Source organism: Pinus tabuliformis, chromosome 4_2, assembly GCF_031772625.1.
Source record: "Pinus tabuliformis cultivar Carrire ecotype Pingquan chromosome 4_2, CPIR1, whole genome shotgun sequence".
Taxonomy (NCBI): domain Eukaryota; kingdom Viridiplantae; phylum Streptophyta; class Pinopsida; order Pinales; family Pinaceae; genus Pinus; species Pinus tabuliformis.
Window position 1 is genome coordinate 17,141,737 of NC_142304.1, and position 71,943 is coordinate 17,213,679.

General features: G+C 37.5%; 2 protein-coding genes across 2 annotated transcripts; both read right to left on the minus strand.

Annotated features, from left to right (window-relative positions):
* Positions 1-33,565: 33,565 nt before the first annotated feature.
* On the minus strand, positions 33,566-51,014 carry LOC149168146 (uncharacterized). The gene is made up of 7 exons (XM_089424828.1): positions 48,538-51,014; positions 48,172-48,307; positions 47,459-48,035; positions 36,004-36,156; positions 35,657-35,804; positions 33,952-34,042; positions 33,566-33,802 (listed from the first exon to the last, which is right to left on the minus strand). Exons 1-7 carry the CDS (start codon positions 51,012-51,014, stop codon positions 33,566-33,568), a joined length of 3,819 nt encoding a protein of 1,272 aa, XP_089280954.1.
* Positions 51,015-52,262: 1,248 nt separating this feature from the next.
* LOC149168147 (uncharacterized) lies at positions 52,263-52,838 on the minus strand. The gene has a single exon (XM_089424829.1). The coding sequence runs from the start codon at positions 52,836-52,838 to the stop codon at positions 52,263-52,265; it is 576 nt and encodes a 191-aa protein (XP_089280955.1).
* Positions 52,839-71,943: the final 19,105 nt, after the last annotated feature.

Below are 71,943 nucleotides of genomic sequence, written 5' to 3' on the forward strand. Positions count from 1 at the left end.
TGGAGGAAAACTTGAATAGCTTTATTAATATCAAGAATAGCAAAGAGGATTACAACCAATTGTTCTGACCTAGCGTCATCCTCTCAGCAAGAAAGCCCTTCTTCACCTCATGAAAAGCTTAGATCACCCAACACTATGATGTTACACCAAGAAACCAGTAGCATTTCCTTACAAGATACAAAATTCGAGCCTCTGGATCTCTGGGATGAGGGATCCATATATAGATGATCGCAGGGAGGTGAGTCAGCTTCTGAGATTTGATTAGTGTCCTCCCTCTGATAGTTCTTGATTCCACTTGGAGATTGATGATCTCTTACTCATCCCTGGGTGAATGCAGAGAGGCAAGTGTCACAGGAGAAGTTTCTGGAAGATTCCATGATCCTCCACCTCGCAAATTGACTCTGCCATTTGTCCACTCTCACCCATCGCACCCCATAGAAGGGATTTTCAGTATGCATCGCACCTCCCGTGTGCATTTAGGTGGGATGCAGCGCACTTTGACCATGGAGCAGGTGAGATGGTCCAACTTTGACCAGTTCTGACTAGTTTTTCATGGAGAACTTCTGGGAGATGATGTAATCAGTTGACCTTGTTCTTTTAGGGGTTGGAACAACACTTTTAGGGTCTTAGGAGCCCTTGATTTATGGACATATATGATTGGTTTGTAGTGCCCAAAAATGTCTATAACACCATTGGTCTCTTGGATGGGAAAGGCACCTTCTACTCTCTCCCCATTTCCTCTACCATTTCTATTTTTAGCCATGGTCTCAGGAGGAATGGTTTCTTGCTCTTCTTCTGTTATAGGATCTTTGTATATCTCTGGAGGTTCACCTATAGGTTCTTCTGGATCATTGCCACCAAAGAAGAGAGAAGGGTGACTTAGTGATGTGGTGGGGGTGTTGGGTAGGAATTTTCCTGAATTGTCTCTGTTCCTACGAGGCATGAAAGGAAATCTCTTTTTTTTTGGGTGATTTTTGTTTCTTTTTTCTGCTTGTACCTGCAAAACTAAAATTGATTGAACAAAAAATTGCAACTAACTGAAATCTATCTTGCTGAAATGAAAATGCAGAATTTGAAATGAAAGCAGGAAAGGACTAATCTATTTTGTTGAAATGAAATTGCGGAATTGAAATGAAAGCAGGAAAGGACTAATCTATCTTGCTGAAATGAAATTGCGGAATTGAAATGAAAGCAGGAAATGTCTAATCTACTTTTGCATAATTGAAATTGCAGAATTGAAAGGAAAGCAGGAAATATCTAATCTACGCTCACTGAAGTGAATTTTCAGAATGGAAATGAAAGCAAGAAATATATAATCTACACTTGCTGAAGTGAATTTGCAGAATGGAAATGAAACAACTATCCTACTCTTGTTGAAATAAACTACTTAGCAGAAGGTTGCAGTAGAAAATAGAAGAAAAGAAGTAATCACAAAATACTCTGACGCTTCCCCGGCAACGGTGCCAAAAAGATGGTGAGCTCCAGTATTGCAACAATGATGCTACAACTCCTGGGACTCCCTACTTTACTTTTATCAACCCGGTAGTTCGTAACAAACTTGGAAGCGACGATGCTATATGCACAAGTACTAGCTCTTACTGCAGGCTGTCACTTGATCAGCTGGCACAAGTTTGCTAGGAGATTAAGCCAACTTCTATGAGTTCTTAGAAGAAGATTTTAACTATGATGGATGAAAGTTAACTCAACAGAAGCTAGTCTACTTGTAGAAAGAAGATGAAAGCTGAAAGGAAACGCAAACCCTAGCAAACCCTAGTTTTACCGACTAACCCTACTTGTGCAAGAAAAGAGATGTAAGCTACTGAAATGGATGCCATTGACTATTGAAAAGGTAAAATGCATGTGTTTAAGCTGCTTCTGAAGGAAAATATGGAAAAATCATCTTTTTGTATTTTTGAGCAATTTTATGCAGAATTATTATGCATGTGCTTTAACTATTTTTGGCTATGCAGAGGTTTATTAGCGAAAGGAAATGGAGTGGGCATTTGTAGGAGGTTGGGAAGGTGTGGAGAGGACCTAAGGGGTCCCTAGCACCCTTTTGGAGATTTCTAGCGCGCTCAGATCTCGAAAAATCGCTCACGTGAACTTCTACAGGAGGTTGTAGGGGATCTACAGGAAATTCTACAAGAAGTTCTACAGGGACAGGCCGAAAGTGGTTTTTAGAGGGTTGATGATGGAAAAATTGTGGGAAAGTGGAAATGAAGGATGGATAGGAATGTTAAGGGATATAGGACCTGGTAAATGAAGCTCAGGAGTGATGAAGATGGTTGGATTTGTTCAAAGATGAAGGAAGCAATGTTGCACAAAAATGTAGAAATTAGGACAAGTTGGGAAAGTGTGGCGAACGAGGGAAAGAAATCTTGAGCGAGGGACTGGAGCAGGTTGTATGATGGAGGAAGGATAGTTTGGAGTGTCTTACAGGTGTTTTGCACACTACTTTCCAAAACTGATCTAAGCAAAGACTAAGAAAACAAAGATTTATCTATTTTGACCTAATTCTAACATAGAAACCAGAAACGTGATGAACAAAGATTTATAGACAGGAAATCATGCAAGAAAGCTATGGAAACTGAGCAAGCACAGATCTAAGCATGAAAACACAACTGATATCAACTTTTCAAACTCAAAATTTGACACTAGCAATTACATTGCAAGGCAAAAACAGTGTTTTTGTGGCAGCAAGTGTGCCTTGGTCTCAATTCATGGTCCCAAGGATGGAGAAAGGAGATCAAGGAATTCTTGGTAGCCTTTTTGTGGATATTTTATGTTATCAAACTATCAAATCAACTTCAAGCATGAACAACTATCTTAATCATTAAAAACAACCTAAGTAACAAAGCAAGATTTAACCTATATAACAGAAATTATTCTATGAATGCAGTAAAAACACATAAAAGTACACAAAGGAGGTACTGGGCACTTGGGTTGGGCCCAACCCCAAGAGCTACAACCTCCTAAGAAAGATCAAAGCTGGTTCAAAGCTGGATTCATCTTCATTGATCAAAAAATAATAGTTACATCACAAAAACTGTCTCCAAGAAGAAGCTCGAAAATGAGCTGATTACAGGGCTGCACTAAAGTGCAAAAATAGACTATCAAATGGCTAAACTACTAAGGCTTGAAGCCTTCCTATTTATGCAAATGAGGACTCCCAACATTCCTCCTTAACTTTAGGAGCTTGGCTGCCCAAAATTGCAGTTAACAGCCACTTCACTAGACCTGCTCGGATGCCCCTTGAAATCATCTTTGGTGGGCTGTTGAACTCTGAGCTGATGGTGGAGAAATCGAGGAAGGGGTCATTTAGTGTAGGAGACACCCCTCCTATAAATCCTCAACCTTGTTTCTTCGAATTTGGTTGCCAATCTGCTCATATATGCCTGATCTTGATCAAAAAATGTCCAAAAATCTGCAATAAGCACATATTAGACTTTGTGGTAAAGTGACTATTCCTATTCACTCAATTAACATAAATATATTCAAAAACATGCATAAAACTATGGAGAATGGTGGATTAAATGAGAATAATAGGCAAAATAAGCCCATATAGTTACCCATTTCCGGGGCTCATCAATAAGTAACATATTTTAAGGATTTTCTCTTCTTACAACATTCCTTAATAAGGAAAAATGATAGATGGAAAAGAAAAATAATTCACTATAACTTTAAGCTTATCATTACAAACATATTCAGTAACCTAGGTTAGCATCAATCATAAAACAATTATTATTACACACACACACACATTTAATTCACATAAGCTTTCTAGAAACTAAAGAAGGGAGAGCCACCCTTGACCCAATAATAGGCTGAACTAGATTGCAGTTTTCTTGCAAGTGGTCACCCCCAAGCCATATTCAATGCCTTAGGAGGAAGTTTCACTCATATTTTACAATTCAACTGAAGGTAGAGAACACAAAGGCCGCTATCCTTCATACACATGAATTATCAAGCTATCTTATAACCTTTGAGCTAGGGCCTATTAACACTCACAATGTGGCCACCATGGGACTATAAAGCATAAAGGAAGTCCTTCAATAATCTAGTAGTCCCTCGATTCTTCCCTTTCCTTAGTGCCTTATATGATTAGTTAAGAATATTTATTCAAGAGTTTCTTCTAGCCCTTTACTTAGGTAGAAGGATTTCACACTATTTTCCATATCTAATTTAAGTAAGATCTCAAGTTCCACACAAGTTTGCTATGACTTAGAAGTTTTTCAATCACCTCCTGCTAAAATTCACACTCTCATCCCGACATGTGGTTCAATTTTTTTCTCATGTGATTCTCTATATTACTTATGTTTGCTTCCCCAATTTTCGTACATACAAAACAACAGGCTTCCTTGCATAAATTTCTTACCTACACACACTATATTCACTACTATCCTCAGTTTATTCCTCCAACCATACACATACTACCCAACATGAGAATTCTGGGTCCCTCCTTGGGTTACGTGGTCAATTTAGAAATCTCTAGAGTAGGTACGTAGCACATACCTCTAGAGAAATTTGGTACCACTCCCATTCCTTCCCATAATTGTTGGATGCTGGGTGGTTCAAGTACCAAATCATAGAGTTAAACATTCAATTCATGTAAGGCAGGAAAATTCGCAACCCCTTACAATTTCCCTTCGGGTATCACGATGTGTGTTGGTGCTTTCTTCTTCAACTTTAGCAATATAATAAATAAAAATGCATACTTACATCGAATGAAGTCTATCAAAATATCCATGCTAGCCATTCCAACATCATTAGTCTTAATTACATATTACAAAACTTGATGATTAGAAAGGAACATTAGATTTAAAAAAATAAAAAATAAACAATGTTTTCAAGGGTAAACTTCCCTTGAATAAAGTAAAATTATAACTTTCATTAAAATTTCTATCAAATTTGGAAAGAGTTTGTCCAGTTAATCACTTACTCTTTTATTAATTTACAAACTTACTAGCACTTATTTTATCACGTGGTAATTTCTTTTCATATATATGATACCAATATATGATAACTATCAATTTTATTTTTTTTGAAAATTATCCAAAATTTGAATTTTATTCACTATAAAAATGAAATAATTATTCGCAAAGGATTTTGGATAGTTACTACTAGCATAGATTCTATAAAAAACTCCTAATATCAAGCAAATTTTGCAAAATATTAGGCATCACTATTGAATAAAGGCATAATTATTATAAAATTTATCTTGGTTCTCTGTGATGGCTTGAAAGTTTTGATCCACCTTTAACATTTCCACATCCTCTTGTTGTTGTTGCATAATCCATTATTCCTTTACCTCCTCCACTACATAACCAATTAACAACTTAGCATTTGAATTAACTGAAGTAGAATTTCTAGCCAAACTTACAAATGGTTGTCAAAGAGCAACACAAAGACCTTGAAGATACTCATTTTGTCTCTTTTGACTACGTAGGGTCTCTAGGAAAAAGGAATATTCAAAGCTTATGGCTTTTCCCTAGGTATACATCCTACTATTGGTAAAGAAATTTGTAACACCCTCCTCCCACATTTACCCAAGCTAATCGGTCCATTGGGGTAAACATGTGACGAAGAGTTACTATGATGTGATTCAATTCCCCATGTATAGTTAAGGAAGTGGAACCATCAAGAAAAACCCAATCTGACCTTTCTGACGAGCTACAGAACCTTCAGGAAACAACCAACCCTTCCAGGTGCCCAACCCCTAAGATAACTTGTCATTTTGTTGAGCTATACCCCCAATTGCTCCCATGACAAGCCATGCATGTGACTGAGACCCTCCAGTCGCTCCCACAACAAGGCATGCATGAAAATGTGGCTTTTTTCATGCAATTTTGAACCAACAACCCCACATTTTGTGCCAATTTTTTAGGGCCAGGTCTCAGGCCTCTTCCCAGAACTTCATGAAACTTCTAGGAATGATAAATAACAATGAATTAAAGCTAATAATGCAAACATTGGTACAAGGAATTAAACTGGCCTCTACTATCCATGACATGGATTTTGTTAAACATATCACCAACATGTAATCTACAGGTTATAACCATAGATCTGAGCATAGGGGCCTCATAATTATCTAAGAATTGTTAAGAAGAATTGATGTCTTATCACAATGGACACATTATCATCTATTAGGTCATATATTCATTCACATTTCTTGTACTAATTAAATCATGATGAGAACCATAATCAAAGTCTGTCATGAACCAAGCTTATAACCAACATATAACCAATAGAATAACAAGAGTCGAACAACCATAAAAACTACATATTAACAAGTACATTTACACATGAAATACCAAAGGAAAAGGAGTTATTATTAATGTATGCATAAGCCAACCAAGTCAGGGACTTCCATGAACCATCCAGCCATAGATTGGGTTGAACCAAATATTTCTTTCAGCCAATCACCCTTGTGCCATATTCCAAGCACGAATGTGGGACTCACAATAGAGCCAATTAAGGCTTCCTCGGGCTTTACCATGTATCCACCAAGGGATTCCTAGGACTGAAACCCTCATCAATACAACTAGGCTTTATCGTAATCCCATCAGATCAATAGGCCCTAAACAAGCATGGATGCCTCCAGATCTCTCCACCTAAACTATGAGGAATTTGTCTGTCTCCACCTCTCAGATTTACTGCGTATCCCACTAATACCATTCAAGGGATTCCTAGGCCTATGAGGTCTCCACCCTCTAATATTTACTGTGTATCCTTCCATTACCGGTCAAAGGGATTCCTAGGCCCAATCAAGGGCACTCACAACTAGAATTTACCGTATATCCCACCAAGGGATTCCTAGTCCTTGTTATTAATCCTAATATCACCCCACTCAGCATCGAATCCATCCGACAATCTAGCTCAACCAAAACCAGAGAACCCTGTCATGCCATGGCTATCTGGAAATGGAAAGGCAAGGCTAAAATCCACTGTCACACCTTGCAAGACCCATGTCAGTGACAACAAGAGAGCCAAATACACACATGCATGTACCATGCATGCCAAAACTAGTAAGGAAATCATACATGCAACTCGATACCTACAAGTAATCCCATTGTAGCTACTTGATCCCACTCTTTCTTGCTTGATCATTGCTTCCCTTTGCTTTCTTGTCCTTCCTTTGCCTTTCTTCCTCCAATTCTAGAGTGCTACAAGAATACTCTAAGTGTCCAAGAGTATAAGAGAGAGCTCCAAAAGTAAACTGACAAAAGGTTGTGAACTGATCCTCAAAAGCCTTTTTATTAATAAGGTTTCTATTTTCTTCATTTCCCATTATTTTCCTTCATTTTCCTACTCATATGTAACCTGCGACCTTTCACCTTCCTTTTCTCCTAATTTCCATTATTTTCATAAATAAAATGCCAATTAATGCCACTTTGCCTTTCCAAAGCCTTTGTCATTGCCTTTGCCAATTTCCTTAGCATAATAAACCAAATGAACACCCACACTAGGATATTTTGCCCAACATTTAGCTTGGAATACATGTCCCATGACCTTGGTTATTATGTTTCATTTATTAACTTTATTACATGGAATTTTGACCAGGGTCGTTAAATAACCCTCCCCCTTGGGGCAACATCGTCCTCAATGTTCAATGATGCCTACAACTACCAAGACCATTGAAAACAAAAACATACTGCCCATGGAGCTTTATAACTTAGCTCAATGTAATATTTACGCTGATCAACCTGTTGAAAGCAACCAACATGACTACATAACAACATGAGACCCTTACTGCTTATTGGAGATTTATAACACAACTCATAGCTGTATTTACATCCATATACATATATACATATACCAAAACATCACACCAAGACATATGCCAAAAACATTCGCTCAACTAGCGAATAGAGAAGGATACATATCCTGCATCTGATCCACCATCTCCCATGTAGCTTCATCAGGCCCAAAGTGCTTCCACTTCACTTTAACCTGCTCGATTGCTCAGTTCCAGAGCATGAACATATTTTTCTACAAAATACATTAGATTTCGGATGGAATTCTCCTTTTTATTCCACCTGCAATACAAACCAGTCAATCCCATGCTCGATAACTTTAACATACTTCTTAAGCAATGACACGTGGAAAACATCATGGAATTTCATTGTCGGAGGTAGTGCAAGTTGATAGGATACTAGTCCAATACTTTCAAGAATATTTAAAGGCGCACAAAACCAAGGTGCTAACTTGGCACACGATCCACAAGGATCTCTTCTTGGCCTTGATGCGTAAGTACGCCTATTCCCCGACATGAAAATACTTAAACATCTTGTTCTGATTTGCATAAATTTTCTATTTGTTCTGTGCTACCTTCAGATTCTTCTTAATTACCTGTATTTCCCGTTCCATCTCTGCCAACATGTCTGGTCCTATCAACACCCTGTTCACTGGATCACTCAAACTGATGGGAGTGTTACAACTCTACCCATATAGTGCCTCAAACATACTCATCCTCAATGAATCTTGATACCCATTTTTGTAAGAAAACTCAACCAATGAAAGGTACTGCTCCCATCTCCTCTGTTGGTGCATCACATACATCCTCAAAATGTCCTCCAATATCCTATTGACCCTCCCTTTCTGTCCATATGTATGTGGATGATAAGTTGTGCTGGAGGCCAACTCTGTGTCAAAACCTGCAAACAACTCCTTCCAGAATCTAGAAGTGAACTTAACATCCCTGTCTGACACAATCTTCCTTGGAACACCATGCAACCTCACTACATATTAGATAAAGACCTATGCTACCTCATTAGTTGAATAGGTAGACTTCATTAGAATGAAGTGCACTACCTTTGTCAACCTATCCACCACAACCATGATGGAATCATGTTGCCTAAATGTCCTCAGCAAACCTGTGATGAAATCCATGGAAATGACCTCCCATTTCCACTCCAGAATTGGAATCGACTGTAGTAATCCACCTAGGTACTTACATTCCGATTTTACCTATTGACAATCTAAGCATCTAGCCACAAACTTTTCCACTTCCTTCTTCAGATTCGGGAAATAATAACACTTCTTCATCATTTTAAATGTCTTATGGTATCCTACATGCCCTGAATATGGTTTTTCATGTAATTCTCATAAGATAGTCTCCTTGAGTTCATTGTCATTCGACACATAGATCTTGTCCCTAAATCTGACCAAACCATCCGCTGTGAGACGATAGTCCACATCCTAATCACCTGTACCCTGTTGTAACCTGTGCCTAAGCTCCATGTACCTTCCATCCTGTTGTCTTGCCTCTAAAATCTGATCCTGTAAGCTTGTCCCATAAGAACCCACAACTGCTATATGATTCACCTGCACTCTCCTGCTAAGAGCATCTGCAGCCATCTTTTCCTTTCCCTTAATGTACCGGATCTCAAAGTCAAACTCGCTAATCATGGCCAACCATGTAGCTTTCCTGACATTTAGATTCGGTTGGTTAGAGATATACCTCAATCCACTGTGATCACTCATAAATACAAAACTCTTGCTTAGAAGATAATGCCTCCACATATTCAAAGCATGGATGATCACTGCCAACTCAAGATCATGTGTCAGATAATTTTTCTCATGCTCATTCAACTTCTGTGACTCATAAGATACTGCATGTCCTTCCTGCATTAAGATTCCACCAAGTCTTCTCTTGCATGCATCTATACACACCACAAACTCTTTTTATGGATATGTAATCTTTAGGACTAGAGCATTTGCCAACAACTACTTCAATTGCTCAAGAACTTCCCACTCCATGATAGCTCTTATCGTCTCCGGGTCCACTGCTATGCCTTCCTTGGAAACAACATGTCCCAAGTAATGTACCTGTATTTGAAAGAAACTACATTTGCTAAGCTTGGCATACAACTGGTGCTCTCTTAGCAATCTCAACATTGTTGCTAAGTGTTCGACATTCTCTTCCTCATTCTTAGAATATACTAGCATATCATCAATGAATACAATTACAAACTTGTCCAGATAAGGACACAACACACTATTCATCAAGCACATGAAAGTAGCTAGAGAATTAGTCAAACCAAATGGAACAACAACAAACTCATAATGCCAATACCTGGCTCAGAAAGTAGTCTTGTAAATATCCTCTTCTTTAATGCGTACTTGATGATATCTGGATCTCAAGTTGATCTTCGAGAACACTGCAACTCCCTTCAATTGGTTGAACAAGTCATCAATCCTCGACAATAGATACCTGTTTTTGATGGTCACCTTGTTCAACTGTTTGTAATCAATGCATAACCTAAGAGTAACATATTTCTTCTTCAAAAACAACATTGGTACACCCCAAGGCGATACATTTGGCCTAATGTATCCCTTATCAAGCATTTCTTTCAACTGCAACTTCAACTCTACTAATTTTGGTGTTCTCATCCTGTATGGTGCCTTTGATGCTAGTTTTTCCCCTGGTACCAACTCAATAGAGAAGTCCACTTCTCTGTGAGGCGACAACTCTGAAATCTTTACTGGAAACACATCCTGAAACTGCTGCAAGATCAAGTACCTCTTCATAACTTCTGCATCCTCAACATCCTTACCTTTATCACTAGAAATATGCACTACAAATAACACACACCCTTTTTTGCGACTACACTTTGCCTGCATAGTTGTCACCATTCTAACTGATGTAGATTTCTTCTTACCCTGCAATATTCTCTATTCCCCATTGTCATCCAAGCATTCAATAGCTTTGTCATAGTAGTCCACCTTAGTCCTGTGAAGATACAACCAGTCCATACCCAAAAGCATATTATATGATCCCAACAACAATACATTCAAATGTGCTGAGGTAGGCATACCATTCAACTCAAATGCACAAACACTTACCCAATGATGAACTCTCTTCTTTGTACGTATAGCCAACTACACTAACCAAGATTCTGCATGCACTTCTTTATTCAAACCACATTTGTCCACTAGATGAGGACTTACATAACTATAATTAGATCCGGGGTCAATCGAAATAGAAACAATTTTATCACAAAGCTTACTGTCCATCTCAATAATAGATGCTTGGTGATCCACTTGTCTGTTATTCAACACTGCATCAATCTAGGGAATGTTCTGCCCAACATCCCCAATTGTCTGTGTGTCATGTGCACTGTAAATCTTAGGCCTACCACTATGATTCTGCAGACAATTCTAGTTGAGATGCTCCTTGCCACATATCCAAAACTGCAACTCTCCCTTACCATCCCCTTTATTTTTCTATCCTCCAGGCCGTGGCCCATTAAAATTCTTGTAAGGTGCAACATTTTCTTTCTCTCTTGCATTCTTAGGTCTTGTTCGCTTCAAATGCCATTTACCTTTAGCTTTTTCTTTCCCTTTCCAACCTTGTTGAGATTTCATCTTATGCTTTGATTTCTCATAACAGTGCTTCAATTTCCCAATGACTTCTTCAAGTGACCAAGGCTCATCATACTCAATCTGATCTCTAAATTCTAATGGCAATCCACTGACAAATATCTAAACTTTGGCTTTTTCATCCTTAAGATATGGTACATACCTTAAGAATTCCAGGAACTTGGTTATATACTCCTCATCCATCATCGACCCCATCTTTAGCTCATAAAATTCCTTGGATTTGCTATCGTAGTACCTCTTTGACAAATATTTATTTCTAAAAAGTCTCTTGAATTCATGCCAAATCAACTCCTCAGTCCTAATGTCTCTAACTCGCTTCAAATCTTCCCACCAGATGTATGCTTTCCCTTTGAGGATGAAGATATCTATTCCGACCTTCATGTTCTTTGTGTAATCATGCAGCTCAAAGAACTTCTTCATCCTGAGTAGCCATGCCTCTGCATCCTTCGACTTCTTCAAATCCCCATCAAAGGTAGGTGTCTTGGCTTTCTTGAACTGATTTGGAAAATATCTCCTGTCACTCCTCCTGTAAGGATATAATGATGATGACCTGGTACCTGTCAAAACCAGAATTAGAATAGAACCTGTGTCCATCACCTCTCCTATCTGGTGTATCCAACAAGTTGTCATATATGATCATTTCATCCCTATCCGACCTGTTCCCACCATGAGATCTATTTCCATATGCCCCAGTATTCCTATCTTCCTGCCCATGGACGATCCTAAGTGGTCCCTATCTTTGTAAGTCTGACAAACTCTTAAGGATTATTGCATTAACTTCTGCTTGTTTCTCCTGTGCCTGAATGATTTTGTCATTATCTGCTTTGCAACTTCTTATTTATGCCTTCAAACTTCTCAATGTGTCTGCTAAGTCAGAAGAGTGCCCACCACCATGTTTCTCATCTGATCCATAGGGAGAGTCTCGTGAACTGCAGTCTACCATCTTGGAAGCCATGTTTGATATTCTTCCTGCAAGTATACCATGTTAGCTTAAACTAAAACATAACAAATAACATACATAAATATAGTTTAGGGGAGGATATATTGTCTACAAGATCAACCAGATTAGCAAGATACATGTATAAACATAATCACATTAGTACATAAACATCATTTCAACCATTATCTAGTTATCATGCATGACCATACCAACCACATACCATGACCTCATGCATGACAACTATAACCATGTCAATGTATGCATAATGACATATAGACACTGACATGCATAACAAGTGCATAATCGACACACACTCACAAAAAGTACATCCAACAACAACACCATCAACTTTCACATTGCGACACAACTGTAACCATTCCTACACAACAAGAGTATAGACCACAAGCATAAAGAACACATATGCAACCGAAATGTATGGATGACAAACACATTTTCCCCATCCAGTCCAAATGGTGAACCATGCTCTGATACCACTCTGTAACACCCTAGTCCCACATTTACCCAAGATAACTGCTCCACTGTGGTAAACATGTGATAAAGAGTTACTATGATGTGATTCAACTCCCCATGTACAGTTAAGGAAGTGGAACAAAAAAAAAAGACCAATCTGACCTTTCTCAGGAGCTACAAAACCTTTAGGAGACAACCAACCCTTCCGAGTGCCCAACCCTAGAGAAAACTTGTCATTTTACTGAGCCATACCCCTAATCGCTCCCATGACATGCCATTCATGTGAATGATACCCTTGGGTCACTCCCACAATAAGGCATGCATTCAACTGTGGCCTTTTCAGGAAATTCTAAGCCAGTGACCCCAGATTTTGTACCACTTTTTCAGGGCTAGGTCTTAGGCCTCTGCCCATAACTTTATGAAACTTACAAAAACGATAAATAACAATGAATTAAAGCTACTAATGCAAACATTGGTACAAGGACTTGACCTGAAACCTACTAGCCATGACATGAATTTCGTCAAACATATCACCAACATGTAATCTATAGGTCATAACCATAGATATGAGCATAGGGGTCTCATACTTATATGAGAATCATTAAGAAGAATTGATGCCTTAAACAATAGTTGAATTATCATCTATTAGGTCATATATTCATTCACATTTCTTGTACAAATCAAATCATGATGAGAGTCTTAACCAAAGTTTATCACGAACCAAGCTTATAATTAGCATATAACCAACAGAATAACAATAGTAGAACAACCATAAAAACCACATATTAACAAGTACATTTACATGTGAAATACCAAAGGAAAAGGAGTTATAGTTAATGTATGCATAAGCCAACCAAGTCAGGGACTTCCATGAGCCACCTGACCATAGATTGGGATGAACCAAATATTTCTTTCAGCTAATTACCTCCATGCCATATTCCAAGCATGAATGTGGGACTCACAACATATCCAATCAAGGCTTCCTGGGGATTTATGGTATATCCACTAAGGGATTCCTAGGCCCGAAACTCTCATCAATACAACCAGGCTTTATCGCAAATCCCACCGAATCACTAGGCCCTAAACAAGCATGGATGCCTCTGTAAATCTCCACCTAAATCATGAGGATTTTTCAAGTCTCCACCTCTTGGCTTTACCGTGTATCCTTCCAATATTAGTAAAGGGATTCCTAGGACTACGAGGTCTCCTTCGTTTGAGATTTACCATGTATCCCACCAATATCAGTCAAGGGATTCCTAGGCCCAATCAAGGGTACTCACAACCAGACTTTACTGTATATCCCACCAAGGGATTCATACGTGTTGTGATTAATCTTGAGACCATCCCACTGAGCTTCGAATCCATCTGAAAATCCATCTCAACCAAAACTAGAGAAACCCATCACACCATGGCTATCCGGAAATGGAAAGGCAAGGTGGAAATCCACTGTCACACCTAGCAAGACCCATGCCAATGACAACAAGCGAACCAAATACATGCATGCAAAAAATAAAAAGGAAACCATACATGCAACTTGATACCTGCAAGTAATCCCATTGTAGCGCTTGATCATGGTCTTCCTTGCTTGATCTTTGCTTCCCCTTGTCTTTTTTCCTCCAATGCTAGAGTGCTCCAAGAATACTTTAAGTTTCCAAGAGTACAAGAGAGAGAGAGAGGAGAGAGAGAGGAGAGAGAGAGGAGAGAGAGATATAAAACTGAACTGACAAAATGTTGTGAGTTGATCCTCAGAAGCCTTTTTATTAATGAGGCATCTATTTTCTTTATTTTCCATCATTTTCCTTCATTTCCTCCTCACATGCAACGTGTGACCTTTCACCTTCCTTTTCTCCTAATTTCCATTATTTTCATAAGTAAAATGCCAATTATGCCACTTTGCCTTTTCAAAGCCTTTTCCATTTTTCTTAGCCATAATAAACCAAATGAACATCCACACTAGGATGTTTTGCCCAACATTTAGCTTGGAATACGTGTCCCATGAGCTTGGTTATTATTTTACCATTATTAACTTTATTAGATGGAATTTTGACCAAGGTTGTTATAAAAATCAAGTTCTTATTATCATTATTATAGGTTTCACATAATGGACATCTCCCTAGATGCCCATGGTTCATACTGATGACACTGCATAACACCTATAAAAACCCCTCACCACTTCCCACTACTAACATTCTAGCATAATTAGAAGTTTTTCCACTTTCCAACATCCCCTTAGGAAATTTACAACAAACCAAAGGGAAGGAGGGAAGGACTTAGAATACCTCAAGTGGAGTAGATGAGTTTTGAGGCAAAACTACAAAACAATACTCACTAGAACCAAAGGACTAAATGAGGCTTAAAGGACTAGACCCATGAAACTTCCTAGTAGAGCCTTGCAAACCAGAGCTATGTTGCCATGAAGTTAATCCAAAAACATAGAAAGGGGAATCATAATTGAATTTTGAGCCCCAATTTGGACTAATATGGAATAGAGAAAGGAACCACAAGACTAGAAACCATAGAAAATTTCCAAATATCAAACCTAAAACAAAATCCATTATCCCACTTGTAATAAAATTCAAATATGAAAACAATTAATGAGGGTATCATGAGTATGTTGTTCTTTGGTCATTGTGTTACATGGTTAACCCACCTTTGTGGATTAATATGTCATGCGTCTCTCATGCAAGTCCAATTGACGATTTTGGATTAAAACATAAGTTATGGGGAAGAATGGAACCTTACCTTTTGTTCTTAAATGTTGTAGCCTATTTGAATGACCTAGTTGGCCAAATAGTTTACTTTTAGTTTGAACTCTAGTAGGATATGAAAGTATTCAACACTTTTAAACCTATCAGGTTCCCCTTTTTATTTCTGTAATAGAGGCCCTAGGCATCAAATTGATAATTAATGTTGAATACCCAATTACAATAAGTCTATTGATGTAACTTTTATTGATGAACAATATCCCCCGGAATAGAACCAATGCCTCCACTTAGTTGTTTCATGCTCTACCCATATTCAATTCAAAGCAATTTTCTTGGTTTCCTCTATGATCGAGAATGATTCCTTTACCTACTACCTCTTATAATTTGGTAGTTCTTTGCATCGAGAGGCACATTCTTGATGTGTAAGTATGTCCGTGCTGAACGTAGCATTGACACTGACACGTGTAATTAAATAAATTAAATCTTTAGCTAATAAAAAAATATGTCTGTTAACAATGTATTCTATCACATAAATTTAAATTGTTATTTTAAATTTTAACTCATGATACAATAAAAGTGTGAGATAAAAGGGAGCCGGAAAGAAATTAAGTAAGTCAGTGTTACTAAACTACCGAATCATGTCCCATCGAATTCCAAATTAACCTAATATTTTGTAAGCTTAGCAGTTCAGAAAAGATTAAGCTATACATAATCTAGGTGCCCATTGGGATTTTCAAGACAATGATTCCAATTATACATTTTAATTTAAATAATGACAATTACAACTTAAATATAGTGAAAGTTTCAATTTCTATACCAACTTAAATATATGAATATACTCTACAAAGATTGAATGAAAGAGGTAGTTAAATAACTAAGTTACTTTTGAATGAAAGAGGTAGTTAAATAATTAAGTTAATTGCACACTAATAATTTCAGTTTCAAGTATTGTACAATTCTAGTAAATATCATGTTTGACATAAATTTGAAAATTTTATAGTTTTATACATGACCTAATTGATTCCAATTATACGTTTTAGTTTAAATAAAAACAATTACAACAAAAACCTAGTGAACATTTAAATTTCGGTCCCATAATTTCAGTTTCAAGTATTGTACAATTCTAGTAAATATCATGTTTGACATAAATTTGAAAATTTTATAGTCTTATACATGACCTCAATTATGCGTTTTAGTTTAAATAAAGACAATTACAAGAAAAACATAGTGAACATTTAAATTTCGTCCCATAATTTTAGTTTCAAGTATTGTACAATTTTAGTAAATATCATGTTTGACATAAATTTGAAAATTTTTATAGTTTTATACATGACCTAATTGATTCCAATTATGTGTTTTAGTTTAAATAAAGACGATTACAACAAAAACATAGTGAACATTTAAATTTCTGTCCCAACATAAATATAGTGAATATACTCTACAAAGATTGAATGAAAAAGGTACTTAAATAATTAAGGTAATTGCACATTCATAATTTTGATTTCGAATATTGTACAATTTTAGTAAATATCATGTTTGACATAAATTTGAAAATTTTATAGTTTTATACATGACCTAATTGATTCCAATTATGCGTTTGAGTTTAAATAAAGATAATTACAACAAAAATATAGTGAACATTTAAATTTATGTCCCAACGTAAATATAATGAATATACTCTATAAAAATTGAATGAAAGAGGTAGTTAGATAATTAAGGTAATTTCACACTCATGATTTTGATTTCGAATATTGTACAATTTTAGTAAATATCAGGCTGATTTTATACATGACATACCTAACAATCCAAGAAATAAATTAATCTTTTACAAATATAATATAGTAAAATTCACAAGATGAAATTCTATAAGAATGAATGAATCTTGATTAGAAAATTATTTTTATTAGATATATAAATTAAAATTAAAATGTCTCGAACTACATCAATTTAGTCTATAGTTTCATTTTAATCAAAATTTTAACATGATTTATCATTTATCACTTTCTCTTAAGCTTGACCCAAACATTGAAACACATTGTATACAACAATATATTTAAAATATTTACCAACATAGATCCATTAAAAGCACGAATCTAACATGAGGTGAGAGGGATCAAATTTCTTTAGGTGCAAAATTATTTTAGAGAGCAAAAAACAATGTGTAAATTATATTATACTTTTGAATAATATACAAATTACAATCACGTGTCATTTATCAACACATTAAATTCATTTTTTTGTTATTAAATTGGTTTCATAACTCATAAAGGATATTTTATTCTATAAAACATTAAAATACTTTCTTTTAACATTTTTTCCTTATATATATATATATATATATATATATATATATATATATCTCTGAAGTTTTTGATGTTTAAACATCTTACTCACATATTTTTTTTTACTTTTAATTACTTTACATGAAATTATATTAGGTCACATTGACAAGTAATTAAACATATATAACATGTTTTGTTTTGTTTTGTTTTTTTAAGAGGGACACATGTCAACTCCAAGTTGAGCACTGACATACTTCACACTAGGCTGGAGAATAAGCCTCTGAACTCAATTAGTCGAAAATATAGATTTATATACATTTAAAACAAATAGTGTCTCAAAATATTTCATCAAAATGATTATATATATATATATATATATATATATATATATATATATATATATATATATAGGTAATGGAGATGCGATGAAATAAAAATATACACTAATTTATTTTACAAAAACAACTCCATAAGAAATCCTAACATGAAAATAATTTGCATAGTAAATCCCTGCACTAATGACTATAACAATGTTATTAATATCCCGGATGCGGGTGTACGTCAGAATTGATACGCTGGCGGGGGAATGGGACGACAAGTGGCCTGACCACATGGCCCTCTGTAATCTCGCACACAAAACCATAAAACGAATTAACAGCAGCAGTAAATGGCATTTAAGCCGACACTCTAATCAACTTGGCTGCGTCTACCCGCCTCAACTCTGCTTAATTACGCCCTCTGGTAACTTCAACTCCACCTCCTTTGCCTCTGCAATGTCATTTTCCACTGGCTGCAGTGGAACCAAGCTCACGCACTGCCACGGGCAGGCGTTGCAGCATTCTATGCTGCATTGAATTTGGCCCGGGTAATCATTATTCGCAGAGCTTTATCTGCAACCTCATTCTCCATTCTGCGTCTGTTGCTATTCCTTCCTCTAAGCCGACCTCTGAACCTGCTGCGCCTTCTCAATTCTCTGAGCCACCTCCTAGTAGATATTCTCTTCGCTCCCGCGTCAAAATGCCTAGGCTCCGCCATAGAATGCAAGCAGAAGAGGGAGTAGCAGAGGCAGACTGCCTCACTCTCCACCTTCTCCTGCCTCCAACTCCTCCTCCCCCTCGGCTCAATTGGTCTTTGGTCACTATTCAAACACACACAGAGGCCGTTCATGAGCTCTCCGCTTCCAACCGATGCAATCCGTCTCTCCAACCATTGACATTCCTTCAAGCCCACAACAACCCCTTTGCTCAGCCCAGTTCACTTATCGCTGCTCCCTGAATCAACCAGTCATAACAACCACCATCTCAATTACCTTCCACAAGGAGCTAGCCAACGAAGATGGAAGCCTAATTTGTGAGGAGCCAGCCAAGGACGATGGAAGACCACACTGCGCAAGGGAGAAGAAGGACAATCCTCAAGACAAGAACACTGCGGAGGAGAAGAACCGTGACCCTCAGGCGAAAGACGACACGGGTGCGATGCAACAGGAAGAGGACGACATTGATCCATATAGGTGTTTCATCATTGAGGAACACCCGTCGCCGCCGCATAACACCTGACTTGCTAGCACAACATGCCACACGACTTGCCATGCGTCATCGAGTCTCAGGTTTCTGGAATTACATCAATAGGGTTTTTTTTGTGCATTTTTGAAAATCATGCTAGCTACTATGATTGATTGCTGGTTTCCCCTGTGTGGGTAGCAAGTTCATTTTTGCAATTTCATTTTTGAACTGGATTGGTTTCCCGTTTTGGGCAGTCACAATCCTGTTTTGCTGTTATATGCCTTAAACCATGGCACAGACATGCAAAGGCCAAAGCCTCAGTGTATCACTATGTTTCAGTAATAGAATTTAGAATTATTTAGAAAAAAAAAGAAAAGAAACAATGTCATTAATAAACATGTGTGGTTTTATTTTTCAAAACTTGTCTATAATAGTTCCTAATCATATAAATCTATTATAATTATTTGGAGAAACATATAATTTAGAGAATTTGTAAACTTGGTCATTCATTAAAAAAAATTCAAATACATTATTTCTTGACTTTGCAAAATAGGTTATAGATTTTAAAAAATCGTCAAAGTATTCTCGAAGAAAAACAATTATTTCAAACATTTACAAAGAAGCAAATTATTTCAGGAGTAATCTTGTGGCAATAAATTATAAAAGATGCTCTTCAAGATATATTTAGTAATACCTTGGAGGGACACTATTAATAATTAATTAGTTGTCAAAAGTTGTGATACCTAGTATTAAATGAAATAGATGTGCAAAATCAATCCTCCTAAAAATTGCAAATTAATTATTGACTCCCTTTTAATTAATTACTAATAAACAATTACATAAATTCAAAATTACTAAGAAAGAATTGCAATATATTCAAAATATTTATTAGAGGAAAAGATATATTTATAAACATTCAAAACAATTATATATATTCAAAACTACTAACTGCATACAACAATATATTCAAAATATTTATTAGATGAATAGATATATTAATAAACGTTAAAAATAAATCACTTCTTACAAAATTCATCAAACTACTATTTAATCATCATCTTTAAGATATATAAAAAATGGTTTGCCACTCATTAATGTTTTTCAAAAATACATAATTTCTTGACTTTGCAAAACATACTATATATAAAAAAAAATAATCATCAAAATATTCTGGAAGGAAACCAATTATTTCAAACATTTGCAAAGAAACAAATTATTTCAAGAGTAATATTAAGGTTGTAAATTATTAAAAATAGTTTTAAGATATATTTAATAATATCTAGAGTGGCATTATTAATAATTAATTAATTGTAAAAAGTTATTAAATGAAATATATGTGCAAAATCAATCCTCCTCCAAAGTGCAAATTAATTTTTGACAAGATTGTCTCCCTTCTTCCTCACCAACTAATTACTAACAAGAAATTACATATATTCAAAATTACTAACGACATCTGCAAACAACAATACATTTAAAATATTTATTGGATGAAAATATATATTTATAAACATTCAAAACAATTACATATATTTAAAACTACAAATAGAAAATTGCATACAATAATGTTCAATATATATATGTACTCTCTTTTTTTTTAATATAAAATGTAGGTTTAATAATTTGTATTTTTAAATTTAAAAAAAAAAATTGTTTAGAAGAAATTACAAATTTTGTTTTTTAATAAAAAAAGGAATGTTTAAAAAAAAAATAAATTATTTTTTTAAAATAAAATATGTATGTTTAATAAAAAATAATTACATTTTTTTAGTAAAAAATACGCATTATTTTGTTTTGTTTGTTTTTTTTTTTAATTTATTTTTGTTTTTTTTAATATTAATTTTACTAGTTTTTTTAATTTTTTTGTTAATTTATTTATTTATTCTTTTTTATTTTTATTTTTAATTTTAATTATATATATATATATATAGATATAATTAATTAATTAAATTTATTTATTTATTTTTTATTTTTTTGCTAATGTTTTTTTTGTTTTTGTTTTTGTTTCGTTTTGTTTGTTTGTTTTTTTAATTTCTCTATTTTTACTTACTTTTATATATATATATATATATTTTTTTTTTTTCCAAATTCTTTTATGGTTTGTGAGATAATTTTTTTTAACATTTTTTATTTTTGTCTCTTATATATATTTTTATATTTGTTTTTTAAGTAATCAACATTTTAATCTTAATTTTAGTAGTTTTTAATTTTTTTTTGGGTTAATTTTCTATTTTTTTTAGATCTAGTTTGTTTTTAATTTTAATTTTTAATTTTTTTCTTAATTTTTCTATTTTTACCTACTTTTTTTTGTTTATTTTAAATGTTTTTTTTTTCTTTTATCTATATATATATATATATATACCAATTTTTTTTTTTTTTTATGGTTTACAAGATAACTTCTTCTTCTTCTTCTTTTTTTTACTATTTATTTGTTTATAAATTTTTTTCTTAGTTTTTTAATTCTTATCATTAATTTTGTTTTTTTTTTTTTTTTTACATTTTTATGATTGATTTTTTTTGTAAGAATATATTTTAATTTATGTTTTGTTATTTTTTTTGGAGTTGTCTATAATGGGACTTTTTGGAGATTCCGGTGACGGAATCCGGCGGAAGAAATTGAGGTTAAATCTTGATTTGTTGCAGTTAAAATGGTTTTTTAACTGCATATTTGGATTCAGCACCCTGGAAAACCCCTGGGACGCTTTGATTGTGCAGAAACTAGCTATCAAACTTGCGATTCCAATAAATTGCTGCCGGATTTTGACTTGAAAAACCCACCGAAAAAGCTTCCAAAAAGTCGCATTATAGACAACTGCATTTTTTTAACCTTTTTTTTGTTTTGTGTTTTTTCATTTTTTTTTTTAATGTTTTTCAGGGTCATGATAAAATATTTTACGCCATTATTTCGGAATGTTGAAATTTTACTTTTGAAAAAAAAAAGTGTTCTCTCAGCATTAACACTTTTCGTTTTGAGGGTGTTTTTTGGATAATTTTTGCGCAAAAAATTGGTTTTCACCGCCATTTTTAAAGCATGTTGAAAATTTACCCAAGAAAAAAAAAGGCGTTATTCGAGCATCAACACTTTTCAGTTTTAGTATTGTTTGTGATATTTTTTCGGGGTTTTTTTAGCTAGAGTTCTTGTTTTGAGTTTATAGTTCCCGTTTCAAAGTTTACATTGTTATATATATTATAAACATTGAAAACAATTTTTTTATTATCAAAATGTTATTCAAGATTCATTTTTAAGATATATAGAAAAATGAGATGTGATAATTGTTTGGAGAAGCAAATAATTTAAAGAATTTGTAAACCTTACTACTCTTTTTTTTTTGCTAAGTAAGTCTAATCTATTATTCACAGTAAAAGAGTAAAATTACAGCAAGCTGAGCATGGTGAACCAACTAGCCTGAGAGTAAGGCCGTTTGAGCCAGACATTGTCCAAAACTGAGAAATTGGACGAAATTTCCCACGCAGGGGATCCAGAATAACACAAACAACATACATAACAGAAACAACATACAAACACAACTGAAACTGGAAATTGATCTCGACACAGCAACAGAGACAAAATTTGACACATTGAGCCAAAAAACCTTTATAACTAGGCCGCAAAAACCGGTTGAGCAGCTATAACGCTGGATTACTCGTCAGGTGACTCCTCCACGATCCTGCACCAACCCCCGGCATTCAGGTCCTGAGCTTGGGCCGCTGCATTATCATGCATTTCTGGAGGAGCAGGAGCCATAGGATTAACATTGACAGCGCTGGCCGGCGGAACCATCCCGAGCTGCATATCAACAGTTGGCTTTGGAGTATTGGGGTCACCCACATCCTGTTCATCCTCTATGAGTGGCATTCGGGCACTGGTATCGCCCTCATCTTGGGCTTCCTCTAGAAAGAGGACAGAGACATGAGCCGTGATCTGAGGGTGATTAAGGGAGCAATTGAAAGTAAAAATAGCAGAGCCAAAGGAGGGCGAATTCGAAGAGCCTGGAGAGCTTGGGTCGAGGAATTGACTGGGCCTCAAAATGCCCTCATTTCCACATCGAGGTTGAGGATCCTGACTCATGGCGACAGACCCCGAGGATGGGCAAGAAGGGTTGCCCCGTCCTGAGCCTCTACGGCTGAGCATTCTTTGGCGAGGCCTCAGCATTGCAGAGGGAATACCACGAACACCGGAGGGAATGCCACGAACAGCAGAGGGAATGCCACGAACAGCAGAGGGAATACCACTAACAGCAGAGGGAGTGCCACGAACAGCAGAGGGAAAACCACTAACAGATGAGGGAATTCCACGAACAACAAAGGGAATACCACGCTCAGATAGTGCACTGGTTTGCGTTTATGAGCCCACCACCTCAGGTGCGGGCCGCTGAAAAGAACCAGAGCTTGACCCCCACGAAACCCAAGCACCTGCAGAACCCGTAACCATCCAAAACAACATGAAACACAACAACATATAGCCATGGCTGAGGCCAGCTAATAAACAGTTCCCACCTCCTCGATACTCTCCCGCCATAACTATGGCATTCATGGGAGCCGAAGACTGATATCCAACTTCGCATGCGAATCGGGACGGCATATTAATGCTTGTTTCAGACATTCCTTTGCCCTTAATGACACCCACCTGCAGGCGCTTCTCCTCCCACATGGCCTTTTGTCCGATGATCCTGGCTCGCAGGTGGCTTCGCTGCTTCGCCCACCCCAGTCCCATCACACTAATTGCAGTTCGAATCACCCGCATCCGGGGGTGCAGCCTCTGTTTGGACCAGCTGATTGCATTCCTGTATTTGATCATGATTCGGTATTATGTCTAGAGTTCCTGTGAGTAAGGTGTGATTACTTTCTACCCCCACATTGGCTAGGAGGTCGGCGACCTTGTTTCCCTCCCTCTTAACGTGATTGAAGATTATTGCTCTGTTGTTGAGAAGCTCGTATTCTATGGCTTCCAATCTGGCCTCCAGTCTCCAACTCATAGCTATTTTCCTAGCATGGGATCCATTGAGGAGTTGCTTAGCCATATTGATAAGGAGCATAGAGTCGCCCTCGACCTCCAGGGGATGGTATTTGTGTTTCCATGCTATGAGGAGACCTTGCCATAAACCTTCCAGTTCCGCCGAGTTATTGGTGTCCCAACCAATGTTTCCAAAGTAAATCAGAAGAGGCATTCCTGCATGATTTCTGAAAATTCCACCATAACCTGCTCTTCCAGGGTTGCCCTTTGAGGCTCCGTCAAAGTTGAGCTTGAAAGTGTGCTCTGGAGGAGCTGTCCAGGAGTCTCTTTTTGTATTGATGTTTCTTGTGGGGGCATTGTTGAGAGTTTCCTGAGGGAGTTGCATATTCCAGTTCGCCCATATGGCTTTCTCACTGTCGATAGAGGGAAGGTCCTCCTGAGTCCATGCGCGTAGCAGCAGGGTTTCTTTGAGATTTATACAGAATTTTCTCCAAATGACTTCTAAGGGAGAGCTTTGATCTTTGAATATGCGCTTGTTCCTTTCTTTCCAGATTCCCCAGATGAGTAGTCCTGGAATTATCTTCCATATATGGTTAAGGATTTCACTCTTATAGGGTTTCTTTTGCCATTGACGCAGAGTATTTGTGATGTCCTCTGCCACTCTGCATCTTCTTTGACATCTGAAGCTCACCTTCTCCCATAAGTGATTAGCCAAAGTGCAAGAGTCCAGCAGGTGCTGAAGGGTTTCCTCCTGGGCTTTGCAGTTGACACATATTGAGGGGCCATGGTAGTTTCTTCGCCTTAACCTATCCCAGGTGAGGATTTTCTGATGTCCAACTAGCCAAAGGAAGAAAGACACTTTAGGCCAGATACCTGAATCCCAAATTTCCCCCCATATGAGATCGGGGGGAGAAGGGTCGGAACTTATTAATTTGTAAGCTTCTGAAGTAGTGAAGGTTCCTTTAGGCCTGTAACCCCATCTTAGGATATCCTTGCCTTCCGAGTGTCTTATGCGTCATTTTTGGAGCTCCCTTTCCAGAACCTCCATGAATGGGTGATCCGCATTCCTGATTAGCCCATCACCTTGCTTCCATTGCCTGTATCCCTGCGCAGTCTCCTGTGTCCAGTGCTGCCAAATCGTTTTCTGTTGCTGATCCTCCCCAATATAGTTTGGAAGCGGGTGGAGAGTGCTACTGAGTTTTGGCATTTGGTTCCAGGCATCTGTCCAGAATCGGGCTGTTTCACCATTTCTTACTTCCCAAAAACTATGTTGTTGAATCAACAAGAAATGTTGCTTGGCCGCATTCCAAATGAGGGAACCTTTTGCATTGGGTATAAGTCTTATAAGCTCCTCCTGAGGTCTATGATTGGCATATTTGGCTGTCCATATGGTTGCCCATGGCTTGTCAGGGGAAGAGAGCCACTGCCACCAGATTTTGGCGCACATTATCGCATTGCTTTGAATGGGATCCCTCAGTCCTATGCCTCCCTTTTCTTTTGGCAAACAGACAGTAGTCCATTTTACCAGGGCCCATTTGCGGTTGGTTGCTGAGTTCCCCCATAAGAAGTTATGCTGAAGCTCCCTTATTCTTTTGATAACCCATTTGGGCGCTGCAAGGATAGAAAACAAGTAAAGCGGCATTGCCTGAAGCACAACCTTTATGAGCACCATGCGACTTGCAATGTTTAGAGTTCGGTGCGTCCAAAGGTTGAGACGAGATTCCAGCTTCTCAATTAGGATGCGCCAGGAAGAATGCTTGATGGCCGAGTCAATGAGGGGGGCTCCGAGATATTTAGAAGGGAGTGAATCAATGGGGAAGCCCAAAATGCGAGCTATTGCACGCTGCACCACAGGGGAGGTGTGAAAGAAAAAGATCTGAGATTTGGCTTTGTTGACGCTAGTGCCCGAAGCCTCAGAGAAGTCGTTGAGCAGAGATTTGAAGAGGGAGGCTTCCTGTACCGAAGGGTAACCAAACAGCATGTTATCATCAACAAACTGCTGATGAGTTATGGCCGGGGAATTGTGGATGGAGAGACCTTTGAGCTGCTGAGAGATGAGGGCATGTTTGATGTGTCTTCCCAAACCTTCAACCATTAACACAAAAAGGAAGGGGGAAAGAGGGTCGCCCTGCCGAATTCCTCTGGAAGGACTGAAGGTTCGAGAGGGGATGCCGTTCACAAGAATGGAGAAGAAGGATGAGGAGATAAGACTCATAATCCAACGCACCCACATGGGTGAGAACCTGAAAGCATTTAACATTTTTTGCATGTATGTCCAACTTAGTTTATCAAATGCTTTTGAGAGATCGAGCTTCAGTATCATACCTGCCTGTTTGTAGTGCTTGAGGGAGTGAATTACTTCATGCGTGAGGATTATGCCATCGAGGATCTGCCGCCCTTCCACATAGCCGGATTGTTCAGGCGAGATAAGCAGAGGCAGAAGAGGCTTTAACCTGTTGGCGATGACTTTAGAGATCACTTTGTAGATGACGTTGCATAAAGCTATAGGGCGGAATTTGTCCGGTGTATTGGATTTCTCTTCCTTTGGTATGAGCGCGATAAAGGTCGAGTTGAGGGAAGGTAAAAGCCAGTGAAGAGCTCTGGATTCCTCCACTACTTGCCACACCTCGTCTTTTATCAGCTCCCAGAAATTGTGGTAGAAGGTAGTCGAGAAACCATCCGGGCCCGGGGCTTTGCCCTCCTTGAGCTGGTGCATGGCTACATCCACTTCCTGAGGGAGAATAGGGCGGAGGAGGAGCTCATTGTGTTCCTCAGTGATGATTTTTGGAACTTTTTGGATGATTTTTTCTATGGCCGGATTTCTGTCTGCCAGGGGCTCGCTATGCACTTGTTTGAAGTGTCTGAGAAATTCCTCCTCGATTTCTTCATGCTTTTCCACCCTCGCCCCTCCCTGCTTCTGTATGAAGGAGATATTGTTGTGCATTCTTCTTTGGACAGTGGTTCGATGGAAAAATTTGGTGTTCCTTTCCCCTTCTTTTAACCATCTTATCCTGGATTTTTGCCTCCATAGAATTTCCTCCTGCTTTCTCCTCTCCTCCAGTTGAGTATTTATGCGCTGCTCCTGTTCTAAGGTCCAATCAGTGTGTCCCTTGGTGATAATTTGTTGCTGGAGATCGGCCATTTCCTTGTTTAGATTTTGTTGCACATTGAAAATATTTCCAAATGTCTCTTGATTCCATCTCTTAATTTGGGATTTTAGATACTTGAGTTTCTGTTGGAACTGAAACATTTTGGATCCTTCAGGCGGACAGAAGGTGCTCCAAACTGTTTTGACGAAGTCCTTGAATGCAGGATGAGTAAGCCAGACCTCTTCGAAGCGAAAGGGTCGCTTGGTTGTGTTGCCTGGCCTTTGCCATTGGAGGGAGATGGGCCAATGGTCAGAGCCTGAGTAAGGGAGAATGGCTGCCGCTATATCCCCTCCCAAATGCACCGAATTATCTATAATGAGAAATCTGTCTAGCTTTGAGGCAATTTGATACTTCCCGGCTCTGCGATTGCTCCATGTATGTGTGCCATTACAAAATTGCAGGTCGATGAGAGAATTGTTTTGGATGAAGTCTTTGAAGTGGACATTTTCCTGATCCATCCTGATTCTCCGACCTTTTTTTCCTCCAGCTTGGTGATCATGTTGAAGTCCCCTCCAATGATCCACAATGGATGCTTTCTATTTAGGCTCAGAGCTTCTATTGTGTTGAGTAAAGCTATTTTATTTCCTGCTTCCTGAGGTAAGTAGACATTAGTGAGGTTGCCATGAATATTGGTTCCTGTAATGTGAAAGGTGGCCTGGATAATATGGTGGGAGGCATGAAGATCTTGGAGAGTGAGCATTTGTGGGTTCCACACTATTGCTTACCTGCCCGATGCTCCTTCTGCATCCACTGCTACTGATCGACATCCTGGCCATGATTTGGAAAGGATGCTTCCTAGCGTGCTGCTATTGCATTTTGTTTCTTGAAGAAAACACATTTGCGGTTTCTCCATCTTTATCATGTTTTTTAGAGTTCTGAGTTTCCTTGGGCTATTGAGCCCCCTTAAATTCCATGAAGTGAGCTTCATGATTCACTATTGATGGAGGGCTTGTAGTACTTCGTCAGTTTTGCATACCTGCCTGAGTCTACCAGGATTTTCCCTACTTCAATTGTTCGCTGGAGATCCGTTCTTCTCCCTCTCTTTTTGAAGTCTCTTGGGGGGAGGCTGCCATCCCAGTAACTGCTTGGTTGGATGCCTAGCTGTTTTTGCTGATAAGCCTTCGAGAGGACTATTTCCAGCTTGTTGAGTTGCATCTCTGGGATCTGATCATAGTCCTTCTTTTTACATGCTAGCTCAAGCTCATGAATGTCCAATCCTTCCATGTCGAAATTTTCTGGATCTTCATCCATCTGCTGCGTTTGACTATTTTCGCCTGTGGCTGCTTCTGAGTTTAGGGGATGGTTAGGAGAACCATCTACATCCATTTCATTTACTTTTCCTGCACTGTCTTTTTTATTTTCCTTGGGGGTGGCATTTTTATCCTTTGAGTGGAGAGAAGCAGGGGTGGAGCTGGAGGGGTTGGTAAAATCGGAGGCCGAGATGGGTACCGAGCTAAGCTTTGAGTTCAGGGGTTGATCTTCTGAGGCTTGAGCCAAAATTTCAAAACTGTTACTCGTGGAGGGAAAAGATGCAGAGTCTTGCTGGGGTTTTTTCCCGGAGGCAGGTTTTTTGTGCGCTCGTTTGCGACTGTGAACTTTGGTAAAGCCTTCTTGGGCCGGCATATCAGAGGGGTCAGAAACAGGGGCTTTGGCATTTAGCGGACAGTCCCTAAAGAGATGCCCATGAGCATGACACTTGCGGAAACGAAAAGGGACATCTTCTTAGTCCAAAGGTTGGATCCATTCATAATCATCATGAGAGAGACTTACCGAGTCAGGTAGAGCTTTGTTCCGCCGCTTTTATGTATTCCCCCAGTCCATTTCCAATATCCTTGAGCAGTCCTTCGTCCCAATATTCCTCTGGAAGTGAGTACATTCTGATCCATACTGGAGCCCAGGTGAGGTCTTCCTTGTCCGGGTTGAATCTTGCTACCCATTCTCTCAGATACAATCCTGCTGAGTTAAAGAAGTATGGGCCCTGATCTAAGATTCTGAACTTGTCTTCTAAGCATAAGAAGATTATAGTGAAAAACCCCTTCGGTCCTAGCTGCAGAGTGATGTGGCCCTTGGGTTTCCACTTGGTCGCGATCCAACCATACAGGGCTTTTTCTGTTGGCCAGAGCCCCATAAATTTTCCTATGAGTGCATGGTCTGTCATGTACTGTATTCGCTCATTGATCTCATGACTAGGCAGTTCTATCTTGGGTCTTTCAACTGCTATTGGCTTGCAGGTTTTCGAAGTGACCTTGGTCTGTTCCTTTGGCTTATCTTTCCCCTCTGGTACTGCATCGTTCTTGTCGGAGTGAATGGCTGAGTCCTTGGATTTATTCTGCTGCGATGACACATTATTGTTCTTATCTGCTTGGATCGATCCAAAGATTAAGGATCCCGTGTGCTCTGGCGGAGCCGAGTTTGACATAGGGGAGGGCTTTGAGACCCTCCCTTGGGGGGGGTCCATGTGCACCGTGAGAAAGCCTGTGGCTCACTGTCAGGTCCTGGAGGTCAGACCCTCGAAGGCTGCAGAGCCGTGCCTGACTCCGTTGTTTCAGACGATTACCGAAACCCTAGTTGCAGAGCCGTCCTCGCCTCCCACCTTCCTCTTGTTCTTTGTTCTACAAAAACCATGAACCTTACTAATCATTAAAAAAATTTCAAAAATACATTATTTTTTGACTTTGCAAAACAAACTATAGATACAAAACAAACATCAAAATATTCTTGAAGGAAATCAATTATTTCAAACATTTGCAAAGAAAAAAATTATTTCAAGAGTAATCTTGAGGTTGTAAATTATTAAAAATATTTTTCTAGATATTTTTAGTAAGAGGGACACTTAAGAACTAATTAGATGTCAAATGTTGCGATACCTAGAATTAAATGAAATAGATGTGCAAAATCAATCCTCTGCAAAGTGCAAGTTAATTCTTCACAAGATCACCTTCCTTCTTCACAACAACTCATTACTAATACATAATTACATATATTCAAATTTATTAATAGATAATTGCATACAATAATGTATTCAAAATATTTCTAGAGGAAAAGATATATTTATAAACATTCAAAACAAATCCTCTAAAAAAAATTCATCAAAATGTTATTCAAGATCCATTTTTAAGATATATAGAAACTGGAGATGTGATAATTGTTTGGAGAAATAATGTAAAGATTTTGTAAATCTAGCCACTCATTAACAAAAATTCAAAAATACATTATTTCTCGACTTTGCAAAATATACTATAGAAAAAAAAAAAATCATCAAAATATTCTTGAAGGAAATAAGTTATTTCAAACATTAGAAAATAAACACATTATTTCAAGAGTAATCAAGTTCACAATGTAAATTATTAAAACCACTCTTCAAGACATTTTTCGTAATACATGAGGGACGCTATTAAGAATTAATTAGTTGTGATACCTAAAATTAAATGAAATAGATGTGCAATATCAATCCTCTTGCAAACTATTGACAAAATTGTCTCCCTTCTTCATCACCAACTAATTACTAACAAACAATTACATACACATATAGAAATATAACACAAGAAGTATAGCATTCAAAAACATTACCATCCAAATCTAAACACATAAACTCACAAACCACTCAAAGCATCCAAACACAGATGAACAAACCATTCAAGGCAAACAACACAGAGTAAATTAAAGAAGAGAATGATATGGTCATGTCAAGCAAACAAAACATAATGTAAATTTCAAAGCATGAAATTTATCTCAAACATATACGTAATAATGATAATCTAAAAATGTGACATTGGTGCCCTCTACTGGAACTAGCCTAGATCCATCTAAGTAGGAATTTATCACGTATCCAGAAGAATAAAATCCCTAGAGCTACAAACCTTTTCTCAAATTCTACACTCCCAAAAGAAATTTGCACCTCCAAAAATTTGATCCCTCTCACACATAATAAATGAAAAATTAAATAAATCTAAACTAATTTATTAACATTAAAAATAAAAAAACAATCTTATCGAAAATTCCAATAACATACACCTTTTCACCTTTTCATATTTATTCATCTGTAATAAATATTAAATCACAAAAAATTCCTTTCATAAACAACTACTTAATCATTTTCCTCAATTTTAATTAAATATATTTACTAGCAATTGTCCCAAAAGGTACAAAGAGAGGCCGATAGGATTAGTAGAAGGAGGAAACCTATATAGATAGGCAAGCATATATAAAGCTCAGTAGTGACGAAGGCGCTAACCACGATGAGCAGCGTGTACCAGCGGAAATGTAAATTACAGTGTTTTACATGGTAATTGAAAAGCGGGGAATTAGATTTGCAAATATTAAAACAAATCACTTACATTGGTGGTTCACACTATAACTAAAACATTAACTAATTGTAAGTTGCTTTTCATAAAATTCATTTAGTATCATTTATATAGATGAACCAAAAAATAGGTTTGTGCAATTGGATGAGAAAGCGTTCATAGAAGTCTTTTTAAAGAGAGCGAAATAACGGACAAAAAGCCCACTCATTTGATTCCAAAATCCCAACAAAAAAACGTAACAAAAACATAAGAAATAAACCCAATCAACTCGAAAAATGTGAATTTGCAGTCCTGCATCTCAAAATTGCAAGGCAGACGTTTACTTAAAGAAATACAACTGCTGATATTTACATGAACAGAGTAACAACCGCCCTTCACAAATAACTTAATAAGTTAATGGAACATTACTGAATATATACATTAAATTTGTTGACTATATAGTGTATACACAATGAATACTTAAGAAAGCACACTACAAGACTGATTCCCATTCATTGTTTACTCAACAGTATCACAGTGTTTCATTTGTTCTCCGTAATTTATGTTATGACCATCAGAAAGAACAGGGAAATGCACAAACTGACTACTGATACACTCCTAGATTGACAACAGTATTAGCAGAACAATAATCAACCAACATATACAAAAAAACCAGGAAAGGGAGTGTGGCAAGTACTCTACAAAGCTTTTCTCTATGTTTCAAATCTGGGTCATAACCAACTCATCGCCAAACAATATTTCTTCAGGATTAAAAATGTTAGTTACGAGTAAGGATGAAAATGAACTGCATCTCCAATGCAGTAAGCCCAAATCATTGTATGAAGAGGCAAAAAGAAACACTTAGATTTAGCTTCAATGACAAAAAATCCAATTCCTTCTACTGTTCTCAACGTAGGCAAGAATCTTACAAGGAATAAGTCTAGACACATTATCAGAAGTGCAATCATCATTCTGTTGGATTACCCAATGTTATATCAACAAAAATTTCAAAACCTTCAGCATAAATGCCAAAAAAAGAAGCTTTGCTTTGAGTTTCCCTTGTCCATTACATTCTCTTCATCACTCCAAAAACATTAAATGATGAATGCAAGCAAGAATCGAACCAAAGTTTAACTACAAAGAAAGTTTAAAACTGGCATGAACCAAAACCCATGAATCCTCGAAAAAGACAACAGAAACTGGCTTAAAACAAACATTTATTCGAAGTACCATCAGAATGATAACTGAAAGATTCACACCTTAGCCAATAATTAAAATATCAGTACTTGTCATGTAAACAGGAAAAGCTTGACAATGCAAAAAGTTCAAATTAATTTCAGCATGACCACCCAAATGTAATATCGAATTGAATGTATATCAGAAGATGTACTATTTAGCTCAACAATTAGCATGCATGTCATTTATTCTCAATCCTAACTCAAAATTGATTCAACCAAAGGAGTTGAAAAGTTGCACTTCCAAAACAGTAATGAGTTCATCCATCCGAGATAGCAAATACCAAAATAGACTTCATAGCCTTTCGATCATGAGTAATGGCCCATGATCTAAAATTATTAAGAACTTTCTTCCAAAAATGCAAATTAAGGTCTTTGCAGGTGAACTGTTAAGTTCCCAACTCTTTGCCAAACTGAAGATCACTGTAAGAAGTTTTTATGATGTTTCATTCCACATTTTGTCATGTCCCAATATATGAAATCGAAACCTTCCAGCACTCAGTTTTGCTGGAACACCACCAGATTCTTTTCATTCAGCAACCCTATAATGTACAGAAAAAAATAGTGCTTAAAAATGCAGTTCATACTGTCTCATTTATCCTGATATCAAGAATACCGTTAATGATATCCCCTTCAGGAAAAGTTCTCTTAGATATTCCATGATCTCAAGTTCTCTCCAATTCAGATGAAACTCCACTTGGAACTCCATTTTCTGTTAAGGGAGATCCAATAAGATGCCTTGACGAAACACTTGTTTGCCCCTCCAATTTAGCATCATTTTCAACATTTCCTGTTTTAACATTTATACAGGTGTCTTGTGGTTGAGTCCTTAACGTAGATTTGATAACTCCAGCAGGTAAGACCCACTTTGACCAGTCACCACGCCTCCTTATCTTGTCAGCCTGTCACAAAAGACTGCTGAACAGAAACCAGATAATCTCCTTTATGTAAACCAGAAAAGATATGAACTTATTGGGATATCAATTGTAGACAGTAGTAGGCTTTAAAAGACATTGAATAATAACATATGAACACTTATCCAATATCTCACCAGATTAAAACCTGCAATCAATGAAATAGGCACCCAACCCTGCCCATCCATATTCATACGCAAAAAGGGATCTTTACATAAATTTACAACACTGCAGACAACAAATAAATCGTAAAGAATGTACAACACAATGGGGGTAAGAACAAACTAATTGTAAGCAGATAGAAAGTTCAAGTAAAGAGGCTTTTTATAATTAGTAATAAGTAAACATATCAATTGTTAGTCTGCATAATGTATATATTGGATAATGAGAATATAAGTTCTTTTTATGAGGGAAAAAAACATATCAATTATGCTAATGGAACAGCAATAATCAGAATAATCAGACCCCTGCGCAGGAAAACCTAGCATGGTACTCGATTGACTGTGATGGCAGTAAGCGTGAGCTATTTGCCATAGAATTAAAAAATCAAAAGAATCACATTTTGATGAATTACAAGCATACTAATTGTTTGGACAGGGTTTGACACAGTAAAGGCAGCAGCCTTTAGCTGAACTCATGTTTCTCTTTTTTGACTCAACCATTTCCCTCATTCTGACCTTCAAACCAAGGTTTCGTTACCCTGGTCCTTTTTGTTTTGCTACACACACATGCTCGGAGAAACTACATTATTGTTGTATCTTTTTCTCCTATGTCCCTGTTTCAAAAGCAATCCTTAAAGTTCATAAAGGTCAACTCATCAGCCGTAGATGATGGACATAGCCTTATAGCAAACACTTCAAAGTTCAAACAATTTAGGCAGACTACGAGCACAATCGGTGTGAACAATTTTATTGCCAACTTAGGAATAACCTGGCATAAAAACACAGTGGAGAAAAATCTGGAAGAAACAATGGAGAAAGTAAGCAAGAATGGCCTATTCTGAAGATTTATAGACAGACCAGTGAGCCCTATGGGTCAAAGTGTCAAATATTTAAAGGGGTGTCGTCTAATTACATAGCAACCCAACCTCTCCATCCGGTAACTTGACGAAATCCGATAACGAAAAAACTTCAATTTTAGTAATGAAAAACTTTTTTTTTTGGTGCAATTTTTGAAATTACAGATCGCTTTGTTGCTCTCCATTTCCATTTTCGCGTCTCAATATTGCAATTTCTGCAATTCCAAAATTCAGGCAAAATTCTTGCCCGTTTTATATAAAAAAATCAGCAGAAAGGCTTCCATTTGCTATGCGATTAGCTTATTCCCTCAGCGGGTCTGAGTTCGACCCATGAAGACCTGCAGGGCAACCTCGTTCCCGGAAAATCGTCATTGAACTGTTTTAGCTGTTTGCCAGGTCCGAGCCCTGAGTCTATGTCAAACAAGGCAATTCCGGTAACGCTGGTTTAAATATGGTAAGCAAGATAAATAATAATTTTCACATTTTTATTTTAGTAGCCAAACAAATGCAGACACAAAGACATGAACATCTCCCTGTAGAGCACACGTGACTTCTCTGAGTGAGAGTAATTTTAGTTGAAAGACGTGACGATACAGAGAAGGGGTTGAAGGTTGTATGGGATAATAGAAGTCACTAACTGTTAATTGATTTCTGTAAATACGATCTTAAGCCATTAAAGAGCAGTAGTATGTACTCTGTCCAATGAAGTTGAGAGTGGGCATCTAATTTTAGGCAACCAAAACTTTAAAATATTTCAGCTGGGAGTAAAAACGGAAAAACACTAAGAAAACACAGGCACAACATTTGCGCTTGAGAGCACTAACCTGCAACGTGAACGGAAGAATTCTGAGAACCTGGGCGAACAATTGTTGTGAATCTGGAAACAGCTCTGTCCCTGCCAGAGAACACTAAGAAAACAGTCGAATAACAGATCTCTGAGAAACTGGGAACCTGGGCGAACAATTTCTGAACCTGAAAACAACGCAGTGAATAACAGAACAGATAAGACAACAAAACCTGGACAGATAACACATTAAAAACTGCAGGCATTATTGCAGCAGTGAGTGGAATTGAAACTTGTCGTTGAACGCGGTGTTTTTTGTTCCGCCGGGCGCGGGCGCAACGTCCAGCTATGCCAACGCTCAGTCAGTGAGGCGACATCCATGAATACCTCCGCCCCTGAGGCCGATATGCAGGTAATGGTGTCGTGAATACCTCTGCCCCTGAGGCCGATATGCGGGTAATGGTGTCGTAAAAACCCTAAGTCGTTTCCTGCCCACTCCGCCAGGTGTCAGATGTGCATCAAACCTGAACGAAGACGAAGCTAATTGTCAGTTCGCCAAGTGTCAGCGTCAGAATGAGTAGGACGACGAAAGGTCCCTTTCAAAGGAAAGCCTATCGGCCTAAAAATTTGAAACTACCTTTTAAAAGGTATGTTATATGAAGAAATATGTTATAGGGAGGAGATGTTATAGGGAGGAGGAAAAAACACACAGATACAAAGAATACAAGATAGCAAATATACTACATCATTTAAAAAAGCCATGATGGTAAAATGATTATAAGTATAGTTTACGTAAACTATTAGTGTACATGATTTATGTTACCCCCGAGAGGAACATTGTCCATAAAATTACCTTGGTTAAAAAGGAATGACCATACTAAGAGGGAAGACAAGACATACGAGTGACGTTAAACTTGTTCAAAGAAGATTGAAAAGCTACACCCTTCACTTCATTATGGGCTAGGTAAGTGAAAATGTCAAACACCTTTCAACAATACGGAGTTTATTTCACGTCATACAATGCTTTCTTAATGCTTATTATTAAACTTATGATTGAATGCATCTTTTTAGGCACACCATAGTTCTTTGTAGTGGACACGAAATAATCATTGAATTTATTAAATCTTCTATAAAGTTATAAAATGTATTTAATTTTTACTTTTATTGAATTTTTAAAAAGAAATGATGTAGTTTAAAATTTCACAACCCTATAATAAGATATAAGAAATGATGTAGTTTAAAATTTCACAACCCTATAATAACATATTAGGAGCCACCAAAAATTTAAACGTGAGCGTTTTGTTTTTTCTAAATCATCTTAAATTTAAATGTGGGCTAATTTATAATTATTTTAAAAATGATAATAAATTTGAACTTTTATTGTTTTCTTAATATTATAATTTAAGATAAGATTATGGTAAATATCAAATGTGAGATATTTATGAAGTTATTTTCTCTAAATTATTGTTGACACAAAAAATTAGTATGATTAATTTTTTTTTAGCTTTGATTATTATAATTTTTGTTTTGTTAGCATTAATATTTATATTCATGTTCACATTATAAGAAATTTTTTGGTTGTTTGTTGAGATTATAAGGACTCACTACCATGAAAATAATAGCATCAATATAGAAAATAACCATGATGAATATATCAATGAGAATTATATCTATACAATATACTTTTTCTAAACAATCTTCTAATTTGTTGATGTACATGCCAAAAAGAGTAGGTAATATGGGATACCTTTACTTAGCTCACATAATATGATATTAAAAGTTCACATTAAACATTGTTGGAACATAGAAATGTTATTTTAATAATAAGAAATACTATTTTAGTCATTTATGATGTTAAATTTTAGATAATAAGATTTTTATCATGAAAAATCATTTTTTGTTAGTAATAATAATGAAATGTTAATATTAATAAAAAGTTGAAGTCCTCAGGGTGTTGATTAATTGGAGATAGGATGTACTATTAAGGTACTCCTTGAGTAAAGGTCACAAGTTCAAAATCCGATTCACTCATGTTCGTGGTAAGGGTAATCATGTGTACCTAGTGGTAGCAATTGGAACCAACCTCATGTCATGGGAGTCTAAGCCCAACGAAGTTATTGATTCCTTTAGTTATATATATATATATATATATATATATATAAAGTTGCGATGGAATTATATAACAAAGAGTTCTTTTTGTTAAGTTAAATTTCTATTGTTGTCTTCTTGGGATAGCTCAATTGGTAATGGCCGTGGAAATGAAATCTCACCAAATCGGAAGTCTTGGGTTCAAATTTTGTGCTATCCCCCCTGATTGGGGTGAGAAGTTGGACATGATAAAGATGTAGTCCTACCAAGCTTACAAAAAAAGGTTAAATTTCTATTGTTAATTCAAAAAATTACAATTATCATGCTTTGTTATTCGTCTCTAGACCCGAGACATAATAATTGTTGGTCACTCAAAGTCCAAATATGGGTTGCAAAAAGGAGCACCCAACAAACATAAAGATTAGCTATTCTTATGAGGGGAAAACCATAAGCATATTCTAGAGTTTGAAAATGGATGCCAAGAACTAACAACAATGATTTAAGAAAGAAAAATGCTATCCCATAAGAGGGAAAACCAAGATATAGAACTCCAATCATAAAAGCCAAAATTCTAGATATAGTGAATAGAGCGACCATTTGAGAAGAACTTGTGAATCATGAAGACAAAGCGGTGTCGAGATCGATAGAGTGGTTTGCATCCTTGTAGTGTAGAATCGTCGATGGGTCAAGAGGAAAGCCCATTTCAAGGTGTGCAAGATGTCCTTCCACATCCATCAACAACAACTTCAACTCTTCCAACTTATATATGAGGTTGTCCCAAGCATCCCTTTAATAGACCAGGAGCTTTGCCAACAATGATTTAACATGCCAATAAAGATCAATAGTGTGTAAATAATGGTTCTGATGGTCTTTGGTATTTCAAGTATTTAGGATCTAGGACGTAATGTCATCCACCACCTCAGTCCAATATAACTTGGCATTCATTGTGTTCTTTAACTCCGTTGATTTCCACTTGGATTTCCATAGGAGTATGAATCTAATTGCTACAAGTAGAGGACTAAACTTGGAATCGAGTTCGAGTGCCACCAACATTCCCACAACCTCCTCCACCCCTACAATTGTACACACATTGATGTGTCATTGTGGTTAGGGGAAGAAAAAAACTGGGAGGACTGAGGAGACTTAGAACTGAGGGGCGAGTGAAGTGCATGCCAAAGAAGAGAATAAAGGCTGAGTCTGCAATCACCTATGCATGTCCCCCGTCATCCATCAATGTTGACAATGGCGGTAGAAAATCTAGAGAGAGATTGTTTGACAGAGAACTTGGAAATAATGAATTACAAGAGAGAGTCATGGCAGTAGGAGGAAATAGTTGGGAAGAGATAACCAAAAAAAGAATAGAAACATAATTGGCAGCTTGGAGATAACACCCCTATTGAAGACTTTGGAGGCACTAGCACGAATGTAATTAATGAAGTTCATTACGCAAAAAAGACAATAGCTCAACCAACACTGTGTTGATTGCTTGTGCCAACAAGTTGACACATTAGGAGGAGAGCGGCCAAAAGCTCTGACTTAGCTTTTGAGATACACGTTACCACCAACCATCGACACCTTCATTAAAAAAAACTATATAATAAAAAAATTACAATTAAAACAAAAAAATCATATAATTATATGCCAATCAATTTTGTTTAAATCTTAATAAAATATATATAATTTAATTTATCTTAATTAAAAATATAATTAAGTGTAAAAATAATACATTTCTATAATAGATTTTGATTTTTTTTTTTTTTTTTGGTCATAATTATCCGGTGTAATGAATGCACTTTTCCTTCCTGCCACTCATATCCATTCTTTCCGTGAATGTTACGTCACAATAATTGGCTCTGGTTGGTCCCTTTGTCTTAATTTTTTTAATGTGCGAAATGAAAAACGAATGATTGAATTTATTTACATGGTCTCTTCTTCCCATAAAAGATTAGCACGCTATGGAATGATTAATAAATTTTGGAAATTGCAAGGGACAAATCCAAGCCCCATCTATGAAACCTGATTTAACGTATTGGATAGATGGTTGAACTTCAATTAATCTTAGTTTCACTGAAAAATTAAATAGCAACTTCCAAAATTAAATAGCAACTTCCAAATTTAACATTAGAAATAATTTTAATTTATTTTTTAAATAATTTAATTTTTTTACTCTTTACATTTTCACTGGTTGAATTAATTTGGGTCTTATTATGTAATAATGTTGGTGTACTAACAATTTTCAGTTCATAAATGTTGGTACGACAGTTTGTCTAAATCCACAGTTGAATTTTATTATTGGAATTGAAATTGACGAGACGTATTTAGTTGTTAAATATCACTAATGTTTTGGGAAAGATTGTAGATATTGCACTTAACGAGCTTAGATTTTTTGTATTTGACTTTTGCTGATTTCCTCTATGGTTTTCTTAACAGCTTTGCTTACTTTTAGAAGAATTTCGCTGTCTGGAGGTGAAGTTTTTTGTTTCACGGTTAAATTTCTTTGGTTGAAGCTCATATGCGGTTGAGCGTAAGCTGCTGCGTTTCAGAAATTGCTAGGAAGCAGACAAGTGACGCATGGAAGTGGTCACGTCCCAACCCATGTACAATCCATATGATTGACTTTTTATATATATTCTTGTTAGCATTATATATATAGAAAGAATCCTTTTATATATGAAAGTATTCATAAATATTTAAATATAATTTAATAAATGTGACACATCTAGAGATAGGAAACTAATTGTGACAAATACCTTGATCACATTGATTTCTATTCCATGTCGTCTTACTCTTTGAGTCGTTAAAAGTTGTATCTATTAAAAGTTATTTTTTAACATAATAAAATAAAGATACCACTTTATTTGAAAGAATAACTTCGGTGTAAATCACATGTAGATATAGAATTATGGTAATGGATTTATTTTTTATTGATATTATTTTATCTTAAATTTATATAAAATATAATAAACTTAAATTTCTAAAAACTTATATAGTGAATCATGTACCTGAGATTAAAGAGATCAAATGGATTACAGAATTTATATTCTTTTAATAATCTATAAATAACTATAATGTCTCTATCACATCAAATTATCAAATTATAGTAAGTAATTTAGATAGTTTCTAATCACATTACTTATTTAACATTGTATTTTGTAATACATTATGACGTTAAAATAATTTATTTAAATTAAGCGGCAAGAATTACTAGCTATGCGGTCTTGTTATTCCTGCTGCGACAAGATATAACGCATTCAGAAAATGCATTGAACTTAAATTCTTTTAATTTGACCAAAGATTAAAACCCCATGAGTAATGTTAAGTTTATAATTGAAAAATAATTTATGTACTAGATTATTTTTTTTGGCTTCGCTCTAGTCTCATTAAGTCATGATTGTAGATTTGTACTTCACCGGATTGAGCTTGTACCGCTTACTCCAACATGAAACAGGGGGCTTGAAGCAATTTGCCTATACTACTGTACGTTGCTTCGAAAAACACCCCACAATCATATGTTTTTTGCTTGTGTGTTTCGTGGATGCTCATTTTAATGTCCTCCCTTAAACTCATTTAATGTCTGTTGAAGCGCAAATATTTAGATTCAAGTCTATCATTTATTGTTTAGGGACCAGAAGAGATTATATGTATCAAGAAGATATGCATTTAGAATCTTGTGGGCGTTGCGTGTCCAACTTTAGGACAAATCTGCACATTTGCATTGCGTGTCCAACTTCTGGACAAATCCGCAGAGCTTTGAAGTACAGGACCTCAGTTTCGACAAAGACGTACACATATTAGAGCTTTATGGATTTAAATGCCTTGAAAGATTAAGAGCTTCAAAGTTTGCAGGGGCTAAACAGCGACCATAAATCTTATACGAGGACTCAAGGATCGGAAATCAGCGATAAATAATATAATAATAATTTTAAATTTTAAAAATCGTGCATTAAATATTTAAAAACTCAAGGATCAGAAATCAACGATAAATAATATAATAATAATTTTAAAATTTAAAAATCGTGCATTAAATATTTAAAAGATATTTAATCCTAATCCCAAAGATTCCTTAAAAAAAACGTGTCTAACAATGCTATCATAACATAATTTTAAATGGAAAAAATTGCAAACATTAATACAATCATACACCAAATATACATATTTTTGAAAATTAGTGTCCAAATATACATATTTATATTTGGACACTAATTTTCAAATAGTTGGAGGTACAAATTTTCATGGAGATGTTGATAACGCAACTAGCCTAGTTGAAGAGCAGGTGTAATTGGTATTGTTAATAACTCTTATTATATTGCTGCTTCTTATTATATTACTACTATGTGTTTTTTTTGTGTTAATTCCTGTTGTGAATAATTTCTAGTTTAGTTTAGTATTAAGATTTAATGCTGTAATCATTTAATAGGATTTTTATTGAACATGGGAAAGTGGAATTTAATTGAATGTTGAAAAGGATCACTACAAGTCCACTCAGATTTTGCATAGAATAAATTAATGCGAGAAGAGATTCAACTTTTTTATAAATACCTCTAATTTTGATAGATGAGAACAACGCTTCATAATTTGGCCAACTAGATTTAAGCTCAAAACACACTAAAATAAGTAATGGTACAAATATTTTCAGAATTTTTTCAAGTTAGCAATACAAATCTCTTTAAATGGTGAATTATTTCTATTGTCAAATAGAGGTTTTCAACTACAATTAAAAATAACAAGGTGCAGGTGCATGTCAAATTCATGTTGAATATTTTGGAAATCAATTTTTTTTTTTTTTCAAAATTTTTAAATGTTATATATTTTGGTCTATTTAATTATTTTGTATCTTCAAATCTTTATTTATTTATTTTACATTTTTTAATTTATATTCAATTTCAGTTTTTAAAGTAACACAATTATAAAATTAAAATTATCGTATAAATTCTCAAATAACATATTAAATCATGTAAAATAATAAATTATATCATATAAAAAATAATATCAATTAATATATATTAACTACATTTACTAACCACATTTCTTAATATATTTATACTAATGTATTATTAATCACATTTTAATTTTGATTCCAAAATCTCAATTTTTAATTACACTCATTTATATTTTTCATGTGAAAATTTAATGACACACATTTATATTTTTCATGTGAAAAATTTATATTGTTAAATGGTTGAGATAATAGACCAACCTCAACGTTATCACTTATTAAAATGATGACAATTTTAGTCAACATACTTGTGGACTAGACTCAAAATCCATTGATAGAATTCTGACCAACTTGATAGAATTCCCACCAACTTGTCATAAAATGAAATGTTCTTATTCAAAAGTTAACTTTGTTCATCATGAGCATCTTGATCATTAAATATTTGAAATCACAATCTTTTAAATATCCCTAACTATCATATGTAATGGTAAACAAAACTACTATTATACATTATTTAAATTACATTTTTTAAAAATTTCCCCAAATTCTCCTATTGAATGCAATGTTCCAGTTTGAAATATATGGAAGTATGATTTAAATTATATTTTAAAGAATTTCATTAAATTATCTTAGTGAATGAAACATTCCACTTTGAGAAATATGGAGGAAATTAGAAAATGTAATGATTAGCTAAATTATTATTTTACATCACTTAGATTACATAAATTTTAATCCATATTTTAGCGATATTTTTTTCAAAGTTAGTGAGATAATGGTTAGTTAAATTATTATTTTATATTGTTTAAATGATATTTTTAACATGTCTTGTTAAATACTTTATTCATTTCGAAATGTTAAAAGGTAATTAATGCAAATGTAATTTTTTCTTTTCTTTTTTTTTTACAATATATTGGAATCTAGTTATGTAAATGATGGTCAAATTGTACTAGTCAATTTTGCCTAAAATCAAATAAAAATTAATATCTTCAAATAAAAAAATCACAATTTAAAAATAAAGTTATATCACCTAAAATTAATAATGTGATTATGCCTAGTATTACAACTTCAACATTTTCTTAATTTATTAGTTCATTCATTGTGCCGGACAAAAATCTCTTCTTGAGTGTTAATTTCAGTTGTGTAGAACACATATCTTTTTGTTCATGTTTCGTATATTCAAATATATTTGCGATGCTTCTCTTTAGCATATTTGAATGTTCAACTTTAGCATTTGTATTCGTGCAAATGTAATATATATATAGTTAGTCGATTTCCAATGCAACATAACAATATATTTATACCATTTTTTTTACATTCTCTTAGTGTAATAAGGTAGAAACATTTTTTTGGTTTGGAAGTATGCATATATTTATACCATTTTTTTTACATTCTCTTAGTGTAATAAGGTAGAAACATTTTTTTGGTCTGGAAGTATGGTTCTAGGTTTCCTCTTCATTGTTTTTTATTCTAACTCAAGTATACTTACGCTAAGCAAGAGTATCTACAATGTAGCCCTTGTTCAAATGTGGTCAAAATTCAATAATTAAACTAAGCGGCAGGAAACGCTAGCTATGCGGCCTTATTTCATGACTGTGATAACGATTTTTCAACATTACCATTACCCTTTTGTGCATGGAAGGTGTTAATAGTGGAACAATTTATTTTATTTTATTTTTTTAAACCAAATTTATTTTAATTTTTTTTCTCAAAATTATAATAATTTTAAAATCAATTAGATTTTTTAAATATATATATATATATATAGATAAATTTATTTTGTATATTTATTTAGATATTAATTTATATATTTATTATTATTTATATGGCATGATTAATTTGTTATATGATACATATTTTTTTCATTTTTGTTAAATAAAAAAAAATTGTATCAAATAGTTGTTATAATAGTATTACAATACAAATATATGATAATTGTTTAAAAATATTGGTTCGAAATTTGAAGTTCATTAACTTTGAAATAAAATAGTTTTTTTTTTGAAAAAAAATTGATATCTACTATTAATATAAATTCTATAAAAAATAATTCCACTGTAAGCAAAATTTGCAAAGCACTATGAACTATTACTAAATGAAGTAGTAGTAAGCTTACTAAATGAAGTAATTAAGTGATGATTATTGTAAGCTTTTTCCTGGTTTTACCGTTGGCAAGAAAGTTCTAGTCCACATTCAACATTTCACATCCTCTTGTTATTGTTGCATAGCCTCATCTTTTTTACCTCCTCCACTGGAGACCCAATTGTCAACAAGCTAGCATTTAAATTAGTTGAAGTAGAATTTGTAGTGGGGCTTGCAACCAAATTGTCAAAGAGCAACACACCTAGCTTAAAGATCTTCAATTTCGCTCTTTTTATTGTGTAGGGTATTTGGGATGAAGGCATATCTAGAAATTGTAGCCTGTTATTGGGAATGATCCAACTAGTAATAAAGGAAATTGAGTTCATGTTATCAATAATATAATGTCCCTACCTTCTTAGACATTTATGAATGTTAGTGGTCTTACACTATGAGCATCTCCCAAGATGCCCATGGTCCACCAGAAGTTTTCCCTCTTTCCAACATTCACTTAGGAAATTTACAACAAAGTAAAAGACCTCGTAATGGACTGCTAAATTTTTGTTGTTCCACATATAGAGGGAATGATTCATGTGGATTTAGAAGTAGCATACAAGTTCCAAGTCACCAGACTACAAAATAACACTCACTAAAACAAAAGAACCAAATGAGGATAAACAAACTATACCCATAAAGCTACCAAATAAAGCCATGTCAACTAAAGCCAAAAAGAACTAGAGGAAGGGTCCTACAAAGTTAATCCAAAAACCCATAAAAGAGAACTAAAATAGAATTTAGAGCCCTAATTCAAATCATGATAGAATAAGTCAAGGAACCACAAGGCTAGAAACCATATAAAATCCCCATATTTTAAACCTAAGGCCAATTCCATTATGCCACCTAGAATAAAACTCAATTTTTAAAACAATTGATGAGCCTTCTCCCACATTAAATGTTGAGTGTGTAAGGGTATCATAAGCTTATTGATCCTTTGTAGTCGTGTTAGATGGTTAACCGACCCTTGTAAAACAATATTCCATTGTCTATCGTGTAAGTTCAATTCATGACTTTGGGTTAAAACTTAAGGTACGAGGAAGAATGGAACCCTCCTTTTAGTTCTTAATATACAACAATCTAGTTGAAAAAACTTATTGGGAAAATGGTTTGCTTTTTGGTTGAGCTTCCTTGTGATATGAATGTATTCAACTCTTTCAAACCTAGCAACTTTATTTCCTATTCTCATGATAATTTTTTCAAGAATAGCATAATTCATTAATGGGGATCTAAGAATCAAATTGATAGTTAATTTTGAATCTCCAATTATAATAAGTATTTTGATATAACTTTCATCAATGACCCTTAGCCCTTGGAATAGAGCCAATTCCTCTAGTTGGTTATTTGATGTTCTACGCAAATTCCATTTGAAGGAGTTTACTTGATTTCCTCTAGGATGAAAAAACGATCATCACACTTGTCATCCCATATCATGTGGTAATTTTTTTATTAACATTGAAAATCAAAATGTAAAAAGCAATGTAAAGTCCATGTAAAAATGAAAGTTCCACTATAGTACGCCTTTCAACACTCATTCATGTGCCATGAACATACAAATCAAACCACTACCATACATATTTTCACATTCATTCATATGTCATGAACATATTATTTGGTGGGATTTGTTAAGTGGTTTAACAAAATCCAACTTGTTGCAAAGGTAGCTGCATCATTACAACACATCATAAATGATTAGAAATAACACAAAATAAAATACAAATTGCATAGTTGAAAATGAATAGAGAAACATGCAAGTATATAAGAACATATGAAAAAATGGGAAGCAAACTCTTTATTTGATTATGAATGTAGTAAGGTTTTATTGGCCTTCAAAGGAGACACAAAAGGGAATTGTATTGAGATAGGTAATCATTCTTCAATTCCCTTGAGGAGGGTCCTTTCTATTTCCTTTATTGGTTCTCTCTCTCCAAGTCAAGAAGTCAACAAGCTTGTTTAATGGTGAAAATATTTCCAAGTGGGAGTATTAATCCATACAATTGCTTGAGAGTCATGAGAACTCTTTGGAAAAAATTTAGGCAACATAACACCTTCTTCTCTTATCAATGTTGATATATGGCCTTTTATTTATAGAGTTTCTTGTGACTTGATAAAAACTAGCTCAAAATGTGAATGTAGCTTAATCCCATTAAGAATTCCCATGTATAAAGGGACCTTTAGGTCACTAAAGGACCCTCCATTAATGTTTTGAGACTTGATTTGACTTGTTTCAAACTTTTCTTTCAAATTTTGATGGGATGTGGGAATTTAATGTGCCAAAAGTTGGTTAGATTTCATTTCTATGGATCCATGCAAACTGTCTTGCGGGTCATGCAAAACCACCACTATGAGTTTGTGTGGATGATTCAAAACCTACTTTTCTATGGTCCTTTCAATGGTTTTGATTTATTGATTTAATTGCCATGGGTAGTTTTTTTTTTTAACAGAAACGATTAGAGAGATATATTAATTTCTGGCCAAAATGCCGCAATTCTGATTACAATATGCAGAGCAAAATCCGGAATGCTCTTTGTCCAAGACTGAGGTCTCTTTTCCTATGCTACACCAGAGATTTTTACAAACTATTTTTCTGGCAACCGCCTCTATTTTTCCCAATTTAAAAATGCAAACAAACTGCTTCAGTATAAGCCAGTAAATCATGAACACCAGGTGATTAAGGAATGGGATCCCAACCTTCTTCTTCATCTCTGAGAATGACTCCGAGGGGAAGAAGAGCAGCTTTATTAGCTTCAGTGTCAGCCTCTTTGTTGTTGTCTCTCTTGACATGATAGAATTTCAAGCTCTGAAAAGAATTTGAAAGTATTCTTGTTCTGGTAATCAACCTGGACAACCTTAGATATGATGGGACAGAGCTGTCAATAATAGTTTTTATGATAGTTTGGGAGTCTCCCATCACTATTGCATCATTGATTCCGAGAGTTTTAAGTTTCTTCAGCCCTTGGAAAAGGGCCAGAGCTTCAGTTTGAATGCTGGTGTTGAAGCCCACTCCCCAGGCAAATCTGAGAACAGTTCTGCCATCCGCTCTCTTAACAACTCCACCAGCACCGGATCTGCCTGGGTTGCCTTTGGCAGCCCCATCAAAGAAGAGGATAATATGCTCCTGCTTTGAGCAAAGAGCCAAGAAATCTGAAGCATTAAGACGAATTTGCCAGTCTTTAGGTAGAACGGAAGGCCTGACAATTTCAATAAATCGAAGGTCCAGGGAATCGCTCCAAGCTGCATCAAGATCACTCATACCTGCCCCATCAAGCTGATCACCAACACATTCCTTTAGCTATGTTTTGATTTTAACCCAGACAATCTTGAAATCTCTCTTCTTGTCTCTGAAAATCCTCTGATTTCTTTCCAGCCAGGTGTGCCAACAAATTAATTTGGGAAGAATACACCAGGCAGCTTTGAGATGGACGTTTTGAGGAGAGCCTCCGGGATACGACCACTTCCAGATCGAGAACAGCTCTAGAATATTCTTGGGGAGGATGAAATCCGCCCTCCATGGGCCTAAGGCCGCATTCCAAAGATCGGCTACAAACTTGCAATTCAACATCAAATGCGCAGCAGTTTCCGAATTTTCACCGCATAGGGAACAACGAGAGGGGTCGTGGTAACCTCTTTTGTGTAATCTGTCATCCGTCAAAATACGCTAGTGACAGAGGAGCCAACAAAAATAGTCGATTTTTGGAAGTGAACACTGGAACCAAACTCCTTTCCAAGGTTTCGGATCTAGGGGAACATGGGGATGCGCTGAGATCTGCCTGTATCCCTGAGAGATGGAGTAACGCCCAGGCGACGAGCCCCAGCCACGAGTGTCTGCCTTTCTGCTGTTCAAAGGAGCCTTACCATTCAGGAAGTCTGAGAAGATTGCCAGTTCGTTGGATAGGGACTGGGGCACCTCAAAATTAATCCAGCTGAGCCAGTGACCGTTCTCCCAATTCGATATATCCCACAGTGTAATGAACCCCGATCTGTACATCCAATCTTTCAATGCTGACAGGGGGTGATCATCAGACAGAGGGTCGCAGCCCATTATACGATCCTCCCAAATTCTGATTTGCTTGCCATTACCCGGAATCCAATGAGCATGATCGTTGATTAGAGAGGAGGATTTTGCACAGAGTTTTTGAATTAGCGAGCCAGAGTTTGCTCTGGGGTGATCTAAGCACCTTTTCCTCTGCCCACGAAAGAACTTTTTCCACAAGGCGAGCTGAGCCCACCCCGGATTTGGGGCAATAATCCTCCAGATCAATTTTGCTCCCAACGCCATATTTTGCATGCAAAGGTTCTTAAAGTTCAGGCCGCCTTCCAATCTGGGCATGGAGACTTTAGTCCAGCTTAATAGAGGAATTTTCTTTTCGTTAGCTTTCCCACCTTTCCAAAAGAATTTTTTGATATGCTCCTCCATTTTCTTTATGATTCCAACAGGGGCCAGCATCACTGCAAATTGATATATGGGGAGGTTGTTAAGGACAACTTTTATTAGAACTGACTTACCTGCCAGGTTAAGCCAGTTAAAACCCCAAGAATGGATCTTAGACTCGAACTTTTCCAGCAGGGGCAACCAATCTCTGTTGACAGCACGTTTTTGAAAGATAGGGAGGCCCAAATACTTGAAGGAGGACCAAGTTGAGGATGCCGCGAAACCAAAACAACTGGAGATGGCTTGTAATGTGGAGGCAGGGGTGTTCCAGCAGTAGACATGGCATTTGCCTTTATTCAGCTTGCTTCCAGAGTCTTCACAGTAGTCATCAACCACTTCTTTGAAAATTTTAGCTGAGGTCACAGAGGCAGCGCCCAGTAAGAGGGAACCATCTGTGAATAACGCGTGATTTATGTTATTAACCCCTCTCGCAATGTTCAGACCCATAAGATCTTGGTCCTGTTGCTTTTTGTTCAAGAGGAAGCTGAGAACGGAAGCTTGGAGGACAAAGAGCAGAGGTGATAAAGGACACCCTTGCCTCAAACCACGAGAAGCTTTGAAGAAACCTGAGGCCCTCCCATTCACCAGAGGGGCTATCCAAGGCTCGTTGATACAGGCCTTAATCCAGTTGATAAATTTGGGGCCAAATCTGAATTTGCGCAGGACATCCAATAGAAAGCTGTGTCTCACTCTGTCAAAGGCGCTCTCAAGATCTAGCTTGACAACCATACATTTCTCTTTGCGAAGCAAACTAGAGTGGATCGCCTCTTGGACCAGGACAAAGTTGTCCACGATCTGTCTTCCCTGAATAAATCCTCCCTGGTTCGCAGGAATGATGTCCGGGAGGATGATTTTTAATCTGTTGGCTATAACTTTCGTGATTAGCTTATAGCCTATATTACAAAGGGATATAGGGCGAAACCGGCTGAAGGAGTTGGCTCCTTTCTCCTTGGGAATGAGGGCCAAGAAGGTCGAATTAGTGCTTCCCCCAATTTTCTGGCACTCTTGGGATTTCCGTATCATTCTGCATAGGTCTTTCTCCACAATCTGCCAACAGGTCTGAATGAATCCGGCAGTGAAACCATCAGGGCCCGGGGCCTTATCCGGTTCCATAGCGAGGAGAGCGACTTTTATTTCATGGTTGGAGATCTCAGCCTCCAAAAATTGGTTATTTCTTTCGGTTATCAGGAAGGGCACCTCATTCACCAGGGAAGAAGCATGATCGACGGGCTCTTCTTCACTATAAAGATTTTTGAAATGAATGGAGGCCGCATTCTTTATGCTTCTGATGTCTCTATGGGTGGTAGTCTCAACTTTAATTTCAGATATGGAATTGTAACATTTTCGGGCCTGAGCTTGCTTATGGAAGAAAGAAGAGTTTCTATCTCCCGCCTTGAGCCAGAGACTGCGGGATTTCAGTCTCCAATACTCTTCCTCTGCCAAGCTAGCCTTAAGGAGCATGCGCTGAAGGTTAGCCTCCTTGTCAAGTAGTTCTTTAGTGATCTCAGCGTTTTCCGAAACCAAATGATGCGATTCGAGGCGCTCCTGGATCCTTTTTCTTTCCACAACAGGATTTGGTAAGGATTTTACCCAGGACTTTAGAGCAGCTTTGACTCTCCTGAGTTTCTCCTCCCAAACAAAGAATGCAGAGCCTTTGACAGGGAGCTTCCAGGTTTCTTTTATCAGAGGCAAGAAAGACTGCTCCTTGACCCAGTGAGAGTTAAATTTAAAAGGAATGGGACCTTGGTCCGAATGAGCCAGCAGCTCGAGTTTAATGGGACGATGATCGGAAACACTACAAGGAAGAATATGCATTCTAGATTCTAGTCCAAGAAGAAGAAAAGAGCTTTGAATGAGAAATCGATCTAACCTTGCAACGATGTGACCTGGACCGATTCTTTTGTTTGTCCATGTGTACTTCCTAGACGAAGGCTTGATGTCGATCATATCCTAGTCGAGAAGCAAATCCTCAACCCATTCTCGCGCCGGGTCCCTGACGATGTTTCCTCCATGTTTTTCAGACAATGATAATGTTAGGTTAAGATCCCTTGCTATAATAGTATTAGCTAAATTCAATATCTGCCAGATTCCTTATGGAGTCCCAATAAAGCTTTTTCTCTGCTGAGCTAACGGGAACATACACGTTGAAAAGGGAGAGTGTCGTATCTGTTTCTACGTGTTGGATTTTTGAGAATAGCCAATGGGTATTTTTAACTTCTCTGATCTTTGTAAATTTGTTTGCATTCCAAATAGTCCCCAGTCCAGTAGAAGCACCTCGAGCTGAGACTGCTTGTCCTTCGCTTTGCTTCCACAACTTCTTGCTGATCTGGAGGAAGGCATAATCCTCCATTTTAGTCTCCTGGATAAGGAGAATGTCGGGAGATTCTATTCTTATCAGGCTTCTTATAGCTTCTTCTTTTGTTCTGCTCCCCATTCCCCTGCAATTCCAGGAGACAATCTTCATCACTTGCATTTTGAATGGTGAGCTCCCTTAGAACTATGGGGCTGATTTCTGTTCTTCTTCAGAGTATTTGTCAAAAGCTTCTCAAGGGTTGGTTGACTTCCCTGGAGCTTGTCTTTGTAGGTCTCTTGTTCTCTTTTTTCCCGCGCAGATTTTCGACCTCTCAATGATCTTCTGGCCGAGGTTTGCAAAGCTCCTATTTCGCCTTCTTCTTCTGATTCCTCTGAGCTTTGCACCTCCTCTGTCTCTTCAATGAGAGGCTCTTTTGGTCTGTCTTCATTGCTTTCCACCTGTATTGGTTCCTTGAGGGACTCCTTGGGGATCGCTCCTTCTTTCTGTATCTCTGGTTCTAGGGAACCTTCCATAGCTGGGCTTAACAGAGTGTATTCGTTTCCTTGCTCTTCCATGCTAGGGGTTTGAATTCTAGGGGAAACCTGAGAACCATTGCCTTTTGTATTGCTTGTCTGATTGGCTTTGTGGGCATTTTTGGATCTTTTAACCTGGGTCCAGCCTTCGTCCTTGCCTTTCTCCATTTCAGTAATATTTGGACAGTTCCGAGCGAAGTGGCCATAAACCTGGCATTTCCTGCACTTGAACGGGAGCTACTCATAGTCCAACTTCTGAACATGAGACCAGCTTCCAACCCTGATCTTTACTGCCTCAGGCAAGCCAACTTCCAGGTCAACTTCAACGCAGATTCTTGCATAGTTAAATTTATCCTTGTTATTTGCTTGGTCGATGAATTTGCCCAAGGTGTTACCGATATGCTTTAGGGAATCCCAATTCCAGCAATGCACAGGCAGATTGGGCAGCCTAACCCACACAGGAACGGCTGTGGGAACGTCAACTGAAGGGTCAAAATCAGGCGTCCACTTGTTGAGATACAGCCCCTGAGGGCCCATGAAATAGGGACCGTTCCGGAATATCAGATCCTTATCCTCTTTATCAGTAAATTCAAACATGAAGAATCCCTTCCCTAAAAAATACGAGGTGACTCCATTCTTAATCAATGGAGCCCAGTTTCTAGCAATCCAGTTCTCCGTGGATTTGGGGGAGGGCCAGAGGCCCGTGAACTGACCTACCAGAGCTCTCTCAGCCAGGGAAAGGGCGACCTTGATCCGTCCCTTAGGTGGAAGTGAGATCTCTGGGATGTCATCCAAATGTTTCACGAACTTCATAGTTTCTGAAGCTTTCTTCTTCGGCAGGGATTCCAGAAGCTTAAGGAAGGCTTCGGCATCAGAAGGGGGGGGGGGGGGGGGGGTAGAGGGGGTGGATCCATTGAAGCAGCGGATCAAACCTCACAGGCCATCTCAGGAGAAACGAACAGAGCGAAGGGAGTCCCAGCAGAACTACAGGAGCGGGGGAAAAGCACCGCGCAGGGGAGGAGCCCACAGGAGGCCTATGGAGCCCACCAAGCAGCCCGAGGGCCAAGCAGTCGATAGGCGCAAAGGAGCAGAGCAGTGGCTAGGTCACGCAGCAGCTTCGAACTGAGTAAGTTACAATTATTAATTTTCCATGGGTAGTTTTTATCTTGCTATGGTAAAGACATTTTTGACAATCACCTTTGTTGTCATATGATCCATTTTTAGGTAATAATAGTTGCACCCTAATGTGTGAGCTTAAAGGTAGACATATAGCCAAAAATACATCATAGTTACTGACTAAGTACTGCTTGAATAATGTTGTGATTAAGAGAGAGAGACCTAAGAGAGAAGGACGTCTTGTAGGGGATGAATAAGAGACCACTTGCAAACACACATCCATAAAGAAATATCTATAATATACAAACAAGGTAGACATGTCCATGCTTGTGATCATGATAAAAAAAGCTAATTAAAATGACGGAAAAGATGTGGAATGATCTTATTTAAGATGCCTAAAGGCTTGATAGTTGTTGTATGATTAAATAGATATTTTCATCACCCTCCACGACACCAATGACAAGGGTGAAAGGTATTAAGGATAAATTTTCCTTTGAACCTGACAGGACCAAAGGCGGTTATGCACAATTGTCCATGAAAGGATATCCAAGCTCGAAGGTTTGTTACTAAAATTGGGAATTGCAGTGGCCATGAGGTACAACCCACCTTGATGTGATAATGTGTTGAAGTCAAACATCATTGACTAAATGCTCTTATGTACATATTTATTAGATGAGGACACATGGAAAACATTATGTTATTTCACTGTAAGAGGTAAAGAAAGTTTGTAAGCCATTGGTCCCACTCTTTCTAAGATTTGAAATGGTCCAAAATGTTTTGGGGCCAACTTGGCACAAGCCCCCATTCTCAGTTATCTTTGGCATGATTTTGAGGTACACATGCTCTCCCATATGAGTTTTGTTATGATTAGAATAACTTTTTTGCCAATATTGGGCTCCTTTCGAGTTATATTTTTTTTGACTTCTTGCTCCAATTCTTTCATCATATTGGGTCCAAACATAATATTTTCTAGTGGTTTACTCCAACTGCTTGGTATGTTACACTTTCTAGCATTTAATATCTCAAAAGGACTCATTTTCATTAACTCCTAGTAGCCATTATTATAAGCAAATTTTATCAGGGGTAAGTACTCTTCCCATTTCTTCAATTGATGCATTGCATACATTCTTAGCTTGTAATCCAACACCTTGTTTACTCTTTTCGTTTGCTCATCTATTTGAGGATTGCAGGTAATACTAAAGGTCAATTGAGTCCCAAAACATGGAAACACATATTTCTAGAAATGTGAAATAAATTTATCATCTTTATCTAATATGATGGGTGTGTGCATGCCATGCATCTTAAAATTCGCCTTCATAAAAAATATATACAATGTGCATTTCCCTATAGATGGACTTTACAAGGGTGAAGTGAATTACCTGGCTTAGTTTTTACACCACCATCATTATTCCATCATGTTTTTTGGTTGATTCAGGCAATCTAGTGACGAAGCCCATGGATATGACTTCCCACTTCCACTTTGGAATTAGTATGGGTTTCAACAATGCAACAAGATGCTTATGCCCCCCCTTAACTCTTTGACACTCCTAACACTTAGAAATGTAGTTTGAAATTATTTTTTCCTTCTAGGATAATAATACAACTTCTTTGTAGTTGTTAACATCTTTTGATATCCTTGATGACCTGTATAAGGCCTTTTATGAAGCTTATTGATTATAAGTCTTTTTGGATCTGTCGAGTCAAGTATGTACAACCTACCCTTGTACATTAGTAGGTTGTCCTTTATCAGTTGATAATGAATGCACTTTATCCCTATGTGCTCTTGCCCTGAACATTATTTCGCATAATTATAATGCCAATCTCCTTGCTGGGAATTTCTAATTTTGTCTTTTATATTAGGCTCACAAACACTTATTGCTACCAGATGGATATTTTGCATGCTCCTACCAAGTGGATCTACTACTTGATTTTTCTTTCCCTTGACGTGTCAAATTTCAAAGTTAAACATCCTGTTAATAGCCATCCAAAAAGCTTGTCTAACATTCAAGTGGCATTGATCAAATAGATACCTCAATGCACTATGATATGTTAATAAAACAAATTATCTCCCTAGCAGATAATGCCTCCATATATTTAGTGAATTAGTAGGTTGTGCTTTATCAGTTGATAATGAATGCACTTTATCCCTATGTGCTCTTGCTCTAAACATTATTTCACATAATTATAATGCTGATCTCCCTGCTGGGAATTTCTAATTTTGTATTTTATATTAGGTTCACAAATGCTTATTGCTACCATATGGATATTTTTCATGCTCCTACCAAGTGGATCTACTATTTGATTTTTTGTTCCCTTGATGTGTCAAATTTCAAAGTCAAACATCCTGTTAAGAGCCATCGACAAGCTTGTCTAACATTCAAGTGGCATTGATCAAATAGACACCTCAATGCACTATGATATGTTAATAAAACAAATTATCTCCCTAGCAGATAATGCCTCCACATATTTAGTGCATTAGTAGGGTGTCCTTTATCAGTTGATAATGAATTCACTTTATCCCTATGTGCTCTTGCTCTAAACATTATTTCACATAATTATAATGCCGATCTCCTTGCTTGGAATTTCTAATTTTGTCTTTTATATTAGGGTCACAAATGCTTATTGCTACCATATGGATATTTTGCATGCTCCTACCAAGTGGATCTACTACTTGATTTTTGGTTCCCTTGATGTGTCAAATTTCAAAGTCAAACATGTTGTTAAGAGCCATTCGACAAGCTTGTCTAACATTCAAGTGGCATTGATCAAATAGATACCTCAATGCAATATGATATGTTAATAAAACAAATTATCTTCGTGGGAGATAATGCCTCCACATATTTAAGCATGTACAATTATTGCAAGTTCCAAATCATGGGTTACATAACATTGTTTATGTTCATTCAACTTCCTAGATTCGTAGCTGATTACATGCCCTTATTTCATAATAAATCCTTTGAGTCCTTCTTTGCAAGAATTTGTACACATTGTGAAGTTCTTATTTGGATTTTCAATCTCAAGGGTCAGTGCATCTATTAAAAGGTACTTCCGTTTAAATCTTGTTGCACACTCTGATGTCCAAATAAAATTTACTCCTTCCTTTTGCAACAAAGTAATTGGGTGACCAACCTTTGAAACTCCTTTGAAAAATATTCTATAATATCCAAACAGACCCATAAATGACCTCACTTTGGCCACATTTCAAGGTGTTGGCCAATCCATGATTGCTTTAATATTTTCAATCTCAACAATAATCCCTTTCTCTGAGATCACATGCCCTAGGTAATGCACCTACTTCTGAAAGAAGTCACACTTGTTGAATTTTTCATATAATTTATGCTCCCTTGGCACTTGTAACAATATTCTAAGGTACTCCTCATTCTCTTCCTTGCTATCAGAGTACACCAAAATATTTCTTGTGAACATTATTTTTTTTTTCTAAATATTTGTTGAGAACATTGTTTATTAAGCACATAAATGTTGTTGGTGCATTGGTAAGTCCAATTGACACTGCCACAAATTGACAATGACAATACCAAGTTTTGAAGGTGGTTTTGTGAATATCCTTATCCTTTATTAAGACTTTATGGTTAACAGAGCTCAAGTTGATATTGAATAACACCCTGACCCTTCTTAGCTAATAAAACACATCATTAATCATGGAAAATGGTTTTTTTTCCCCTCAAGTTGATATTGAATAATACCTTGGCCCTTCTTAGCTAATCAAACACATCATTAATCATGGAAAATGGTTTTTTTTGTTTTTCTATTCTATGGTCATCTTATTCAACTTTTTGTAATAAACACACCACCCAAGGGTACCATCCTTCATTTTAATAAACATAACTAATGCCTCGCATGTGGATACACTAGGTTTGATGTTACCCTTTATCCATCATTTCCTTCAACTGCATTTTTAATTCCACTAGTTTAGGTATGCACATCCTATAGGGTGCTCTAGACACATGCATTGCTACACGCATAAGTTTTAGCCTGAAGTCTATGTCTTACTTAGGAAAAAGTCCCAATATTTCTTTGGGAAATACATATCTATACTCCTGTATCAATCTATAATCCTCATTTTTTACCTTGCTATCCTCAATAGAGTTTAAAACATGAAAAACATACAAATGATATCTTATTGTGTAGTATTTCTTAAGTTGCAATGTTGAAATATGCCTGACTGATACTAACTTTTGTTTATCTTGCAACTTCTTGAGTTACACTTTCCATCTTCACTTACTAGTACTGTATTAAAAGCTTTCCATTATTTCATTATGTAGGGATAACCAATCCATATTGATCAGTAGGTCATGTGAACCCAATGGCAACACATTTAAGGTGGCTTAAGTGTGCAGTCCACTCATCTAAAAGGGGCACTCTTCAATTACTTCAGTAACCTTCGTCCTGCTTCCTATGGAAAGATACACTAACCAAGCATTAACATGCCTTTTATATTTGACCTCCACCACATAAGCATGGTGGTTCACTTGACAATTTTCCATAGATTGATCTTTCGCGTGCTTTTAGCTACACCAACAACAGTGGCAGAGTCTTGGAAAATGATTTTTTTTTTTAATGTCATTATGTCACTCACTAGGGAAGTCTCAAAGTAGATGATCATATTAGCTTCAAAAACACTTCAATGGATTCAATTTTCTTGGTTTCTTCTACTTCTTTTTTCGTTTATCTAATTGGTTTATCCCCAATTTTAGTGCGGCAATTTTTCTGGTACTCACTACTAGATGGTACACTAAATTTAACACTCTTCGTAGACTTCTTGTAACATGAGGATTTGGATCCTTTATTCTTGAAAATATTCATATATTTATTATTACACTCCATCCAAGGCTCAATCTTATGTTTTGATTGGTCATAATGGTACTTAGCGTCCCTAATAGTGCCCTTAAGTATTTTTAGTTCATCAACTTAATTCTATGCCGATAGGACCATGGTAATCCATTGAGAAGGTGTTGTATTTTTACTTTCTCATCTTTGATGGAGGACACATATCTAATTATCTCTGTAAATGTGTTTAGGTAGGCATCCATAGGGAGCTACCTGAACTTGTGTTCATGAAATTTCTTGATATTCCCATCTTATTTCCTTTCATATATGTATTTTTTCCTAAAATGTTTTTCAAATTTCTCCATGTTAGCTTATCTCTCAAATTCCCTTGAAATTCGTAAGATGTCCCTACCAAATATCAACCTTTCCTTTTAGGTTAAATATTTCCACTTTAGCTTTCATATTTCAAAAATAGTTATGTACCTTGAACTATTTCTTCAAAGCCAACAATCACGCCTCAACTTCTTCATTGTTTTTAACTTCTCTATAAAATGTGGGAGGTTTAACCTTCTTGAACTCTTTAGGAAAGGAACTCTTTGTAACCCTTCTCTTCTTCTTCTTGTGCAACTTTGATCTAGTTGGTTTGTTAGACAATTTATTTGAGCTATCACTTTCCTCTTTAAAGGTGTCTACTAAAGTGCCTTTACTATATTCCTCTTTGAACTCTTGCGCCTCTTCCTTGACCCACTTCTTTCTGTATTACTGGTTTCTAGCCCATATTTTGTAAATTTTATATGGGCTAGGAACCTTCTTTGATTTATGTTTTTCAACATTGCTGGTGGCTGGTTCATTCCACCTTTGTCCATATAACTTTGATACGTTCTGCGATAATACTGCATTTATTTCCTCCTACTTCTCTTATGCTTTTATAACGCTTTCACCATTTACTTTATAGCTTCAAATTTTAGCCCACAAACTTCTAATCACTTTTCCCAATCAAGAGGGGTCTTACCCACTTTTCTTTCACCTGACTCATATTCTCTACTATGTGAAGTCTTTCATAAATTGTACTACATCATTCTATTGAGCATTCCTTTCTTACTATTGTATATCTTCTTATGCATTGCAACAACACAATATGTATTTTAGGAAAAATATTATATTTTTGCATATCTTGTTGCCTTGGATACACATTCATTAGCCTAGATTTGCCTAAAATTGATACTTTACTATTATTGCACATCACACTGAGATCTCGGTTAGATAAATCAAGTAAATTTTCATTCAAGAATTTTACTACAATAAACCTTTAACATTAACAAGACCCAACTTAATCTTTCTCTCCTTAGCCCATTCACCCTAACTATTGAACCTTAGCTCTAATACCACTCTGTAACAACACCAACCCCCTCAAGGCCTTTTTAAGGAAATGTAGTGTCTAGATGGGGCTATTAAAAATCCTTATACTTAAACACCTTTTTGAGATCACCATCATCTTCTACTTGTAGATATCTTTCCAATGATATAAATTTCATCCAATCTGTGATTTAGACACTGAGTTATGGATATATACATACTTGTCCTCCCAAGTGCCACGCCAACATCCTTATCGTTGCCACGTGGCAATACTTTTTCCCCATTGTCCCCATCGTATAATTCCATGTTAGATACACATGGCATTCCCTACCCAGGCATCAACACTATATAGATCCATGTCCTCAAAGGGACAACCCAACCCAAGGTTCACATCTAAATCCTGGATTTCCAAAAAGCTCCACTCTCGTGATTTAGTAGATCTTCAGACTTTTGGATCCCTCGTATCGAGGATTTTCCTTTTTTCTTGCTATGGTCAATAAGTTGACCCTCTAGATAATCTAGATCCATGAATTTTGAAAATTCCTCTTTGAATAAAATTTTGGATCTCTGGATCTCCAATATTCAAACCTTTCTTTCATCCTTGTCATCCTTAGAGTTAGTTTCCACTTGGCCTCCACCTCAACTTCATTGCATCACTCTTATCTTCATCAGTAGCCACAACATTAGATTGGCTCCTTGTGGTCAAACTATTTCTTAATCAAACATCACAATTTTTCTTACTTTTATAGATTTATCTGGATCCAAAAAATGGGACCATTTCAAAGAACTCTTTAAATTTTGAATTTTCCAAACTTCACATTACTTACCACGTCTGGTGACACGCTAACTGCGACATCAACTCTTTTCACTACCAAACCACATCAACAACACATCAACATGTCACATCACCCTAAAACTTCCCTTTTTGCCACAACATCCTTTCACATTAGTACTTTCCTACTCATAGGGTCTAGTAGTGCTCACATGGGCTCTACATAGCCTCCATGTGTCCCACTGCACTACCATTCAGACACACATTTTTCAACATAATATGTTTATAAGAAAACTTTGGATGTCCAAATACATGGATACCGACAAACTTTGGATCCTTGGTAGTGTCACTTGATAGACCCCACTAATGCCATCTATAACTCTTCACAAAATTGGGATTCAATTTGATTGATAAATCACTAGGTCATTAGGAAGAATAGGAAAGGATTACAATTTCCTAATTCAATATGGATAATGAGCCTTGACTGATACAATTGAAAAATACTCTATCAACTAATAAATTTTTAACCGGACACTGTGCCACTAAGCTCTTCATTCAATTTTAATATTGTTGCAAATAAATCCGATCTCTATTCCCCAAACATTAGACCACTGGAAGAATATAAGAAGTATCTAAAGGGACTTAAGTCAAAGATGATGAATGAAATCTATGCTTAAGCCCTCATTCATGGCTCTTGTTGCGCCATGTGACCAGGGGTTGGGGCTAAAGACCCATAACTTGTAAAATTCCAAGTCAGACATGAAACCAAGGGGATAATACATGTAATTCAAAACTTTTGCCACACTTCTAGGCTCATTCATAGGAATGATAACGACTCTTAATAGGGCAGGGACTTGCCCAAAATAGTTTGATAAGACAATATTCCTTCCCATAACTGTTGGTAATTGGGTGGTTCAACTACCAAATAAGAAAGTAGAGCATTTAATTGAAGTGAGAAAGGAGCATTAGAATTGTTTTAAAATAATGCAATTGTGTTTCTCGATATAATGATACAAATATATGGTAATTATCAATTTTTTTGTTGTTGGAAATTATCCAAAATTTGAATTTTATTGACTATAAAAATGAAATAATCATTTGTAAAGGATTTTAGATAGTTACTACGAGTATAGATTCTATAAAAAACTCCTAATTTCAATCAACATCTGAAAAATATTAGACACTACTAATGAATAATGGGACGATGAATATAAACTTACTCTTGGTTCTCCGTGCTGGCTTGAAAGTTATAATCCATATTCAACATTTCCACATCCTCCTATTGTTGTTACATAATCCCATATTCTTTTACCTCCTCCACTACATAACTAATTGACAACTTAGCATTTGAATTAGTTGAAGTAGTTTCTAACCATCCTTACAACAAGCTGTCAAAGAGAAACACACTTACCTTGAATATCTTCAATTTGTCTCTTTTGACTATGTTGGATATCTAGAATGAAGGCATACTCAAAACTTTTAGCTTCTCCGTAAGAATGTACCCTACTAGTGATAACGAAAAATGATTTCCTATTATCATTAATATAATCCTCTTGCCTTCCTAGAGGTCTGTGAACGTTAGTAGTTTCACACAATGGGAATGTCCCAAGATGCCCATGGTCCATATTGATGACACTACATAACATCTATAAAAACCCCTTTTCACTGCCCATTGCTGAAACCCTAGCATAATTAGAAGTTTGTCCACTTTCTAATATCTCCTTTGGAAATTTACAAAAAACTAGAGGGAAGGACGAAAGGACTTAAAGAACTTTAGGAGGAGTATATCAGTCTTGAGACATAAAACTACAAAAAAATAATCACCAGATCAAAGGAATCAAATGGGGCTTTGTAACAACCCTTTTGGACACCCCTCTTGTGACTATCATTGTGAATCTGTAATTCATGTAAATATTATGGAAATGTAAACATAATGTTTGACTAAGAGGAGTGGACACATATTTAGAGTTTGGGGAGGAGTTGCTTGGGAATTGGATAACTTAGTCTGTTCATTTAATGGCTACCATGTTTTTTGACTGGGTTTAATGGTCTGCATGGCAGGTAGGGAGGTTGAGTATGGGCCTCTTGAGTGGAGGGAAATCCCATACCGCCTATGTTCCTCATAGGCTATGCTTTGTGGTCGACACAAAAGAGGCAGTAGGGTTTTTTAGAAAAGTAGGAGCTAATGGGAAATAATAGTAGCAAAGCGTTCATATAGCCAAGGAAAATATTGAGAGAAAATACATACTAGGAGAAGGCATGGTTTCACAAACATGGCTTGTGTACTGTGGACACACATATGCTGGGATAGGAATATGGGAATTAGAAGTGAACTCCCATGGAAAAAGAAGAACGTTGGGTGATGAGCCCCCAAATTGGGTAACCTATTGGGCTCATTTTGCCTAATTATCCTTGTTCAATCCTCCATTTATCATAGCTTATGCATTATTTTTAAGTATGTTTATGTCATTTGTACGAATAAGGGTGGTCACTCTTCCTAGGTGGCTAACACGTGCTTATTTCAGGTTTTTTTGACACATGTTGGAGCAATCATGGGCTAGAAGACAGCCAAGCTTGAGGTGAGGATTCGTAGGGGGGTTGTCTATGACATTAAATAGCCCTTCATCGGGATATTCACCCCCAAACTCCGAGCTCACAGGCCACCAAAATCGGATCTTGAAGGCAGCCAAGCAGATTTTGGAAAAGGGACTATCTACTAACAGTTGGACAGCCAAGTCCCCCAGATTTAGGAGGCCTGCTAGGGCCCTCGTGGTTTATAAATGATAAGGCCTCAGCCTTCGTAAGGGACTTTTTGAAACCATTGCATATTTTTGCACTACAGTGCTGTCAGCTTTAGCTCGTTTTCTTGTAGCCATTTTTGGCATAACTCTTGACTGATGACTATTCTTTGATAATGATAAGCAGTCCTATTTCATATCAACTCTGAGTTTTCTATAGGAGCCATAGCTCTCAGGGTTGGGCCCTACCTGAGAGCCTAGGGCCTCCTTTATGTACTGTTATCTTTCCTTTAAGCATCGTTGTTTTCCTTTTGTGCATTTGCAAATGTATTTCTGTTAGGCAGATTAAGTCGTGTTGATTAACTAGGTCACTGTTTATGAATAGAATGCTTCAGATGTTTAGAATAGATTGGTAGGATAATAACAGGAAAAAGGCTCCAAAAAAGGGTCAACAAACACTTTTGGTTTCACCTCTTCCTTATTGGATTAGGGCTGGAATTGAAGTAACCGTGCTGTCCCAACAAAAAACACTAGTTTGCTTTACCACGCAATCCTTAGTGTACTGTTTTCATTTGCAGAAGTTGGTTATGTGTTAAGATCTCTGAAATGTTTCATTGCATAGTTGATATACATGGTTCTCTTTCAAATAGAGCTGCTGTTCATTCACTTTATTGTTAGATAGATTAGAGTAGCTAGGACTTTGATTACTTGCAAGACTTTGTTGATTCAGTTGAATGTATACGGTGCAGAGCATCTATACCACTCCTTCATCCACCTAAGCTTCATTAGAGCCATCTGTTCCATCTCCTAGCTAGGTTCCTCGTCTCACATCCGTCCTCTTGCCCACGTAACCCTACCTTTTTGTGCAATCATTGTTTCAGCCTTCTTTGAGCCAATTTAGCCATCTACACCTTCTCACCACTCCATCCACCAGTCCCTGGGCCACTTCAAACCCCTATCCTACCTCCATATCGATTCATGCATCTTATCTCACTCACCCATCCTCCAAAATCCAATTTTTAAACATCCTGTAGAAATTTCTGAACATCCTGTAGAAATTCCTGAACATCCTGTAGAACCCCTGCAGACTTCCTGTAGAAGCTCACAAATGAGGTTTCTTGATAGCCAAACTTTGTGAAACTCTTTGGAATGGTGTTAGGGACTCCTTAGACCCTCTTTGAACCTTCCTGACCTCTTCCAAGCATTTCTCCTCCTTGATCCACCCTTGCACAGTCAAAGAACAGTGAAAGCATATGCATGATGAAACTGACGACTTAATAAAAAATAAAAAAAGATGTTTTCTTCAAATAGAGGTAGTCTAGACACATGTATTTTACCTTCATAGAAGTAATTGCATATCTTTCAGTAGTTTGCATTCTCTCCTTTGCATCAGTAGGACTAGTTGGTAGAATTAGGGTTTGCTAGGGTTTGTGTTTTCCTTCAGTTTTTCAATCTCTTTTTGCAAATAGATTAGCTTCCTTCGAGTTAGCTTTCATCCATCAATTAAAAAGATTCTTCTAAGAGCTCATCGAAGTTGGCTTAAGCTCCTAGCGGACTTGTGCCAGCTGACCAAGTGACAGCTACGGCAAGAGCTAGTACTTGTGCATACAGCACCGTCGCTTCCAAGTTTGTTACGAACTACCGGGTTGATAAAAGTAAAGACGGGAGTCCCAGGAGTTGCAGCATTATTGCTGCAATACTGGAGCCCACCATCTTTTTGGCGCCGTTGCCGGGGAAGCGTCAGAGTACCGTTGCCGGGGAAGCGTCAGAGTATTTGTGATTGCTACTTTTCTTCTATTTTCCTACTCTCGCCTTCTGCTAAGTAGTTTATTTCATTTCCATTCTGCAATTTCATTTCTGCAAAAGTAAACTAGACATTTCCTGCTTTCGTAGATTAACCTTTCAATTCTGCAAGCGTAGAATAGAATTTCAATTCTGCAAGTGTAGTCTAGTATTTCCTTCTCGCAATCTAATTTCAACAAAATAGATTAGTCTTTCCCTGCTTTCATTTCAATTCCGCATTTTCATTTCTGCAAGATAGATTTTAGTTAGTTGCAATTCCATCTATTTCAGTTTTGCAGGTACAAGCAGAAAAAAAGCAAAAACAACCAAAAGTCCTTTCATGCCTCGTAGGAACAGAGATAATACCGGAAAATTCCTACCCAACACCCCCACCACTTCACTAAGTCACCCTTCACTCTTCTTTGGTGGCAGTGATCCAGAAGAACCTATAGGTGAACCTCCTGAGATATATGAAGATCCTATAATAGAAGAAGAGCAAGAAAATATTCCTTGTGAGACTATGGCTAACAACAGAAATGGTAGAGACGATGATGAAAGAATAGAAGGTACCTTCCCCATCGAGAGATAACGGGGACATGAAAATGAAGAACATAAGTCCCTCAGCCTTACCTCATTTCCATGGATTGACCACTAAAGACCCTGATACCTTCCTGTTTGAGTTTGTTGTCCTTTGTCGAACTTATGACTATACAGAAGACGAGCAAAATTTGAAACTTTTTCCCTCCACCCTCAAGGATGCAGCATTACGCTGGTTCATGGGGTTACCTGGAAATAGTATCACTACTTGGGCTCAGATGCAGCAAGCCTTTAACAACAAATACCAGGATTACTGTAGGTCAAAGGAAACCAAGGGGGAAATCTTTCGGATGACCATGGGAAATGATGAGTCTCTAGAGGACTATGAGGAAAGGTTCCAACTTAGCTATAAATGGGCCAGGTGCACACTTGACCTTGAATCTCTAAAAGCTGGTTTTGCTCCGAGGAGTCCCTGAAGACCTTTTAGATACCCTTCACATGCTAGCTGGAGGAGATATTTACCAACTACCTTATGAGGAAGACTGTGTTTAGAAACCACTCTAGGGCAGCCTAGAAAAGAGGTAGGGGGAATCCACTTTCAGCTAGTACTACCTTCTCCAAGCATGAGTTTGCTAATCAGCTGGAAGACCTCAAAAGTGAGGTGAGACAGACCATTGCCATGCAACTTGATACGTTCCGAATCCAACAAAAGAAAGAGGAACCTGAGAGGGATTTGGCCATTTTCTGTCCCAGATGTACGAGGAAGCACCCTAAGAACGAGTGTCCATTACACCCAGTGGAGGTATGTTTCGTTTGTGAGGAGAACCACCCTACAAACCAATGCCCAACCTTTCCCGGATTCAAAGCCATGTACCAAGGGACTGAGGCACCCACTGAACCTCTCTACTTCCTCAACCAAAGGCGACCACATGGACCTAGACCTTACCAGCAGGGGATGCAAGGGACATCCCAATCTTATTATAGCCCCAACCAATCTGCTCACATGCCTTCTTGGGGTCCCCTGCTCATCCTTCCTGGTCTGCACCTTCTCCGTGGTCTTATCCGCCTCAATACCATTCTCAACCCACTGCTCATTCGTTTCACTCACATGTCCAGCCACAGCCTCAGTGGAATGCACCTCAACCAGGGTGGAGGCCCCAATACAACTCTCCTCCCGCCATTCTGCCTCCACCACTGGCTCAACCACAACCATTACCTCCTGCTCCTCCAAGACAACCCCAGATGCCTGCCCAACTGAACCCGAACCCAACAACCGACAGGCCCAACAGGTATACACTGGGGAAACAACATGTCCTACCTATGCTGTGGAGATCCAGGAGATCAACCTGCGATCCAGAAAGACCCTTCCAGATCGCCAACCTCCTCCCCCAGAGGACGAGGAGGAGAAACAGGAAAGTGAACCCAAAGCCATTCCACCCTTTCCTGAGCGACTAACAGTAACCACACAACCAAACCCATAGGAGACTGAACTTCTGGGGGAACTAAAACAGTTGTGTGTGAAAATACCCCTTCTCCAGGCCATCAAAGATGTATCGATATACAACAAATTGATTAAGGATAAGTGTTTCAGGCACCCAGGCAGGAGAAAGAGAGATGCCTCGACGATCAATGTCATAGGACAACTGTCTGATCTAATGTTGGGGAAAGTAATCTGTCCAAAGTATTTGGACCCTGGGAGTCCTGTAGTTGATGTCCACATCAATGGCACCATTATCCCCCATACCTTAATTGATCTAGGGGTTGCCATTAATGTGATGACCAGGGACACCATGCTTAAGCTCAAACTTCAGAGCTCCTTAAGGAAGACCTCGACAGTACTGCAATTGGCAGACCGCTCCATCGTGACTCACGAAGGGATTGTGGAAGATGTCTTGGTCTCTGTTGACTCCTGGGAGTACCCTGCGGACTTCTTGGTCCTTCAGCCAAAGCAAAAACTCACTGGATATCCCCTCATTTTGGGAAGGCCTTGGTTAGCTACTGCGGATGCTTACATCAGCTGTCGAGCAGGAAGCATGACCATAAAAAATGGGCCTATGTCCAAACAGCTGGTCCTATACCCTCCTGCCTAGCCCCTGCTAGAACATGACTTACCGCTCTGGCTAGAAGACGGAGAGGAGGATGAGGTATACTCTGCACCCTTATGCACCATAGAAACCACTAGGGGAGGTCCTCAAACCAAGGATGATTTGATTGACACCTTGATTCGGAATCCACCTCCCAGTGCACTATCCTTAGAGGAATTGGTGGAGGATACCCATGCCAACACCTTAGTGGACCTCTGTGTGACTGATCCAACCTCTCCCAGAGTTAAGAATGTGGAGTTTGGCCCTGAAAGAACTTTAAAGAACAACTCCTCTCTCTCTCCCTCTCAGGAAAAGGAGCTATGTAGCCTCTTGACCCGCCATTTGGAGGCTTTTGCCTGGAGCTACAAGGAAATGAAGGAATCCATCCTTCAGTCTGTACCCATCATATCTACATTAAAGAAGATTGTAAACCAGTCAGGCAACCTCAGAGGAGAATGAATCCAGCCCTTAAGGACATTGTCAAAGAAGAATTGCAAAAATTGTTGGATGCAGGATTCATCTATCCTATCTCCGATAGTGAGTGGGTCTCGCCCCTAGTGCTTGTTCCCAAGAAGAACGGGAAGTGGAGAATCTGTGTAGATTATCAGGAACTTAACAAAGCCACTAAGAAAGACCATTTCCATTTGCCTTTCATAGATCAGGTGTTGGATGGACTGGCAGGGAAGAAGTTTTTCTCTTTCCTAGATGGGTTCAACGGGTATAACCAGATCCAAATCAGCCCGGAAGACCAAGATAAAACCACCTTCACCTGTCCTTGGGGTACCTTTGCCTATCGTGTCCTTCCCTTTGGGCTATGCAATGCTCCTGCCACTTTCCAGAGAGCTGTATTGAGCATCTTTGCCGAGCTGGTTCATGATTCGGTGGAAATCTATATGGATGACTTTACTCCCTGGGTCTAGCTTCAAGAAGCCTTGACCAATTTGGGAAAAGTTCTAACCAAGTGCATTGAGATGAACCTGTCCCTCAGTCTTGAAAAATGTGAATTCCTGATGACTGAAGGGACTGTGCTAGGACATACCATTTCTCGCCAAGGATTACAGGTGGATCCTAATAAAATTGCTATCATCCAAAGGGTCCCACCTCCTCAAAAGGTAAGGGATGTTTGGAGTTTCCTAGGCTTAGCAGGATATTATCGAAGATTCATTAAAGACTTCAGCAAGCTAGCCTCGCCTTTGTTTGGACTCTTAGGGAAAGATGTGGGTTTAAATGGACTGACAACTGTCAGGGGCACTGGATGAGTTGAAAGAAAAGCTGGTGTCCTCCCCGATCTTGAGAGGTCCAAACTGGGCCCTACCATTCCACATCCACACTGATGCCTCGAACAAAGCCATAGGGGCAGCCTTAGGAAAAATTGAGGAGAAACTCCATATGCCATATACTTCGTCAGCAAAAACTTGTCCAAGGCAGAAATGAACTATACTGTAACCGAGAAAGAGTTCCTGTAGTAGTCCATTCCCTAAACAAGTTCAGACACTACATCACCAGTTATCAAACATTTGTGCACGCTGATCATGCTACGATTAGATATTTAATGAATAAGCCTGATGTCAATGCTCGTATTATTAGATGGTTACTTTTGTTACAACAATTTGATTTGACAATTGTCGACAAGCCAGGTAAGGAAAATGTTGTTGTTGACTTCTTGTCTAGAGTGGACTTGCCTGCAGGTGAAGAAGGAACAGTGGATGACCAGATGCCAGATGAACATCTATTTGCTGTCTCAGTACTCTCTCCATGGTTTGCTGATGTAGCAAATTACTTGGTCTCAGCACAGTTCCCCTCGCATCTGTTCAAAAGAGAAGAGCAGAATTGTAAGGAAGAGTGCCCCGTTCACATGGATCGAGGGCAACTTGTTTAAGCTTGGCCCCGATCAGATCTTAAGGCGTTGTGTAAGGGAGGAGGAAGTCTTTGACATCCTCCTAACCTGTCACGATGGGCCCTGTGGAGGACATTTTGCAGCCAAAAGGACTGCCTTCAAAATTCTACAGGCAGGCTACTATTGGCCTACTCTCCATCAGGATGTCGAAGATATGTCAGCTAGTGTGACCGATGTCAGAGGATGGGGAAACCGACTCCAAGAGATGAAATGCCTCTCCAACCTCAAGTGACCTTTGAGCCATTTGAGAAGTGGGGCATGGATTTTGTGGGTCCTATCAACCCTCCTTCAAAGCAACGGTCTTACATCATTGTGTGCACCGACTATCTGACCAAGTGGGCAGAAACAAAGGCAATCAAAGCAGCAACAGAAGAAAATGTGGCTGAGTTTCTAAGAGAAAACATCTTCTACAAATTTGGCTACCCAAGAGACTTAGTCACCGATCAAGGAAGCCAGTTCACTTCCAACGTAATTGAATACTTGCTCGCTCATCACAAGATCAAGCATAGGACTTCCACCCCATATCATCCTCAAGCAAATGGGCAGGTGGAAGTCACCAATAGAGCATTAGAAGGGATTTTGACTAAGGTGGTGAGCAGCAGCAGAAAGATTGGGCAGATCGCCTGGTTGAGGCTACTTGGGCCTACAACACCACTTGGAAGACCACAACCGGTTTCGAACCTTATGAGCTGGTCTATGGGAAGAGAGCTTTGCTGTCAATCGAGTTCGAGTACAACACATTGAGGATGGCAGCTCAGCTGGACCTAGATCTCAGCCATGCTCAACGTGAGAGATTATTGCAGCTGAATGGGTTAAACGAACAAAGAATGAAGGCCGTCCTCCACTCAGAAGTAGTTCAACTCCAGAGGAAGATATGACATGACCGACACCTTAATGAGAAGCAATTCCAGTCGGGAGATTGGGCGCTGCTGTATGACTCAAGATACAAGGATTTCAAAGGGAAGCTGAGGACAAGATGGTTAGGACCATATACAGTGGAGAAATGTAACAACAATGGTTCCGTCCTTATCTGGACCATTGATGAAGAAGCCATCCCCATGCTCGTCAATGGGCATCGACTAAAGATCTACAGGAAACCTCTTTCGAGGCAAGAGTTCATCGAAACTGTGGAAAAATCAGTGCTGGTAATAGAGAAGGGTTCTGCCTCTGTTTTGGCCACCTGAGCATCATCATTAAAAAAGAAAAAAAGAAAAAGAAAAAAAAGATCCCTTGGTGAAAACCTCTCCGAGGCGCCCAAGGCAGATGGTAGGGGTGAAAACCTCATTGAGGCGCCCTGCTGTCTCTCTGAAAAAGAATTTGAATAAAAAGACCCTTGGGCGAAAACCTATCTGAGGTGCCCAAGGCAGATAGTAGGGGGTGAAAACCTCATTGAGGCGCCCTTGCTGTCTCTTTAAAAAAAAAAAAAAAAAAAAAAAGAGAGAAAGAAAAAGAAAGAAGGAAACAGAGAGAAAAAACAAGTTTAATCCCTGGAAATTGTTGCAAGTTGCAGGAACACAATGCAGAAAGGAGGCCTCCCAACACAAGGAAAAGGGTCCCTACCAAGTTACCAGGCATCCTCACATCCACTCCCCCACGAACACTCATTTTTTTCAGGGTTTGGACACAATTAGTCGTGGTTCAAACCTTCTACAGGAAGCTACAGGACTTTCTACAGGAAGTTCTGTATTTCTGCAGGAAACATCCTGTAGAGCCTTTGGGCAGGCCATAAATCGATTATGGAGAGGGATTTGAAGCTTGAAGTCTATTGAGGAGGCATGAAACACTCTTTTCTTCCATCCTCCACTGGTTTCATCTCCTTTCACCACCATTGCCACCATCTGGTTGAATATAGCTGCACAGTCATACCAGAACCTATTTTCTCAGATAAAAATTTGTTTTATCAAGTGAAAAATAAAGCATGCAGAGGCCCGCACACTTTACCTGTCAAGGCACCCTCAGGACCCTTCATCTGTGAACACAACTTTGTTTGTTTCAGCATGCAGCCCAGGAGGAGAAACGACTACAGGATGTCTACCGGAATCTTGTAGCAGCTGATCCGGCTAGAGCACATACCATGGAGACACCAGCAGCTCACATCAAACGAAGCCGGTGCATGCAGCATTCACCACAAGAGAGTCGGGTCTCAAGGTCTTGGAAACAGCATCAGCTAATGGAAGAGGATCTCCAGCACCTAGTGCGCGAAGCAACAACAAGCAAATCCAACATTCCTCATCCTGAAGCCTGAAAAAAAAAACGTCCACGTTGCACAGGTAAGTGCCTAACCTTATTCGTCGAATTACATGACTATATCTCTAAATTTGCATGACCGTGAGAATGGGCGGATTGAACAAGGTTGGTGGCCATTCAATTGGCCACCCACAGCAAGTCAGATGGCCTCGTAGGATCCGAATGGGCTTGGTTATGCCAAAAAGACGGGCAGTTGACACGTGGGAAGTGTCCAGTCGGGGAGAAGAATCGGCAGTATGACAGAATTGGCGGTGGTGAATGCAGAGGGAAGGATTCGGCGGTTAGAGACACGCAGAGGAATGATGGCTGTGACATCGGCCAACGGATCGGCCTGGACAGCTCACCCCCGCGCCATGAATTCCGCAGCATTTCAGAATTGGCCGGTTATAACTCACGGTAAACTGCGTCATTCGCACTTGCAACCTTTTTTGCAAGGAGTACGGTCCTCCTCCTCTGCAAGTTGTTAGCCTGAGCTTCTCAGTCTGTTCCAACGTCCTTCGCAGCTCAGACTCGTCCATAACCACCGTAACGTCCTCCAGAAGCCGGGAATGCTTTCTACAGGAAGGTGCGCTACTGGAAGCCCGACATTACGAAGAAGCTT

What these genes read in the sequence shown, in the direction of transcription:
- LOC149168146 (XM_089424828.1), bottom strand. Translation starts at nt 51,014, where the DNA reads ATGCATATTCTTCCTTGTAGTGTTTCCGATCATCGTCCCATTAAACTC. An exon ending in TCCATCTCTCAGGGATACAG is followed by an intron (nt 48,308 to 48,537) that starts GCAGATCTCAGC and finishes GCAAGTTTGTAG; the next exon opens with CCGATCTTTGGAATGCGGCC. An exon ending in GTCCATCTCAAAGCTGCCTG is followed by an intron (nt 48,036 to 48,171) that starts GTGTATTCTTCC and finishes GTTGGTGATCAG; the next exon opens with CTTGATGGGGCAGGTATGAG.
- LOC149168147 (XM_089424829.1), bottom strand. Translation starts at nt 52,838, where the DNA reads ATGAAGTTCGTGAAACATTTGGATGACATCCCAGAGATCTCACTTCCA.